The sequence below is a fragment of the Sciurus carolinensis genome, chromosome 11, assembly GCF_902686445.1.
Source record: "Sciurus carolinensis chromosome 11, mSciCar1.2, whole genome shotgun sequence".
Classification (NCBI taxonomy): Eukaryota; Metazoa; Chordata; class Mammalia; order Rodentia; family Sciuridae; genus Sciurus; species Sciurus carolinensis.
Window position 1 is genome coordinate 107628771 of NC_062223.1, and position 68474 is coordinate 107697244.

Genomic DNA, 68474 nt, shown 5'->3' on the forward strand with positions numbered 1-68474 from the left:
ACATGATTACTTCGATAGATGCAGAAAAAGCATTTGATAAAATACAGCACCCCTTCATGCTCAAAACACTAGAAAAAATTGGGGTAGTGGGAACATTCCTTAACATTGTAAAGGCCATCTACGCTAAGCCCATGGCTAATATCATTCTAAATGGTGAAAAACTAAAAGCCTTCCCTCTAAAAACTGGAACAAGGCAGGGATGCCCTCTTTCACCATTTGTATTCAATATCATCCTTGAAACTCTAGCCAGAGCAATTAGACAGACCAAAGAAATTAAAGGGATACGAATAGGAAAAGAAGAACTCAAACTATCCCTATTTGCTGATGATATGATTGTATACTTAGAGGAACCAGGAAATTCTACCAGAAAACTTTTAGATCTCATAAGTGAATTCAGTAAAGTAGCGGGATATAAGATCAATGCACATAAATCTAAGGCATTTTTATACATAAGCGATGAATCTTCAGAAAGAGAAATTAGGAAAGCTACCCCATTCACAATAGCTTAAAAAAAATATATACTTGGGAATCAATCTCACAAAAGAGGTGAAAGACCTCTACAATGAGAACTACAGAACACTAAAGAAAGAAATTAAAGAAAACCTTAGAAGATGGAAAGATCTCCCATGTTCCTGGATAGGAAGAATTAATATTGTCAAAATGGCCATACTACCAAAAGTGCTATACAGATTCAATGCAATTCCAATTAAAATCCCAATGATGTACCTTACAGAAATAGAGCAAGCAATTATGAAATTCATCTGGAAGAATAAAAAACCCAGAATAGCTAAAGCAATCCTTGGTAGAAAGAGTGAAGCAGGGGGTATCGCAATACCAGATCTTCAACTCTACTACAAAGCAATAGTAACAAAAACAGCATGGTATTGGTACCAAAATAGAAAGGTGGATCAATGGTACAGAATAGAGGACACGGGCACAAACCAAACAAATACAATTTTCTCATACTAGACAAAGGGGCCAAAAATATGCAATGGAGAAAAGATAGCCTCTTCAAGAAATGGTGCTGGGAGAATTGGAAATCCATATGCAACAGAATGAAACTAAACCCATATCTCTCACCATGCACGAAACTAAACTCAAAATGGATTAGGGACCTTGGAATCAGACCAGAGACCTTGCATCTTATAGAAGAAAAAGTAGGTCCATTCAACATGTCGGTTTAGGACCAGACTTCCTCAACAGGACTCCCATAGCACAAGAAATAAAAGCAAGAATTAATAACTGGGATAGATTCAAACTAAAAAGTTTTCTCTCAGCAAAGGAAACTATCAGCAATGCGAAGAAAGAGCCTACAGAGTGGGAGAAAATCTTTGCCAATCATACTTCAGATAGAGCACTAATCTCCAGAATCTATAAAGAACTCAAAAAACTCTACACCAAGAATGCAAATAATCCAATCGACAAATGGGCTAAGGAAATGAATAGACACTTCACAGAAGAAGATCTACAAGCAATCAACAAACATATGGAAAAATGTTCAACATCTCTAGTAATAAGAGAAATGCAAATCAAAACCACCCTAAGATTCCATCTCACCCCAATTAGAATGGCGAGTATCAAGAATACAAGCAACAACAGGTGTTGGCGAGGATGTGGGGAGAAAGGTACACTCATACATTGCTGGTGGGGCTGCAAATTAGTGCAGCCACTCTGGAAAGCAGTGTGGAGACTCCTTAGAAAACTTGGAATGGAACCACCATTTGACCCAGCTCTCCCACTCCTTGGCCTATACCCAAAGGACTTAAAATCAGCATATTACAGAGATACAGCCACATCAATGTTCATAGCTGCTCAGTTCACAATAGCCAGATTGTGGAACCAACCTAGATGTCCTTCAATTGATGAATGGATAAAGAAACTGTGGTATATATACATAAAATGGAATATTACTCAGCCATAAAGAATGATAAAATTATGGCATTTGCAGGCAAATGGATGAAACTGGAGAATATCATGCTAAGTGAGATAAGCCAATCTCAAAAAACCAAAGCACGAATGATCTCGCTGATAAGTGGATGATGACACATAATGGGGGGTGGGATGGGTTAGTGTTAGGGTTAGAGTTAGGGTTAGGGAGGGGGGCAAGAATGGAGGAAGGAAGGACTGTATAGAGGGAAAAGTGGGGTGGGAGGGGTGGGGGGGAAGGGAAAAAATAACAAAATGAATCAAACAACATTACCCTATGTAAATTTATGATTACACAAATGGTATGCCTTTGCACCATGTACAAACAGAGAAACGACATGTATCCCATTTGTTTACAATAAAAAAAGTATACCTCATAAAACATTATATAAAAACATATAAAATATTGATCTTTTATTTTAGAACTTCATGTTCTAAACTGCTATAAAATTTGAAACTTACAATATATACACAAAACAATATACAAATTGAAAGTGTACACTTCAGTGAATTATGAAGAAACAAACACTCATATAAATATAAATAACTCCCAGGGAAAGAAAGAGAACACTGGGATCACCAAAAAAGTCCACTCATTTTCTCCAAGTAGAAATTTACAATTAACTTAGCCTTATAAGAATATAGTTTCATGTCTATTTTTGATCTTTTACTTAAAGGAAATTAAGAATTAGCCTTATCCAAAAACAGGGTTGGTCTTTGCTCTAGGTTCTTGGGAGGTGATCTCTACTCATGCAAAGTCCTACCTGATAAACATGTGTGCTTATCTGGAGATCTTAGGACCTTAGGCCAAGCAGTATCAGCTCAACCTTCAGAGAGATTGAAGAATAAATGTTAGCCACATGCATGGTCAACTATGTCTACATGACTGAGTCTCAATAAAAAATCTGAACACCAAGGCTCAAGTGAGCTTTCCTGGTGGCAACACTTCATGTATATTATCATAAAGCCGCCAGAAGTCTGTTTTGTCCCTAACTCTACTGAGAGTGAACAACTGAAAACTCCATGTTCAGAATTGTCTTAAACCCTGGTCCAGTGCACATCTCCTGATTTTAACTTGTATCCTTCTGCTGTAATAAATCATAACTATAAAGGTTTTAGTGAGTTCTGTGAGCTCTTCTTGCAAATCATGAAACCAGAGGATGGCCTTATGAATTTATAGCTGGCATCAGAAGTGTGGATGTTTTGTGAAATGCCTGAACTTTGTAGTGGATGTCAGCAGGGATGGTGGTCTTGGGGATTCCTGAGCTCTGCAGAAATCACGTGGCATTATCATATATATGACTTCTTTTACTTAGTATTAGTTTCTGGGTTCATTCATATTATAGTTTGCAACTACAGTTTTTTCGTGTAGTAACACATTATATGAACTATAATTCTCACTCTACTGCTAAAGGTAACAGATTTTTTTTTGAGATTCACACTATTTACAGATCTACAAGAAAAGAATAGAGAAATTCATAAGCATAGCAGGAGATTTTAACACATCTGTCTCAAATGACAATAACAGGAAGACAAAAAATTAGGAAAAAATGTATTTATTATACAATTAAAAAAATCACACTTGCCGGTGTGGTGGCACACGCCTATAATCCCAGTGGTTCAGAGGGAGGCTAAGGAAGGAGGATCGCATGTTCAAAGCCAGCCTCAGCAAAAGCGAGGCACTAAGCAACTAAGTGAGACTATGTCTCTAAAACACAAAACAGAGCTAGGGATGTGGCTCAGTGGTTGAATGCCCCTGACTTCAATTTTCAGTACCAAAAAAAAAATTAGACTTACATTACTCAATACCTAAAACTCCTCTGGGTCTACTTTGGGAATAATAATAAGAAACAATGCCCAGATGAATACTATGTTCTTAGGTTAATCTGAGATCTATACAATTATTATTCAGTGAATTTTCATAAAACTCTTCCAATTTTATAAGTAGGAAAATTGAAGCATAGAAAAATTAAGTAATTCAAAGTCACAGCTAATAAATGACAGATCTAGATTCCAACTTTTAGGAAATCTAATTCTAGAGCCAACTTCTGAATTCCTATGCTATTTTTCAACATGTTTCATTTTTCTTCCTTCTTGCATCTTTCTAGAAAATCATCTATTTTATCTAAATTTAAAAATTCATTATCAAGACTCAAACTTCAAATTTTGATGTGATGCCCTAGAATAAATTACAGTCAGGATTAGTAACTATTCCTGTCATACAAAAATAATAGAAATAAAGTATATTTAGCCATATATCTTTCTTCCCTTATCATGAACCTCATAAATTTATGGATGAAACAGTATATCTTGATCTTATAGTGAAATTTCATGACAAAAAAAAAAGTCTCAACTGAGACCAATTTTCAGTCACTATAGATTTCAGAAAGTTCAATGCTTGGAAATTAAACATCGCTGACATTAATAATAAGATATATAATAGCCTAGCACCCATAATTCACATAAAGTAATTTTTCTTTAAAACAGTCTTAAGCCTGGTTAATACAAAAGCAATACCTACTGGAGTAAAGTGTTTAAATTTTTGTTTCTAAGCATTTATCTTCTGCGTGATAATTCAACCAATAGTAAACTTCCTAACTTTGTTCCTCCTGGAACCATGACATAAGCAGTTAGTAAACTGAGTTACTATACAACATTATATAGATAAGCAAATAACTCCTGATTGTTCCTAGACTGAGACAAATTATGAATAAACTAGAAATACCCACACCATAGCTTTGACTATAAAGGGCATAGTTAGATCTGACTGGCAGCATTCTAACTTAAATATTAAATATGTTTGAGTTGGCTTTAGCACCTAGATCAACAAATTACTAATACCACCTAACTCTTGGTAATAAATTACAGTTAGGATTAATAGCTATTTCTGCCACTTAAAAAGTAATCCTTTGCTCCTAGATAAATGTCCCCTTGACTTGTTTTATTTTTTCATGATCTTTATCACTATGTGGCATGTAATATTTATTTATTATTTATTTGTTTATTGTCTTTCTCCCCTTTAGCAGGTAAGCTCCATAAAGGCAAAGGCTTTGTTCTTTCTTATTTGTTTGTTATGGTGCTGGGAACTGATCCCAGGGCCTCAGAAGTACTAAGTACATGCTTCAACACTGAGTTATATTCCCAGCCTCTGTTCTTTCTTGTTCTCTGCTCCATTCCCAGTGCTTAAAACAATAACTGGCACATGGTAGTGGTTTAGTAGGTATTTTTTTGAATGAAACTTCTAGTAATTTACAGGCATTATCTGATTAAAATTTTACTGAGCACCCGCTATGGTTAAGTCCTATGCTAATAAGGTCTGATGCTAAAATGGTTATGATTTTATAGAGTTCAGAACTGTAGATAAAACTTCAGATAATTTTCTATTGACCAGGAATATTTTCCTTATTAAAATATTATATAATTACTTCAATAAGATTCTACAAAATTCAGGTCCTTTAATAACATTTATAACAAAATATCATCTTCAAAATGCTGCATTCTTACATGAGAATCTCAAATACTTCATGGATTACTTCAGTCACTTTTAAACACCATCTTGAGTGGGAATATAGAAAGAGCCTACATCTATGAAGTCAATCAAAGTAGTGGATCAAATATTTCCTAAGCAATCTCTGCTTCCAATTTTCTCTCAGGATTTCTCCTTTGGTACTTCACCACAATTTCTCTCTTTAATTAAAAGGACAATTAATTTAGTTTCTCTTTTTTTTTTTTTTAAACTTGAGAATTGCTTCTCTACTAAGATATGTTCATATAAATATTCAGATCTTTTGAAGAATCACACACCAATTTCCCTGATCATAGTAGCTTTGAAGAATGCTGACATTACTCAAAGTCTGGCAGGCAGCTTCCAATTCTCCAGCACAGAACACATGGTAGTAACGATGAAACACAGAACCTGGGTCATGAGATCCTACTGGACCAAATGGCTCAACAGATTTGTCTTTACCAGGGTTTCCTTTAAGGTGCCAGGGAACCAGCACATCTTGAGAATGAAAAGTAGTCCTGTTAGTATGAATAGGCAGCTCAGAATTAGTAACTTTCCTTGAATTACATTCTTCCTCCTGAAAGACATTAATGGAGGGCATAGAAAATGCTAAATCTTGATTGTTCACATCAGGCATTTGCTCCACAAGCTGCCCTCGAGTAGACGTATCACTGATCTCCTTCTTTCCTTGGTTAATTCTGTTTTCTTTAAGATACTTGGACTTCTGATTATTATATTCTTGTTCCATTGCCCAGACATAAATGAGTGCCTTTCCTCCGGGTCTCAAGAGCCGAACAAGTTCTTGGAGAGCTGCTACTCTACGCTCCTAAAAAAAACAAACAACAAACAAACAAAACATTGCCATTTAAGAAACTGGAGGACACAGAGAGGAAATGTAAAAATAAAACTAACTGTAGGCCTGTATGCAACTACAATGAACAGAAAAAAAATCTAACAAAATGTTTTATATAAACACAAAAAGAAAAAAAGGAAGGAGCATTTTGTTCTGTGATGTCTATTAATTTTCCCTGTGACTTTCCTTAATTGACTGACAGGGACACATGACACCATTGGTATGTCATTCATTATAGGGCTACAAGTGGTAATATGAGGCACTTTTAGGTGAATCATTACATTCATACAATGCTATTTACAAAAATATCACCTAAGATAGATTATGGAGACTTCCACCTACAGACTTGATGAAGTAGTTTGTATTATTCTTAATGAAGTGTCTTGGGGATGGAATCCAAGCCTAAACATGAAATTCATTAAGGTTTCACATTGTCCTTATACACAAAGCTTGAAGGTAATTTTATATGATACTTTTAATGTGCCTGCATCATGACAGCAATCCATCATGTAAAGTTAGGTGTGGAGTGGCATCACGTTGGTGCCAAAAGTTTCAAGTTTTGGAGCATTTTTGATTTTTAGATTAGGGATGCTCAATCTGCACATGAACAGCTACTTAAAGACACTAAAGATCAACTCTGGCGGATGGACCTGAAGGGCTATAATTCCTGGGAGAATCTGACAATTCGAAGTGTGGGAGAATAAAATATATGCAGAAAACAGAAGTCTCACTCATCTAAAGATGTAACGCTTGGAATACAGGGAAGTGAAAGCAGTTGAGAATTGGGAGACAGAAATATAGGTAAAGGAGGAACTGCTAGGAAGTGATTCCAAAAACCTATATGTAAACTTCTCTAGAAGAACTTGCCAGTTCCTATGTTGCATGAGCACAAGGTGAAGTTTCAAGAATTTGGCAGCAAAGCAGGTAGGAAATTAAAAAACTAAACAGAAATTTAAGTAGCCAAACAATGCTAGAGAGAAAGACAATGAAATTCACAGTCCACCAAGGGATAATGACCTTGGGATATAACCTAGGCTTTCACTTGAGACCAAGAAGGGCCATATTCTGGAAAGGGAAAGGAAAAAAAAAAAAAGAAAAAGATATAAATCAGCCCCAATGAAGCGTGAAACCAACCCTTTACAGAATTAAAGTGATCTGCTTATACTTATCTGCTTGTTCTAATTTAATCCTTTTTGGAGGAAGATAAAAATATCCAAATCTTGAAATACAAAATGTGCAGCATCCAATAAAGAATTATGAGGTATGTTAAAATCAATCATGATCAAATGACTGAAAATCAGAGCAAAAAAATACCACAGAAGTAAACCCCCAAAGACTTCAAAATGACTGTGATTAATATGTTCATGAAAATAGAAAAAAGGAATTTCAGTAAAGACATAAAATATATTAAAATATATTAAGAAGTCAGGCAAAAATTCTGTAACAGAAAAAAGCAATAGATTAACAGCAAATGAGACACATCTCAACAAAGAATTGTTGAACTAGAATTCAGCCTAGAACAAATTTTCCAGATTGAAATACAGGGATGGAAAGTATAGAAAATAATGTCATATGTTAAAACAGAAGAAAGCATCTTTAGCATGAGTAATTTATAGAATTAATAGAAGAAAACTTGGTGAGGATTTTTCCAGGTTGGGTCCAGGAGCTGGGAAATAATGTGAAATCAACCTAAAAATCTAAGGTGAGATCATTTTATTGTATATAATATAAAACAATAATATTTACTGAGCTCTTACTACATACAAGACACCAAGATAGGAATTTATGTATTGTTTCATTTATTCTGACAACAACCCTATGAGCTAGGCTATTGTCTTATTTTATAGATGAACAACCTAAGTATTAAGAGACCTAACTATTCAGAAGGTAAAAAGAATACAAAACGGTAGAAGTAGTTATGGTAGAGAAGATAATACTGATGTCACAATGTAAAGTGGATTAAAAATGAGATATCCTGGGATCAGGCAGGTTGGAAAATAAACTAAAGTGGTGAAGGAATGAAGTACAGGGGAATAGAATTCATCCACCAAGACTTCGATTCCCTTACCTCATTGTCTCCAGATACTTGGACTATTAAAACAGCCTTTCCATATTCAGTCTTGCCTCCTATCATAAACCATCTTCCACAGTGCCCTAATAACAATCTCTATATGGCATATATTTGATCAAGGCACTCACAATATGTAAACTCTTTCAATGTCTCTCAAAAATCAAAATCACCACTATGGCACTCAATCAACATCATATAATTCCAAACCAACCAACTCGTTAATCAGTGTTGCCTTCTCCATTTGACTATGAGCTGTATGAATGCACAGACTTGGACTTCTCCATTTGTATTCCCAGCAGCTTGCTTAATACCAGCATAAAACTGATTTTCAACAAATTAGTTTTTATTGTGGTAAAATACACATGATGTAAAACCTGCCATTTTAATCATTTTAAGTATATACAAATGAGTAATGTTAATTACACTCGTACAACAGTATAAGTGATGGCATCACTGTACATCACCACAACTTTTCATCAAACTGAAACTCTACCAGTTAAAAAATAACTCTCCAATCTAACTTCCCCAGCCTCTGAGAATCACTGTAGTACTCTCTCTCTCTATGAATTTAACTTACCTTATGTAAGTACTTCAAAACATTTGTCCATTTCTGTCTGGCTTATTTCACTTAGCATAATGTCTTCAAGGTTCAGCTACATTGTAGCATGTATCAGAATTTCCTTCCCTCTTCAATTTGAATAATAGTCAATATTCCACTATACGTATATAGACCACATTTTGTTCACCCATTCATCATCCATCAATGGACATCTGTTTCCACATTTTGGATATTGTGAATAATGGCTCTATGAACATGGGTATACAAATATCACAAGCCTATAGTTTCAGTTTTTTTGGGGGGGGTTATATATCTAGAAGTATTATTGCTGGATTATATGATAATTCTGTGTTTAATTTTCTGAGGAACTGCCATGCAGTTTTCCCCAGTGGCTATACTACTGTATTTCTACCAGCGATGCAGAAGGGTTCTAATTTCTGCACATCCTTGCTAACACTACTTTCTATATTTCTAGTAACAGCTATCCTAATGTGTGTGAGCTGCAACTTCACTACAGTTTTGATCTGCATTTTCCTGATGATTAGTGAGTTGAGCACTTTTCCATGTGCTTATTGGCCATTTGTATATCTTACTTTTAAAATATCTATTTAAGTCCTTCATCTTCTTTTGATTGGGTTGTTTGTTGCTTTGTTGTCACATTTTAGTAGTTCTGCATATATTTTAGATATTAATTCCTATCAGACACAATTTGCAAATATCATTTCCTGTTCCATGGGATGCATCTTCACTGTGTTGATAAGTGTTGTTTGATGCACAAAAGTTTTAATTTTGACAAAGTCCAACTTCTCTATTTTTTTCACTTGTTGCCCAGGCTCTTAGAATCATAATCAAGAAATCATTGCCAAATCCAGGTCACAAAGCTTTTCTCCTATATTTTGTTCTTAGAGTCTTATAGTTTTGGCTCTTATAGGTCTTTGATTCAACTTGATTCTTTTGTATGTGGTCAATGAATTTTAAATAAATGACAAGAGATATGGAGAGAAAGGTGGATATGACAAATCTTGAAGAAGATAAGGGGGGAAATCTAACACATACTTGTAATTGCAAAAAATTGGATACAGATATATCTGTATTTTACTTTCTTTCATACTTTGAAGATAGTCCTCTGTCACGGAGTAAGCTGTGGCTGAAGGAAACAAAGTGTGCCAAACATTTCTTCCAAATGAAGGGAATTTTTAAATTTACAGGCATATCTGTGCTCACAAGCCTTCCTTTGTTGCAGTAATTCTTCTAAGTGTACTGCAGACTTTTACAATAGTCCCTTTACCCTGTTTGCTGCAGCCCAGCAGAATCTCCCAGTTACCATTAAAAAATAAAGAGCTAGTGATTGAAGAGACAAATATCATAGAGGGTTTTCTGACTTATTTTGAACTCAGGTAAGGGGATAAGGTCTACTGAGTCTGCCAAAGACCCACAAAGTAAGCTATATTGTTCTTGTTTAGATCAGGGGAGAAACCACTGACACTCAGGAAAAATACGCTTTTTTTTCCCCCTGTAAGTAAAATATAAAATATTAACATTTAAAAATTAAGAATATTTTACATTTAAAAATATCTTTACTTTTTAAATTTTTATCCATTATTTTTATTGGTGCACTATAGTCATATAAAATGGTGGGGTTCATTTTACATATTTGTACATGTACACAATAGATTTTGGCTAATATAAGTTCTCAGGATTTCCCCTTTCTCACTCGTCCTCCCTCCTCCTGATCACTTTCCTTTATGCTTTTATCTCCCTTTGCTTTTCATGATATCTCCCTCCACAACTTCTTTTTCCTTTTTCCTCTCTAGCTTCCACATATATGAGAAAACATATGACCCTTGACTTTCTGAGCTTAGCTTATTTCACTTATATAGTGTTCTCAAGTTCTATCCATTTTCCTGCAAATGACATAGTTTCACTCTTCTTTATGGAGGAATAAAACTCCACTGTGTACGTATACCACATTTTCTTTGTCTATTCATCCATTGATGGACACCTGGGCTGGTTACATAGTATGGTTATTGTGAACTGTGCTGCTATAAACACAGGCATACATATATCACTATAGTATTATGACCTTAATTCTCTAAGATAAATACCAAGGAGTAGTATAGCTAGGTCATATGGTGGTTCCATTCCTACTCTTTTGAGGAACCTCCATACTGATTTCCACAAAGGTTGTATTAATTTACAATCCTACCTATAGGGTAAAAGTGAAAAATTAAAAACATTTTAAGAGTTAACATACTACTATCGGAGTTTTAAAGAACAAATAGGACAAGAGTAAAAACAGAATAGGAAGGAAATAAGAATCACATGTTAATGACAGGAGTGTGGGTTGAGAAAGAAATGTGGGAAAGAGCGAAGAGACTCATAATCTAACGAGTGAATATAAACTCATGAAGGCTAGAATTAATGGCCTCAAAGTCTCTTCCAACTAACATTCTGGGACTCTGTGGATCTGAAGGAAGGCATTTAGAAATGAATGAAAGCTGAGATAGAAAACAGCTAAAATATACAGCAATATTAGCACCGAGTCTCATCAGGCCTCTGTTTAAGTAACCAGAACTCCCATGTAACCTATCTTTGTTACACATACTCTCTTAAAAGAAGATGGATTATGTAACAAGAAATGGAAAAAGATGAAAAGCTAAAACAGGATCTAACATCAGTAAAACTCAATGAGTTTTTGCTGTCACTTACCAAAGAAATCTTGGAGAAAGAAAAACAATACTTACTGCTGTTGCAAAATGGTGAATAACAGCAATGGAGATGCAGGCATCACAAGACCCAGTGCGAAATGGAATAGCCAATGCATCACAGACAAAGGCCTGAAGCTGCCTCTCTCTACAGATGTCCACAAGGTTTGGGCTACGATCACAACCGATCTATGAGAGAGAAAAAAATTTCATAATGTTTTGTTTGAATGTCATAAGAAATTAAGAGCTGTTGGTTTATTCCATATCTTAAAGCCATTAAATAGATTTCATATTTATTATCAAATGGTCTCAGACCACAATATTTCCAGTTCTTATAGTCAGCACAAAGTCAGAATATATATAATTGCTCATGATAACATTTATTACCTTAACAAATATCAGACAACTCAAATTAATGAATAGAAACAAAATGACTTAAAAAAAATGACAGTGGTGGAAATGGGAGGTTCAAATTTGCACCTAATTGATCACCATTCAGAATGTACATCTTTCTGTAATATTACATATAAAAATCAAAATTGTCCCCTAAACAGACATTTTAGTTTTTAGGGGAGCTACAAAGAACATGATCTTTGGTTACTATACGTACTATATGGGAATAGCAGGAAGATGGGTGATTTCTTTTTCTCTGTTTATTTATACTTTTCCACATGTATTACTTTTACAAGAAAATAAAGTCCAAAAAATCCATAAAGGTAAAATTGTTTATTTAAAAATTTATTTAGTTCATTTTTCATTTTTTCTGTTAAACATTTAACCTTATCAAGAATAAAGTGCTGAATTCAAAACTTATAAAATAATACTTAGTTAAATCTTTAAGCATAACCAAGCCTCGTATCAAAATAATTCCTGAGGAGTTAAACCACATGCTGATCATATTTAATGAATTTGCTAAATTTCTAATAGGTATTAAACAGCTTTTAAATTCTATCTCAGAGCCGTTTTAATTTATGAAGTGGAATAAAAGACACCAAGCTAGAGGTAAAGTACAGCAATTTTCTGTGATATACTCTAGGATGGAAAAGTACTGAGGGGCTATTAATAACAGTGGCACAATTCCCAATTGTTTCCTTTATCTGTTTAAGATCCATGCCTGGGGGCTGGGGTTGTGGTTCAGTGGTAGAGCACTTGCCTGGCATGTGTGAGGCCCTGGATTTGGTCCTCAGTACCACAAATTAGTAAAAGAAAATTCCACTGGCAACTAAAAAAAAAATTTTTTTAATCCATGCCTGACTTACTGCTTTTATTTATTTTCACCCATATTCTATGTCACTCACCCAACAGTTACAATATCAATGTGTGCACTTGTTATACACACACATTATATTTTTATGCTTGCTATCTTTTGTTACATTTAAATTCAGTTCACAGAATCAGAAGTTTCAATTATGCCCAATTCTGACAGCTAAACCTTACTAAGAGCCATCAGGAAGAAATTCAGCCTACCTATAAAACAAGTCCTCAGACATAGGGCTCAACAATCTCTCAGAAGAGAAGTATTATCTGGGAACACAGATAAAAACAGAACAAGAACAGCAGCCACACAAAACAACAGGAAATTTCTCTTTCTTGTCAGGTTCTTATGTCTGTTTGCTCATAGCACTCCTTTTAACCAAGAAGAAACAGTGCAGCAAATTTTAGTAATAAAGCACCAGGTCTATTACAGATTCTCCATTGACATGGATGGAACTGACTCATGTCAAGCTCACTACTTTCATCTTTCAATTATTTTCCTAGGTATCCCATATATTCCAGTCAAAATATCACAATTGTTTTACTTCTCTATTTCTAAATTCCTTTAAGTTTTTATACCAAGAATAAGGCCAAGTATTTGAAATTCTCCCTAATAATGTTGCCTCATGACAACAAGCTTATTTTGCAAACACCCAATATATATTCAAAGTCTCTAATAAAGCCACATATTTCTATAGGTTAGATGGAGATCATGACAAAAAGCATGTATTAGAATTATAAGTGTATTATTTTACCCTTCTATATATTTAGTCTTCAACAAAACATTAAGGATGCAACTCTGGAAGTCTAGGTAAACATGAAAAAAATTCACCCTACTATTCAAAGGTGCAAATTAAAATAAAATTCTATTTTTCTTCTATTAAACTATCTATTTTAGTGAGCTTTTTCACTGCTGTGATTAAATGACCCGACCAGCACAACTGTAGAGAAGGAAGTTTATTTGGGGGCTCATGGTTTCAGAGGTCTTAGTGCATAGAAGGCCGGCTCCATTCCTCAGGGCTTGAGGTGAAACTGAACATCATGGTGGAAGAGTGTGGAGGAGGGAAGAGGCTCACATGTTGATCAGGAAGTAGAGAGTGTCCACTCTCCAGATACAAAATATATACCCCAGAGCCACACCCCAATTCTCACCTCCTCCAGCCACACATTACCACTTCAGTTACCACTCAGTTAATCCTTATCAGGGGATTTCACTGATTGGGTTAAGACTCTTACAACCCAATCATTTCTCCTCTGAACATTCTTGCACTGTCTCCTACATGAGCTTTTGGGGACACCTCACATCGAAGCCATAACACTAGCAAAAATATTTAAAATATACCACAGTGATAGCAATGTGATAAAATATTGGTGACAATATGAATTGGCTTAACCATTTAAAAAGTCATTAGTTTGTGTTAGTCAGCTTTTCATTGCTGTGACCAAATACCTGACAAGAACAACTTATTCAAGTAGGAAGTTTTATTTTGGCTTACAGTTTCAGAGGTTCCGTCCATGGTTGGTGGGCCCAAGGTGAGGCAGAACATCATGGCAGAAATGTATGGCAGAGGAGTGCTACTCTGCTCATGGCAGCCAAGAAGCAGAGAGAATACTCAGAAGAAGGTTCTCAGGGAGGATTTAGCCTTTCAGAGTACCTCCTCTGACCATGCCCCACCTGCCCACAGTTACCACCCAGTTAGTCCATTCAAACTTGGATGGACCAATTAGGTTACAGCTTTCATAATCTAATCATCTCACCTCTGACTATTCTTGCATTAACACAGGAGTTCTGTGGGTATACCTTATAGCCAAACCATAACATAATCAAACTAATTTTTAATTAAGATAAAAATATTTACAACTTTTGGCCCAATAAATAGTCTTCTAAAATTTATTAAAGAAATAATCCAAAATAAGAAAGCTGCTAACCAGGCTAATAGCAACTGCCTTTTTCTGAATTTCCTCAATGTATTAAAGCATATTTTTTGTATTAATGCACTTAATTCTCATAGCACATTTTGGGTTAGGTAATAGCATCACCATGCATAGATGAGGAAAGTTCATCTCAAATAAAATTTTTAAAAAGGTAAAAAAAAAAAAAAAAAAAGTAAAAAAAATAAAAATAAAAATAAAAAAGATAATAAGTAATTTTCTCAAAGTTGAATAATACTTATGTGGTAGGTAAAGCAAAGATTTAGAATTCTGGTTTTCTAGGAATGAAGCCACCACATGACCCAGCTATTGCAATCCTCAGTATATATCAAAGAGATCTAAATCAGCAAACTATAGGGATATAGTAACATCAACGTTTATAGCAGTAAAATCCATAATAGTCATGCTATTATGGAGTCAACCTAGGTGCCCTTTTACAGAAAAAAAAGATAAAGAAAATGTGATATATGTGTGTATACACACACACACACACACACACACACAATAGAGTTTTTTTTTTCTGACTTATTTCACTTACTTTTATTTATTTATTTTTATTTATTTATTTTTTTTATTTTTTTACGTTTACATAGGGTAATGATGTTTATTTTATTTTTCCCCTCCCCCCCACCCCTCCCACCCCTCCCACCCCTCTTTTCCCTCTACACAGTCCTTCTTTCCTTCATTCTTACCGCTCTCCTTAGCCTAACTCTAAACCTAACCCTAAACCTAATGCTAGCCCGTCCCACCCCCCATTATATGTCCTCATCCACTTATCAGCGAGATCATTCGTCCTTTAGTTTTTTGAGATTGGCTTATCTCACTTAGCATGATATTCTCCAATTTCGACCATTTGCCTACAAATGCCATAATTTTATCATTCTTCATTGCGGAGTAATATTCCATTGTATAAATATGCCACAGTTTCTTTATACATTCATCAACTGAAGGGCATCTAGGTTGGTTCCACAATCTGGCTATGGTGAATTGAGCAGCAATGAACATTGATGTGGCTGTATCTCTGTAGTATGCTGATTTTAAGTCCTTTGGGTATAGGCCAAGGAGTGGGATAGCTGGGTCAAATGGTGTTTCCATTCCAAGCTTTCTGAGGAATCTCCACACTGCTTTCCAGAGTGGCTGCACTAATTTGCAACCCCACCAGCAATGTATGAGTGTTCCTTTTTCACCACATCCTCGCCAACACCTATTGTTGCTTGTATTCTTGATAATCACCATTCTAATTGGGGTGAGATGAAATCTTAGGGTAGTTTTGATTTGCATTTCCCTTATTACTAGGGATGTTGAACATTTTTTCATATATCTGGTGATTACTTGTACATCTTCTTCTGTGAAGTGTCTGTTCATTTCCTTAGCCCATTTGTTGATTGGATTATTTGTATTCTTCGTGTAGAGTTTTTTGAGTTCTTTATAGATTCTGGAAATTAGCGCTCTATCTGAGGTATGGTTGGCAAAGATATTCTCCCACTCTGTAGGCTCTCTCTTCACATTTCTGATAGTTTCCTTTGCTGAGAGAAAGCTTTTTAGTTTGAATCTATCCCAGTTGTTGATTCTTGCTTTTATTTCTTGTGCTATGGGAGTCCTGTTAAGGAAATCTGATCCTAAGCCAACAAGTTGAAGATTTGGACCTACTTTTTCTTCTATAAGATGCAGGGTCTCTGGTCTGATTCCGAGGTCCTTGATCCATTTTGAGTTGAGTTTTGTGTAGGGTGAGAGATAGGGGTTTAATTTCATTCTATTGCATATAGTTTTCCAGTTTTCCCAGCACCATTTGTTGAAGAGGCTATCTTTTCTCCATTGCATATTGTTGGAACCTTTGTCTAGTATGAGAAAATTGTATTTATTTGGGTTTGTGTCCATGTCCTCTATTCTGTACCATTGATCTACCTGTCTATTTTGGTACCAATACCATGCCGTTTTTGTTACTATTGCTTTGTAGTAGAGTTGAAGATCTGGTATTGCAATACCCCCTGCTTCGCTCTTGCTACTGAGGATTGCTTTAGCTATTCTAGGTTTTTTATTCTTCCAGATGAATTTCATAATTGCTTGCTCTATTTCTGCAAGGTACATCATTGGGATTTTAATTGGAATTGCATTGAATCTGTATAGCACTTTAGGTAGTATAGCCATTTTGACGATATTAATTCTGCCTATCCAGGAACATGGGAGATCTTTCCATCTTCTAAGGTTTTCTTGAATTTCTTTCTTTAGTGTTCTGTAGTTCTCATTGTAGAGGTCTTTCACCTCTTTTGTGAGATTGATTCCCAAGTATTTTATTTTTTTCGATGCTATTGTGAATGGGGTAGTTTTCCTAATTTCTCTTTCTGAAGATTCATCACTTATGTATAAAAATGCATTGGATTTATGAGCATTGATCTTGTAAGCTGCTACTTTACTGAATTCACTTATGAGTTCTAAAAGTTTTCTGGTGGAATTTCCAGGTTCCTCTAAATATATAATCATGTCATCAGCGAACAGGGATAGTTTGAGTTCTTCTTTTCCTATTCGTATCCCTTTAATTTCTTTGGTTTGTCTGATTGCTCTGGCTAGAGTCTCAAGGACGATGTTGAATAGAAGCGGTGAAAGAGGGCATCCCTGCCTTGTTCCAGTTTTTAGGGGGAATGCTTTCAGTTTTTCACCATTTAGAATGATATTAGCCATGGGCTTAGCGTAGATGGCCTTTATAATGTTTAGGAATGTTCCCACTACCCCAATTTTTTCTAGTGTTTTGAGCATGAAGGGATGTTGTATTTTATCAAATGCTTTTTCTGCATCTATTGAAATAATCATGTGATTCTTAACTTTAAGTCTGTTGATATGGTGAATGACATTTATTGATTTCCGAATGTTGAACCAACCTTGCATCCCTGGGATAAAACCCACTTGATCGTGGTGCACTATCTTTTTAATACATATTTGTATGCGATTTGCTAAAATTTTGTTGAGAATTTTTGCGTCGATGTTCATTAAGGATATTGGTCTGAAATTTTCTTTCCTCGATGTGTCTCTGTCTGGTTTAGGTATCAGGGTGATATTGGCTTCATAGAACGAGTTTGGTAGGGTTCCCTCCTCTTCTATTTCATGGAATAGTTTGAGGAGTATTGGAATGAGCTCTTCTTTAAAGGTTTTGTAGAACTCGGCTGAGAACCCATCTGGTCCTGGACTTTTCTTTGTTGGTAGGCTTTTGATGACCTCTTCTATTTCATTGCTTGAAATTGGTTTATTTAAGTTGTGTATGTCCTCCTCGTTCAGTTTAGGTAGTTCATATGTCTCTAGAAATTTGTTGATGTCTTCAAGGTTTTCTGTTTTGTTGGAGTATAGATTTTCGAAATAGCTTCTAATTATGTTTTGTATTTCACTCGTGTCTGTTGTGATGTTTCCTTGTTCATTCCGAATTTTAGTAATTTGAGTTTTCTCCCTCTTTCTCTTTGTTAGTGTGGCTAAGGGTTTATCAATTTTATTTATTTTTTCAAAGAACCAACTATTTATTTTGTTAATTTTTCCGATTGTTTCTTTTGTTTCGATTTCGTTGATTTCGGCTCTGATTTTAACTATTTCCTGTCTTCTACTACTTTTGGTATTGGTCTGCTCTTCTTTTTCTAGTGCTTTGAGCTGTAGTGTTAAGTCGTTTATTTGTTGATTTCTACTTCTTTTTTTGAATGCACCCCATGAAATAAATCTTCCTCTAAGTACTGCTTTCATAGTGTCCCAGAGATTTTGATATGATGTGTCTTTGTTCTCGTTTACTTCTAAGAATTTTTTTATTTCCCTCCTGATGTCTTCTGTTATCCATTCATCATATAATAGTGTATTATTTAGTCTCCAGGTATTGGAGAAGTTTCTGTTTTTTATTCTGTCATTTATTTCTAATTTCAATCCATTATGATCTGATAGAGTACAAGGTAGTATCTCTATCTTCTTGTATTTACTAACAGTAGCTTTGTGGCATAAAATATGGTCTATTTTAGAGAAGGATCCATGTGCTGCTGAGAAGAAAGTGTATTCATTCTTTGTTGGATGGTATATTCTATATATGTCCGTTAAGTCTAAATTGCTGATTGTGTTGTTGAGATCTATAGTTTCTTTATTCAATTTTTGTTTGGACGATCTATCCAGTGGTGAGAGAGGTGTGTTAAAATCGCCTAGTATTATTGTGTTGTGGTCTATTTGATTTCTGGAATTGAGAAGGATTTGTTTGACGTACGTGGATGAGCCAATGTTCGGGGCATAGATATTTATGATTGTTATGTCTTGCTGATTTATGCTTCCCTTAAGCAGCATGTAATGTCCTTCTTTATCCCTTCTGACTAGTTTTGGTTTGAAGTCCACATTATCTGAGATGAGGATGGATACTCCAGCTTTTTTGCTGTGTCCGTGTGCATGGTATGTTTTTCCCCATCCTTTCACCTTTAGTCTATGGGTGTCTCTTTCTATGAGATGAGTCTCTTGCAGGCAGCATATTGTTGGATTTTTCTTTTTAATCCAATCTGCCAGTCTGTGTCTTTTGATTGATGAATTCAGGCCATTAACATTCAGGGTTATTATTGTGATATGATTTGTATTCCCAGTCAATTGACTCATATTTGTTTTTGACATGATTTGGTTTCTCCTTTATTTGGCTATTCCTTTAGGCTAGCGCCTCCTGTTGCTGATTTGCATCGTTGTTTTTCATCTCTTCCTCATGGAATATTTTGCTGAGAATGTTCTGTAATGCTGGCTTTCTTTTTGTAAATTCCTTTAGCTTTTGTTTATCATGGAAGGATCTTATTTCATCGTCAAATTTGAAGGTAAGTTTTGCTGGGTATAAGATTCTTGGTTGGCATCCGTTTTCTTTCAGGGCTTGGTATATGTTGTTCCAGGCCCTTCTAGCTTTTAGGGTCTGGATTGAAAAATCTGCTGATATTCTTATTGGTTTCCCTCTGAATGTAATTTGATTCTTTTCTCTCGCGGCCTTTAAAATTCTGTCTTTATTTTGTATGTTAGGTATTTTCATAATAATGTGCCTTGGTGTGGGTCTGTTGTAATTTTGTATGTTTGGAGTTCTATAAGCCTCTTGTACTTGGTTTTCCATTTCATTCTTCAGATTTGGAAAATTTTCTGTTATTATTTCATTGAATAGATTGTTCATTCCTTTGGTTTGTTTCTCTAAGCCTTCCTCAATCCCAATAATTCTCAAATTTGGCCTTTTCATGATATCCCATAGTTCTTGGAGATTCTGTTCATGATTTCTTACCATCTTCTCTGTTTGTTCAACTTTGTTTTCAAGGTTAAATATTTTGTCTTCAATGTCTGAGGTTCTGTCTTCCAGGTGTTCTATCCTATTGGTTATGCTTTCTATGGAGTTTTTAACTTGGTTTATTGTTTCCTTCATTTCAAGGATTTCAGTTTGGTTTTTTTTTCAGTATCTCTAACTCTTTATTGAAATGATCTCTTGCTTCCCGTATTTGGTCTTTTAACTGTTGATTGGTGCGATCATTTAATGCCTGCATTTGCTCTTTCATCTCCTCCTTCAATGCCTGCATTTGCTCTTTCATCTCCTCATTAGCTTCCCTGATCGTTTTAATTACGTACATTCTGAACTCCCTTTCTGACATTTCTTCTGCTGTGCTGTCATTGGGTTTTATTGATGTAGTATCTAGGTTTGTTTGGGACATTTTCTTCCCTTGTTTTCTCATAATGGTCAGTTGTCAGTGGGACCCTGAGATATTGCAGTTTTCCACTATTGGCTTATAGTGTCCCAGTAGATTTCCAGTGTATCACCTCCCAGCCTTCAGTAGCCTGATGTCTTGGAGGAATCTGATAAAGCAGCTCATTCGAAGAATACTGCCCCTAGCCCCCTACTGGTTCCACGTTTTGGAACTGGCTCTGTGCGGAAATGCTCTCACTGTGGGCCTGCACCGTGCAGCTGGCCGTGTGGGAGGAGCCCACTGCCGGAGTGTGGAAGACTACCTTGGGAAGACTCTAGCTGCCCTGCCCGGCTCCAATAAGCCACTTCTATCTGGGCCTGCCACCCGGGCTGAGCTTTACCCAGTGGGCAGACTCACCCGTGGCTCCACTTCAGTCCGAGTCTCTCAATGCCTCCCCTTCTTAACTCCTGGGTTCTGGAGCGAATGGGGATGCAGTCTCCCTCTAGGCCGCCATCTTGGATCGCCCCGTGAAGAGAGCCCGCAGCCGGAGTGGGCAGAGCCGCCTGAAGAGGTCTCCGGCTGCCCTGCCCTTATCCCTGAGGCTGCTTGCAGATCGAGGCTCTCCGCTGGTTCTTTGCAGGAGTACACTGCGCTGCAGCGGCTCCGGGACTCGGAGCCTGCTCTGTTCAGAAAGGCTCTCACTAGCGGGCCAGTTCCGTTCCAAGAACCTGGAGAAGCTGGCTGTGTGGGCGGGGCCCACCGCCGGAGTGCGCAGGGCTGCCTGTGGATGACTCTAGCTGCCCTGCCCGGCTCCGATAAGCCACCTCTATCTGGGCCTGCCACCCGGGCCGAGCTTTACCCAGTGGGCAGACTCACCCGTGGCTCCACTTCAGTCCGAGTCTCTCAATGCCTCCCCTTCTTAACTCCTGGGTTCTGGAGCGAATGGGGGTGTAGTCTCCCTCTAGGCCGCCATCTTGGATCGCCCCGTGAAGAGAGTCCGCAGCCGGAGTGGGCAGAGCCGCCTGAAGAGGTCTCCGGCTGCCCTGCCCTGATCCCTGAGGCTGCTTGCAGATCGAGGCTCTCCGCTGGTTCTTTGCAGGAGTACACTGCGCTGCGGCAGCTCCGGGACTCGGAGCCTGCTCTGTTCAGAAAGGCTCTCACTAGCCCACAATAGAGTTTTAGTCAGTCATAAAGAAGAATGAAACTAACATTTGCTAGTAATTAGATGAAACTGGAGACTATCAAGCTAAGTGAAATAAGCCAGACCCAAAAGGTCAAAGGTCAAATGTTTTCTCTGATATGTGGAAGCTAGTCCAAAATAAGGGGGGAAAAAAGAAAGTGAGAAAAGAAAGGGATTCCATCAAAATAGATGAAAAAGCAGCGGAGTACAGAAAGAGTACTGAAGGGAAGGGAGGAGGGTTAGGACACGGGAAAAATAGTGAAATGAATCTGATCTAACTTTCCTATGTAGGCGTATAAATAAACAATAGTTAATCTCACCATTATGTATATCCACAAGATACTAATTTTTAAAAATTATAAATAAATAGCAGAAGTATCAGTAGTAGAGGGAAGGGTACAGGGGAAGGCAGGAGGGAAGACATATGGAAAGTAATGGGGACTAAATTAGAGCAAATTGTATTCCATGCTTTTATATTACATCGAAGTGAATCCTAATGTTATGTATAACTAAAAAGAACCAATTAAAAAAACTGGTTGTTCTCACTCCAAAAATACATATTCTTCTTTCTTGTCACATTGTCAATATATACATTCATAATAGTGTTATTTATGGTAGCTCGACAATGAACACAACCAAATGTACAGTAACATAGAATATCATATAGAATATTATAAAGACCAGAAACTTTGTGAAACAACATATCAAAATGAAAATATTAAGTGATATAAATGAATAATCAAATTGCATACATCCTCATTACTATGTTAAGACATTTACAGGAAAAACACTGAAAAGATATCCATAATAATAAACTGATTTATTAGGGTATTAAGATTACAGGTAAAAATATTTCATCTATATTTCTTAAAAATATACAACAGTTTTAAAACTATTAATAAAACAGAGAAATAGGCAAACAGCAAAGTACAGAGAGAAAGAAATACTAAACTCCAGATCCATATTCTGATTTCAGCAATAACTACTTGAACAACTAAGAAAACTACTTGATATCTCAGTGCTTCTGTTTCCTTATTCTAAAATAAAAGACTAAAAATACCCAATTCTCAGGGTTCATATGAGAATCAAATTGGGCCGGGTGTAGTGGCGCTTGCCTGTAATCCCAGTGGCTTGGGAAGCTGAGGCAGGAGGATCATGAGTTCGAAGCCAGCCTCAGCAACTTAGCAAGGCCCTCAGCAACTCAGTGAGACCCTGTCTCAAAAAAAAATAAATAAATAAATAAAAAACCCAAAAAAAAAAAAAAACACAAAAAAGGGCTGGGGATATGGCTCAATGGTTAATGCCCCTGAGTTCAATTCCAAATACCAGAAAAAAAAAAAAAAGGATCAAATGAAATGATATGAACCAAATATTTCATTAACCATAAAAGTACTGTGCAAAAAAATGTTATTATTACATATTGGGACAAAAATCATTGTCCTGTGAAGAAAATCTATGTCCTAAATGTATCCTACCCTGAGTTAAGGTCTACCCATTTTGAGGTTGTCACTTACTGAAGGTTGTAGAACACAGCATTGTATATACTCTGGTTTCATGTAAGAAATTAAAGGTATACTCACAGGTTTGCTCCTCACCATTTATAAGCTTCTACTACTATGTGCTTACAACTGAAGAACAAAACAGACACGATTCCTGCCATCTCAGCTTTAACATAGTTTTCTGTCACTGCAGCTAAACTTTAAAGTCTCTTTTAGCAGATTGCCACAGAGTATGTACATGTATAAATACACAATAGTGAATCTCACCACTATGTATTTCTACAAGATACTAATGCCACAGAGTATGGAATCTGGAGTCAGAAATGAGATTCTAAAACTTGACTCTTAGCATGTCATAACCTACTGAGCTTCAATTTTCCCACTGGTAAAATGGGAGACAGTAATGCCAATCTCATAGATTAGATATGTGAGAAAACATAGCACAGCACTTGGCACACAGCTGGAACTTGACATTGTTAGTTTCCATTCTCCTTTCCTTTTCTGGGATAGTCAAACAAAATAAAAACAGATATATAGAATAAGTCTATATAAATATATCTTTAATTCTTATTAACTCTTGACATCATTGAATGTTATGTTTGCAATCTCAATGATGTTTAGCAACTAAGAAAGTGAATATCATAAAGTAAGTATTTATCTAGGAAATAAATCTGAACCAAATATATTGAGATCAATGCACACAATCATCATATAGTGAATGTACCAAATCAGTGTCAGGTGTGTACATCTAACCTATTTTTGGTATTGTTGCATAGGCAATAATTTTCATGAAGGTATAAAATCTTTACTTAATAAAATTTAATTCTCAGATCAGCTTGGGCAACATAAAATTAATTCTCAAACTAAAGTCAGTCAATAGTGTTGATGACAGAAAAGAAGAGTAACCTAAGAATCCTGAAAAAGAAATGGTGCTCATCACAAAATGGAAATTTTTAAAGAACAGAAGAGCAAGAGAAGGTGTGGTTAAGTTCTGTGACAAGAACAAATTCACCACATACACTTATGAAAAGCAGTTCATAAAATTATTGTGATGAAAGACCAAGGTAGCAACACACTGATCATCCCTAACCCGAAATTCAAAATCTAAAATGCTCCAGTATCTGAAACATTTTAAAAATATTTTGTTTCAGTTGCAGGTAGACACAATACCTTTATTTTACTTTTATGCGGTGCTGAGGATCAAACCCAGGGTCTCATGCTTGCTAGGCGAGTGCTCTACCATTGAGCCACAACCCCAGCCCCTATGTGAAACTTTATGAGTGCCAACATGAGGTTTATAAGTTTGGGGTTTTGGAGCATTTCAGATTTCATACTTTCAAATTAGGGGTATTCAAAATGAAAAGTTTATTAAAATATCCCAAAATCTAGAAAAATTCAATATCTGAAACATTTTTGTCCCAAGGACTTTCACTAAGTAATACTCAACCTTTATTTTAAAAAATGTCTTCTGTTAAGAAAATTATATATAATAGTGATTTTTTTTTTTTAAATTTCTAACCTATTCTAATTTGAATACCTAAAATGAATGTCTCAGGTCACATTTCCCCATTTCGTAAATGTCAAAAATGAACACGTTTCATGCTCAAAAATGGCTGCTCAAACACTCAACTATCATTGCCTCAGCAGTTTAAAAAAGGCAGACTTCCCTTTTAACATACACAATTCCATTTCAAGTAAATTAAATCCTGAACTCCAACCGGACAAAAAGTTTTCATTCATTCATTGAACCAAAACTTCATGAGCCTGCTCTGGAAGTCAAAGAAATGAAGTAAGCACTGGGAAAGGGAAGACAGAATGGAATATGTGCAGTCTGCTGCTAATAAAATGAATGTGGATAAAGGGGATCGCGGTGGAGGGCAACTATACTTCTGATTTTCCAAATATATTCCTTCTCGAATCAGATTCAGATTTTGATTCAGTTTCCAGTTTATAAAATCATTCTCAACTGTAACAGAACAATTCTATCATTACAACTAAGTCAATATGGTGACTGCAACTGAGTTTCAGTATCACAAATAGTGACAGATAGTGAAGGCCATATAGCCCATCTCGTAGAGTGCCTGCCTCTCATGCTGGAGACCCGGGTTCGAGTCCCCAGCACTCTGGGATTGTGGAAATAACAAAGAAACCAAACAAATAGTGACAGATAAAACTGATTAGATAAAACCTTAGATTATCAACAAGAAAGTACAAAAGCAGAACTTTCTAAGATATGTTTTTAGATAGTACCTTAAAATCAAAACACCAAAAACAATATCATGTTTATTTTGTTTTGAATTGTGGCTAAAATTGTAATTTTTAACTGACACATCAAAAACCTACTTTCTCTTCAACATGAGCAAACTTACTAGACATTATTCTTTATATACTAGGATGGGGTAAAAGTAAAAGGTTCTAAGCAGTTTGACACACTCCAATAACCCAGAGATGTAGACTGCCCTTGTTCTGCTTACCTACTTCCTTCTAGTCCTTCCTCCCCTAATCTTGAGAAAGGGAAACTCCAGGCCTCATAGAGCAGGTTAATATAGTATTTACAACAATGTGCTTCAGCAAGGAAAACTTCCTACTCTGAGGCACAGCACAGGGAAAAAAAAAAAGTAGTCCATAGAAAAAAGGAATGACAGCATCTAAAAACACTATGGAGTCGGATAGAAATAGTTTCAAATCCTGAGTTTAGCACTGTAAACTTCATCAAGTTTTTAATGTATTTGAGCCTTAGCTTATTCAACAATGAGACATTAATAAATAGTACACCTATTTTTTTTTCCTACTATGAGTAAAAGAACACTGGATTTGGAGTCAGAAGGTACATGTTCAAGTTTCAGTTATATCCCCATATTATGACAAAAGGGAAGTAGTAAGTAAAGTTCTGAAGTCTCAGTTTCCTCATTTATAAAAAATGATTAAAGTGTCTGCTTTATCTTGCTCATACTTAGGAGAATTCAAGCAAAGAAAATTGTTTCAATAAAAATAAAACCTGCGGAGTTTAACAAGTGTATAACAGTTTACTGTTAAGATAATTTTACTATAAAGCAAAATCTAAAGAGAAAAAAAAAAAAAAAAACCTACACCAATGACATGCCCATAAATTTCTAGGGGAATTAAAAATGAAGGCAATAATTAATTTTCATTCTGTTCATTATCGCTTTTTTGCAATGGCCTAAAAACAATGTATATTATGAGAAAGAAAGATAATGATAACCACGGCAAATACAGCAAAAAGAAAGTAAGAAGCAACATTACTTACCATGTACAACTCCTTATTGATGCCAAGATACTTCCCATTTCCACACCCAATATCAGCCACTATTGAACCATTTGGCAAAGACTTCAAAAACTCCACAATCCGTGGCCAAGGAGTGTGTCTGGTGCTGCTGAAGTGCCCAGCGATCTCTTCATAAACTCGATGTACATACTCTTGCTCCAGCTGTGTGGCTTCTTTCTCACTCTTTGGAAATGAGGGAGGAGTCTCTTTCCTCTGACTGTCACAGACAGAAGAGTAACCTAAAAAAAAATAAGGCAATACACACCTTTCATTTTTACCCAAATGACTCAAGGTTATAAAGTTTTCTTAAAAGAAAATCCACATAAATCTCACAACTAGGGATAGATGACTCTGATTTACCCGTTTAAAAAAGATAAGTTCTTCCCTACAAGTCTAATTATATGTGTGAGGAGTTTAATATAGAAAGGAGGGGGGAGTCTAATTACAATAAAACATACATACAATTTTGCATCTGCCTTAAATGCAAAAGTCTATTTGATCTTGGGATTAAGAATCTTATTCAAGAAAGCAACTTGACAGGCCTAACCTAACTAGGGAAAATTTAGCTAAATTAACAGGATTAAGGATTTTTCCCTTGGTAGGTAATCCAGGGTATCCCAGGACTCAGAAGAAGAACAAAATCTGGAAGCAGTGATGATCTGGTAATAATCACAAGTATTTACTGAACACTATTTGAAGTAGTTTATACATATTGTCTCAATTCTCACAGAGATATTATGACATAAGTACTAATATATCATTTACAGATGAGGAAAATGAAATACAAGGAAATAAATAACATTTCTAAAGTGACAAAGATAGTGAATCATATAGGTAAGAGTTGCATCTAGGAAGCCGACTCTAGAGCCGACATTCTCAATAGTCAGCTATTGAGAATGTTGCCTCTTTCCAACAGAATGAATGATCAGACTCCAAGGAGAACATCACTGAGTAATGAAATGACACAGGAAATTGAAAATACAATGTCTCAAATTAATTTTGAAAATGTTCCCTCTTCTCTGTAATGTCTAATACTAATTATAAATCTTTGCCTACTGTCTACTTTGTTATAATTTCCCTTTGTCTTCTACCAAAGTCTACCACACATATATTTTTATGGGTAGGGTTCTATGGAATGAAGAAAGAGTAGTAGAGGAGACTAAAACAAATAATTAGAAATCACATGACAACAAAGAGTTTGGCTGCAGTGTTGATGGCCTCAGAAATGGACATAAAATAAATGTATTTTCCCTAAGTATAACTTAGGCCAAAACTTGAGAAATCCTAAAATGGGATGGGAATATCTAGCCCCTAATAATGAATGAAGGAAATTATAAACAATTTAAATGAAGATTTAAGAAAAGTTAGCCCCAAAAGCTTGAGGGCTCTAAAACACACATGAGGAAACAGATGGGTAATATTACATTGGTTAAATAAGAATTACAATTATACCATGATATATATTACAATTACCCTAAACTGGTCTTAGTAAAATGTTGTTCTCTTAGGAATTATGAACATCTAAGTCATCTAAAGAGAGTAGAAACTGTTGTCACTTAAAAATCCACAAATTTTGGCCAAAAATATATAAATGATAACCTTAAGGGAAAAAAAGCAGACTAATCATTAAGGAAATGAAAATTAAAACCACAAGCTACCACCTTATACCTAGTAGAATAACTAGCATCAAAAGAAAGAGTTGGCAAGGATGTAGAGAAAAGCGAACCCTTGAATCATGTGGGTGAGAATGTAAATTAAGACAGTTATTGCATGATCCATCAATCTCATTAATGGGCATATATTCAAAGGAAATGAAATAAGTATATTGAAGAGATATCTGCACTACCCTGCTCATGGCAGTACTATTTATAATAGTGAATATATAAACCAGCTTAAGTGTTCATCAATGAATTAATGGATAGAAAAAATGTGGTACAATAGAATGCACTTATTACTCTGTAATAAAGGGAAGGAAATATCATTTGCAACAACATGGATGAACTTGGAGGACATTATGTTAATTGAAACAAGTCAGGTACAGAAAGACAAAAAAAAATGCATGATCTCACTTATGTACAGAATATTTAAAAAACAAAAAAACTAAACTCAGAAGCAGAGGCTAGAATGGTAGTTACTAGGGACCTGGGGATAAGGGTGGAAGGGTGTTGAGGAAATGTTTTTCAGTTACATAGGAGGAATAAGTCAAAGAAATCTATTTTACAATGTGGTGACTATATTTAATAACAATGTGCTATATTCTTAAAAATTGCTTAAAGATTAGATTTTAAGTGCTCTCATCACGAAATAATTGTGTGTGATACAATACATATGCTAATTAGCCCAATTTAGCAATTCCACAATGTATACATTCCAAAACATTGTGTGGTACCCAATACATAGAATTTTTGTTAAAGTAAACTTGTAAACTGATCACCCAGTTAAAGCTTCTTAGCACTTACATTTGCATAAGAAAACTAGCATCTCTCCAACTAGACTATACCTGAGAACAGGAGCCATGTTTTTATTTTTCTATTTTGTATAATAAATACTTTAAATTAAAATATACACTGTAAGGCCCTTAGGACACTTTTAGTAAAATAGGCAAAAAAAAAATTTTTTTTAAAGCTTAACTACCATCAGGATTTATTAAACACAGAAGACTTCAAGGTTTCTGATAGGCTAAAGTCTTGCAGACATAATGAGGAGTTTTAAATCAAAATGTTTAAGATTATAACTAAATCCAAAAGCTATTGGTAGATACTACCCATTATTGAAACCTCCAGGGATATAAAAAGGATTCTATTACTGTCATTAAAAATTCTTACTTATAAAATGAAAGAATTTTCTGTTAACTAAGTCCAAGAAAGCATGATGTTCTGAAGTAGACAATTCAAAATAGTATTCTCAAGGGCTGGGGACATAGCTCAGTTGGTAGAGAGCATGCCTTGCATGCATGACACCCTGGCTTCAATCCCCAGTACCACAATAACAAAACAAAAGCAAAAACCAAAAAAAAAAAAAAAAAAAGAAAAGCAAAATAGTATTCTCTTAACAAGTTTTTACGTAGTTCCTTTTAGTCCCTTCTAGGTTTCCAAACAGAATAAACCAATGCTTATTTCCTATAGTAACCTACGACAGAGCAATTTGTCATCTGTAGCTTCCCTGTTGGGTTAATAAAAAATAATTCAGACACCTGACAAGCCATTTTCAACAAAAACCTATTTTTGTACAAGTGATATTTTATTGTCCTATAATTCTAACACTCTTAACTGTTACTTCAATAAATAAAGTATTTCTTGACACCCACTCTGCTCAAAAAACTAAGTATGGGGGAAATAAAGATCATAAGATGCAGCTCCTGCCTTCAAAGAACATAAACTCTAACGGAGGTGGTACAGGAAAGTATTTTGAAAATAAATACAAGGCAGAATATAGAAAATGCCATTAGAGAAGCTAAGGAAAAGCTCTCTGAAGTACTAAGGGGAACCTTAAAGGTTTTCATACTAGATTTACTCCATTTTATAGTAGAAATAAAATTATATACTTACTACAGTTACAAGGTGTGTGCCTCACTTTCCTAAACGTAAATGATGTTCGTATTCCCCTTTTGCTTAAAGTCAAGTCTCCAATATCACTGGTGATAATTCCACTTTTGTAATGCTCAGATGCTTGAATAGTATCAAATTTTCTGGGTGTGATTCTAAAAACAATAGGTAAAATAATTTTCTCAGTATTGCAATAATAAAAAACACTTTGGGTCTTTTAAAACTATTAAGGGAACAGAGCAAATCTAGAAGAATTTATTACAAATATCTATTAGATTCCCAGAATTGTTAGACACTGAGAAAAGTAAAGAAACAACTATTTAAGGAAGTTATCTTCAGGATAATAATACTGGAAGAATGTACAACTAACAGATTATCCCAGGGAAAAATAAAAAAACAAATATTCAACTAATAACAATATTTTAAAAAAAACAGATTGGCGATTCAGGAATGTAGCTCAGTGATCAAGTGCAGGCCTAGCATGCACTGGGTTCAATCCTCAGTATCTCTCTCCTTCTCTTTTCTCTCTCTCTGTCTTTCACACACATAAATACACACATACAAAAGCAGATGAGCCAAAAGGAAACAAACAGATGGTCAATTTAAATCTAATTTCAGTAATTATATTAAATGTAAAATGACTAAAAACTCCAGTTAAAGAACAAGATTACTGACTTGGACTTAAAAAATTAAATCCAACTAAATGGTGATTATAAAAACACCTTAAATATAAGCATAGAGACCGATAGAAAACAAAAAATACATATACAATATATAAAAATGAATATTTTGCCTATACCAAAAAAAAACAAAAGAAAAGCAATTTAGCTATACTAATCAGACAAAGCAGATTTTAAAGCAATATTACTGAAGATAAAAGGGGCATTTCATAATAACTGTCAATTCAACACAAAAATATTAAAATCTATATTTTTATAACAATCTCAAAACATGAAGCAAAAGTTTTAAAAAATTAACAGGAGAAATAAACATGATTGTATTGGAGTTTTTGATACATTCTTCTCAGAAACTGAAATCTAGTTTAGAGACAGATTTAAACATCAGGAAACAATAGATAATAGAACAAAACATGAATGATTGACTCTTAAATTGCATAATATAAATACAATAAGTAAAATGAAAATTGAAAAATAAAAAGAGAGAGGTACAACTTATTACAGACTATAAGAATGTTTAAAGAGGATCCTTGGAGTAAGGTCACATTTTTGAATGGGAAAAAGGGATCAATGAGTAGGAAATAAAACTCTTTAAAGCTCACTTATAGTGAAATGCACAGATAAATGTACTGTTGAATGGGCTTTGATAAATGCATATGTCATGACAAATGTAACTAATACGTAATCAAGTATATTCCCATCACTCAAGGAAATTCCCTTTTGTTCCCTTCCCCCACCTTTAAGCAATCACTGTTCTGATTTCTATCAATAGGTTTACCTGTTCTTGAATTTCATAAACAGTTAGCATATGTTCATTTAACATAATAATTTTGAGATTCATCCATGTTATGATGTGTATCGGTACTTTTTTACCTTGTTATTGCTGAGCAATATTCTACTATATGAACATAACACTATTTATTCAAAATCTCCTGTTATACATTTTGGTGTTCCCGGTTTGGGATCTTTAAAAATAAAGCTTTTATAAATATTTGTATCCACATCATTTTTAGGTATATATTTTCATTATTCTTAGCTAAATACCTAGGAATGAAATTGGTAGGTCACAGGGTAAGAAATTGCCAATTTTCCTAGGTAATCGTAAAATTATACACTCCAATGAGCAACAAATGCTTTATAGTTGCTTGACATTCTCACCAATACTTGATATTGTCTGAGTTTTCAATTTGAGTCATTTTATTGAATGGCAAGTGGTATGAAATTGTTTTAATTTGCATTTTTCTGATGATTAATGATGTATATTATTTCATGTGCTCATTAGCTACTCACAGATCATTTTTCCTGTGAAGGATCTGTTTAAGTCTTTTTCCCAATTTTGTGTGTGTGTGTGTGAGTGTGTACAGCAGATATTTTTTCCCCATGTGTGGCTGCCTTTACATTTTCTTAATAATAACTTTTGATGAGCAGAAGTTTTCAATTTTGATGAGGCTCAATTTATTATTTTTTATCATGGTGTTCTGAAATATTTCTTAAAAGGAAAAAAGAATTGACTATTCCAAGGTTGCAAAAATATTCTCTCATGTTGTCTTCTAGACATTTTATATTTTTTACTTTCACATTAAAATAGATGATCTACCTCAAATTAGTTTTTATGACTGGCATGAAATAGATTAAGGTTCATTTTATTTCCAATGGATACACAGTACCTATCTAGCAAATAATTACAAAAAAGAGAGATTAGTGAAATGGAAGCCTCAGACAGACCCCAATACAATAATTACAATAATACTGGGTGATTTCAACACACCTCTCACCAATAGATAAATCATCCACACATAAACCCAGTAAAGACTCTATGGACCTTAAAAATATTACAAATCAAATATAAGTCAAACGGACTTAACAGACATCTATAGACTATTCATCCAACAACAGCTGAATATACTTTCTCAGTGGCTCATGGAACCTTCTCCAAAAAGACCATATTTTAGGCCACAAAGCAACTTTCAGAAAACACACACAAAAAAATGATATAATTCCTTACGTCTTATCATATCATAATGGAATGAAATTAAAAATCAACACAACAAAATCCTACAGAAACTATAAAAACATATGGAGATGAAACAATACACTTTTGAATGATGAATGGGTAGTAGAAGAAATCAGGGGAGAAATTTAAAAATTCTTAGACTTAAATGAGAACAGTGATACAACATATCAGAACCTCGGGGGTATGTGAAGGTATGTTTTTTAATTAATTTATTTATTTTTAACTTTTAAAGTAAAATTTAGAATCCAGAGTGTATAGTAACAAAGTCACAGGTCTGCATGGGTTAACAAAAAAATCAAAGGATAGCCTTAAATCTCTTACACATTTAGCAAACAGTGTTAATCATCAGAAACTGATTTAGTCAAAGCAAACAGATATAAGACAGGTCTTCAAATGACAGTGTGGCCCTTCTATGTCAGATACAATGTATAAAAGAGGGTACTTATTGGTTGTCTTGCCAGTAAACTTACATAAACTTTCATTTTATAAAATTTTACATAACACTTAGGCTTTGACAGTTCTTGGATGCACACATATACCTAGTCACATATATTTTGGGTGTCAACAATATTGTTATAACCTAAATAACAGTTGTTTGCTTAACCAGTTACAAAGTAATCATTTAAGGCTTTAAAACAGGTACAAATTCTAATTCCTTTAAGACTTGGTTTCCCCAAGTAATAAAACCTAACAAATACAAGAAAATTATCAATAGATAAGAGCAGATCAATTTATCAGACTCTGTTTCATATCAGGACATTAAAGTTCAAGTAACTAACTCACTGCTAATTATAGCCAATTTAATCACAAACACAAACTTTTTGAGATTTACGTTCCACAAACCTTCTGTGACTTACTTAGACGTTCACAAATTTACAACCTTAGTTTTGTCCTCTTTCATCTTGGACTTTAGCCCAAGAATATTATTTTACCAGATAAAATACTTTCTCATCAAGAAACATTTACCTTCTAATTTTCCATCCTAAAATATTTCCATACCTATAACTTTCTTTTATCTTTTTTAGTTTCAGACCCTTTCTTTATTTTATTTTTTTTAGTTTGAATATCATATATATTTTCACATATATATATTCCTATATATGTTTATATACATTCCCTATGTTTATATACATTCATACATATATGAATATACCCTAATGGTAACCAAATTCCTGCTCATGCATTTTTATATATATTCAGTTACATAATCATAAACTGTAAGTAAAATAAATTATAAACACTACGAAGGTAATTCTAAGAGGAAAGTTCATAGCTGTGAATGCCTACATAAGAAAATCAGAAGGATCCCAAATAAATAACCTAATGATGTATCTCAAGACCCTTCAAAAAGAACAAACCGGTTCTAAAACCAATAGAAAGAAGGAAATGATTAGATTAGAGCTGAATTCAATAAAATTGAAAATTTTAAAAAAACAAAGAATCAATGAAAAAAGAGCTGGCTCTGTGAAAAGATAAACAAGGTTGATAAGCCCTTAGCCAAACTAACCAAAAGAAAAAGGATCCAAATTAATAAAAATTAGAGATGAAAAAGGAGAAATCACCACAGACATCACAGAAATCCAACAGATCATTAGGGACTATTTTGAGAACTTATACTCCAATAAATTGGAAAAACTATAAGAAATGAATACATTTCTAGAAAATATGATTAACCGAAATATGATCAAGAGGACATAGAAAACATAACTTGCAATGAGAAGCAATAATAAAAAAAACCTTCCAACAAAGAAAAGACCAGGACCAGATGGATTTTCAGATGAATTTTACGAGACCTTGAAAAAAGAGTTAAAGCCAATATAACTCAAATTATTCCATAAAACAGAAAGGGATGGAACACTTTCAAATTCATTCTATAAAGCCAGAATCACACTCATATCAAAACCAGATAAGGACACATCAAGGAAAGAAAACTACAGACCAATATCCCTGATGAACTTAGATGCAAAAATGCTTAGCAAAATATTATCAAATCAAGTTCAACAACCTGTTAAAAAGATTGTACATCATGACCAAGTTGGTTTTATTCCAGTGATGCAAGGATGGCTTAATATATGCAAATCAATAAATGTAATTCATCCCATAAATAGAATTAAGGACAAAAATCACTTGTTCTTCTCAATAGATGCAAAGAAGGCCTTCAACAAAATTCAGCACCCATTTGTGATAAAAACACTGAAGAAACAAGGGATATGATGCCTCAACATCATAAAGGGTTTCTATGAAAACTCCAAAGTCAACCTCATAGTAAAAGGCGACTGAAAACTGAAAGCATTTCCCTTTAAAATCTGGAATAAGACAAGAATGTCCACTCTCACCACTCCTAGTTAAATAGTGCTAGAAATTCTAGCCAGAGCAATTGGGTAAGAGAAGAAAATAAAAGGGATAAAAATAGGAAAGGAAGAAGTCAAATTATCAGTTTGCAAATGTTATGATCCTATACTTAGATGATCAAAAAAACTGTACCAAAAGACAGCAATAGCTAATAAATTTGGCAAAGTAGGAGGTTATAAACTCACCACACAAAAATCAATAGCTTTACCACAAGAATGGTAACCTAATTAGAATAAGTTATACTCCACGTATGTATGTCAAAATATACTCTATTGTTATGTAAAAAGAATAAATAAAAAATACCTGAAAAAAATCCATAGCTTTCCTATATACCAACAATGAATGTGCTGAGAAAGAAATCAGGAAAACAATTCCGTTCACAATAGCCTCAAAATAAATCAATAAATAAAATACTTAGGAATAAATCGAACCACGGAGGTGAAAGATCTCTACAATGAAAACTATAGTACACTGTCAAAAGAAATTGAAGAAGACATTGGGAGATGGAAAGATCTCCCATGTCCATGAGTAGGCAGAATTAATATTGTTAAAATGACCATACTACCAAAATCATTATGTAGATTCGATATGGCTCCCATTAAAAGACAAATGACATTCTTCACAGAACTAGGAAAAACTGTCCTAAAATAATTTGGAAGAATAAAAAACCCAGAATAACCAAAGCAACTCTAAGCCATAAAAGCAATGCTGGAGGCATCACAATACCTGACTTCAAAGTATACTACAGAGCTATAGTAACAAAAACAGCATGGTACTGGCATAAAAACAAGACACACAGAACAATGGTACAAATAGAAGAGAGATAAACCCACACATCTACAATCATCTGATCCTTGACAAAGGTGACAAAAACATACAGTAGAGAAAAGACAGCTTTTTAAGCAAATGCTGCCAGAAAAACTAGTTATATATAAATAGAAAAATGAAATTAGACCTTTATCTCTCACTCTGCACAAAAATCAACTCAAAATGGTTCAAAGACCTAGAAATTGGGCCAGAAACTATGCAACTCCTAGAAGAAAATGTAGGGCTAACATATAGGCACAGGCAACAACTTTCTCAATAGGACCCCTAAAAATCAGGAAGTAATGCCAGGAGTTAATGGGATGACATCAAATTAAAATGCTGCACAGCAAAGGAAACAATTAGGAATGTGAAGAAAGAATCTACAGAATACGAGAAAATTTTTGCTAGCTACTCTTCTGACAGAGGATTAATATCTAGAATATATAAAGAAGCCAAATTCAGAAGGTCAAAGGTTGTAAGTTTTCTCTTATATGTGACAGCTAGAAAGGAAAAGAGAAAGATGTGTGTGTGTGTGGTGGGGTGTCCCATGAAAATCAAAGAGAGATCAGTAAAGGAAAGGGACCAAGGGAGTGAGAGGGGGAAGTGCTAGGAAGTGATATTGGCCAAATTAAATTGTTATACTGTGTGCATGTACAAATATGTAATAACCAAATCCCATCATTATGTACAACCACAATGCACCAAAAAAAGTAGAAAAATTTAAAAATATATGTCAGGAGGGGGAGGGAGTGAAAGAAGAAGTACTGGGGACTGAAATGGAGATGATTAAATTCCATGCATGTCAAAATGAACCCCACTATAATACACTAATAAAAACATCTTTAAAAAAAGAAAAGAAAAAAATAATAAATAAAAGCACTGTGCTAAAGGCAGGTTTTAAGAAGTAAAAGCAAGCAATCATTGCCTAAATATATGTCACTCTAATAGCTGAAAATATTAAAACTATGAGGTTGAACAAAGTCAGAATATTTTAGAAGATGAGTATCTTGAAATTCTTTATTAACAAACTAATTTCTCTCTTGGGGACTAAAAAGTTCTCTATTATAGCACTTTTTAGTCAATTACTGAAGGCTTAATAGCTTTTAACTGCTTTTGATACCAATCTCAGATTTTTAGAGACAGGTAACCCCCATGTTAAAATAATGATTTCTTTAAACATCGCTAAAAATCTCTATCTCCCTGTGCACTCAAATTATAATCTAAGGGGAAAATATTCAATAAAAAGATAAAAGCATTTTTATAGATTTAAATAATAATTCAATATAATAGAAGAGACATTCCAAGGAAGTAGGAAACAATACAATCTTCAGGAGGTAATTATTTCAAGCTAAAATAGGAAAAGCTTTATAAATTAAAAAGGAAGCAAAAATTGAGTGCAAACAGAGTAAATGGAAAGGAAAATGAAACACACTGTACTGAAGGTCAACAGAGTAAGGTGAAGGCACAGCATAAGTTCAGAGGAAGGGAACAAACTAGAATTGTGATTTATAGCACAGATTCTAAAGCCAAATTGGCTGCTGATCTTGGCTGTGTCACTTATTGGCTTTGTGACTGTACAAGTTATTTAACTTCTTTATGCTCCAATTTCCTTTAAAAACAGAGACAAAACTATGCAACAACTTCCCACAATGATTGTGAAAATTAAATGAGTGTAATAGATGTAAAGCTTTTGGAACAATAACTGATATAAAGAAAACATTCCAAAAATAATTTAAATAAACTTTTTTTTTCTTCCTGTACTAGGGATTAAGCCCAGAGTCTTATATATGCTAGACAAGCACTCTTCCACTGAGCTAAAATCCAAGCACTCCAAAATAATTTAAGAGTTCAGATAATATCATGAATCAATGCCTCCCAAGGACAGCCATGTAACATAAATAAATGAAGCAGGTAGATTTATTTAGAAATACCTGGTCTGCTGTTAAACATATAGGAATAATTTTCATTTTAATAAAGCACAATATTCTCTTCCATTTTCTGGGAATACATATTCTTATTCAGTCTAGTTTTCCATTTCCTACTTTTAAAACAGACATGCACTCAAGAAATATTTAATTTTTATTTAATTCTATTATAACATAAAAATAATATTACAAGCACAGTGGTTAAACAACAACTGTTACTCAGTTTTTGATTGGGAAGTAACAGAAAAGGGCAGAACTGTAGAAAACTGGAGAAGTAGCCCCCCCACCTAAAATATGACATTGATATTCAGTCTTGATTACTGCTATCAAGCAATACTGTGGCCCAGTTTTGATAGAGTTTTTCAGTTTTCAGGAGAAGCCCAAAACTCAGATTTTATATGAAAGCTTATAGTTTTTAAACATAGGTAATTAGAACAAACTGTCACCATGTGGACCACCACTGTAACAGTCAAACAGAACATATCAGACTGCTAAATTTACCCATGTGCTGCCAGTTTGCCACCTTTGATTTAGGACATATAAATTAGTAAATTTGAGTTTGAGCAAATTGAAATTACATTAAGGTATTTGAAATTAAAATTACAGGGCATCATTAACCTTTTCAAATCTATGACCCTCCACAGTGCTTTCTAGTACTTTTTTATTCCAGCATAGAAATCAAAAGTTTTTATCAAGGCTTATTTCCTGTGTTTATATACTTTTTAAATATATTAAATATGCTTTTTCAAACTATCCTCCTTTTCACCAAAGATTCTGATAAATATCTAAATAGCTGGTATATTTTGTTTCCTCTCTTTTTTCTCTTTTGATCTCTATGCCTCCTTCCTTCTCCCATTTCTCTTTCACTCTCTTCGGAACACACACGTGACACAAAATCACATAGTTACTTTACAGTCAATGGGTCAGTGACAGTCTTCAAAAATAATGCTGGGCATGGAGGCACACAACTGTAATCCCAGAAATTTGGGAGGCTGAGGCAGGAGGATCACCAAGTTAGAGGTCAGCCTCAGCAACTTAGCAAGGCCCTAAGCAACTTAGTGAGACTTGCCTCAAAATAAAAAATAAAAAGGGCTGGGAATGATAGCAGTAATCAAGACTGAATATCAATGTTATATTTTAGGTGGGAGGCTACTTCTCCAGTTTTCTACAGTTCTGCCCTTTTCTGCTACTTCCCAATCAAAAACCAAGTAACAGTTGTTGTTTAACACTGTGCTTGTAATATTATTTTTATGTTATAATAGAATTAAATAAAAATTAAATATTTCTTGAGTGCATGTTTGTTTTAAGATCAACGGTAAAGTACTCCTGAGTTCAATCCCCAGTACTACTACTACTACTACTAATAATAATAATAATAATAAGTCTTAGGGATTTCCCCTAAAAATATTATAAAGGTTTTTGATTCTACAGCCAGGATTAAAAATTATTACTTATAATCCAACCTTACAGAAATGACTATTAACATTTGATGGCATGATATGCTTTCAACAACAGGATAAGTGTGATCAAAATGATGTTTTAGAAGAATCTGTATCATTACCAAAACAAAATATTTTTATAATATATGGACAGTAATTTATTTTGCATTTTTTATAATACCATTACTCTTAAGCTTAAACATTAGTGATAGCAAAAATGCTTGAAACCAAAAAAGAAATGTCATTACTCTCAAAATTCCAAGAGTACCTGAAATCAATAGATTAGATCACCATTTTCATTTATTTTAAGTGCAAACATTTTAATAGGGAAAAAAATCAAATAAACTTAAGTACCAGTGCACAAAATCAGGTCATCTTTTTTATGGCTCACATTTATGACAGGTTACAAATTTATTTACATGTTCATTTCCATGAATTTTTATAAAAATGTGTCAGCTAAAATCTTGAAGCAGAACAAAATAAGTTCAGAACTCAGCAATACTTTAAGTGACAATATACATAAATTGTAGCAGTGCTCTCTTCTCAAAAGGGTAAAAATGCATTCCTACCAAAAGCACATAACCAATTTCTTTAAATTCGGATTAAATGAAACTCAAAGAGCATTCTACAACACAATCGACCTGTTCAAAAGAACCAACATCATGAAGGACAAAGAAAAGTTGAGGAAGTGTTTCAAAGTAAAGACTAAATGGAACTGGCAAATAAATGTGATGTAGGATCATGAACTGAATCCCAGATTGAGAGAAAGATTAATATAAAGTACTTTATCTTACAACAAGCAAAACCTGAATATGGATATAATAAGTATTTTATCAATATTGGATTTTCTGAATTTGAGGGATTAGCAAACTCATTCCATAAAGGGCCAGATAATAAATATTTCAGACATTAAAAGACCACATACAGTTTCTGTTGAATATTTCCAACTGTTTTTCACTTTACAACCCTTTGAAAATATAAAATTCATTCTTAGCTCAATGCTGTACAGAAACAGAATTAGGTGTGGCCCATAAGCCACAGTTGGCCAGCCCCTGATATAAACACTGTCCTTGTTCTTAAGAAATACATAATGAAGCCTGTAAAGGTAAAGAGTCATGATATAACTTTCAAATTATTCAGCAAAAATAATAATCATAACATGTGAGAAAGAAATAAAAAGATGTGGCAGAATATTCACTACTGATAAATCTATGTAAAAAGTGAAGGGAGTTCACTTTACTATGCTTCCAAATTTGAATTTTTTCCCCAAATAAAAAGATTTGAAATTGTTCAAAATAACATCATAAATGTTAAAAATCACAAGTAAAAGATTAAAATTCTAAGTATAGAAAGAAAGGCCATAGATGCCCATAGGTCCCTAGCAGAACCCAGAATCCAGTGGCTCAGACAGAGAAGAATGAGAAATCTTACAAAGCAAAAGACATCCTGACATCAACATCATTTCAATGCATACCCATGGGTCCAAAGGTATCTAGATTCTCCTGTCATCACTAGCAAACTCCGACAAGGCAACATAACTTGCACTGTGACACCATCTGGATGCTTAAAATCCATAACAACCTTGAAGCAAAACAAAAACATAAAGGTCAATACAAATTTCATGCACTCCAAGGATAAGGATGATTCTGGTTTATTTCTAGGCTAACATATTAAAAAATATATGCTTATAGAAAAGCATAGCACAGTGGTTCTCAAACTTTCATGTACATTAGAGTCAACTGAATGAAGAAAAAACCAAAATTCATCCATAGAAATTCAGAGTCGACCTTGTCTAGAGTAAGGTTCAGGAATCTACGTTTCTAACCATCACCCCAGGAAATTATGAAGCAGGTGATCTGAGGATTCTACCATAGAAAACCTAAGAAAATGGTTAAACACAAGGACTTTGGAGCTGAAATACTCATATTCTGGCTCTTCCATTTACTAGTCACATGAATCAGGACAAGCCATTTAACCTCTCTGTGCCCTGGTTTTCTCAGCACTTACAGGATTGCTACATGACCACATACATAACAGACATAAATCACAGTGCCTGACACATAGTAAATACACAAAATGTAGCTGTTATTTTTATTATCTGTGGAATGTTAATAATTAATAATGCAAGGAGAAGTAACTATTAGATACAGATTCTAATGTAATCCGATTTGCACCTTGAAAGTCATGCAACATACTGGAATTAGATGCTGATTAATAAGAGATCACTAGAGAAAGCAGGAAAATGTTCAGCCACTCTTCCTAAATTATACTCAAATATTGTTCAGAATAGCAACGTGTGAAGATACTACACCCAATAAAATATTTTTTTGTCCTAGAAGCCATTGAACACAAAAGACTTTGGCTAAAGATAGCAGCAGCTGACAAACGTGAATTTAAAAGGCATGCCACAAGGGCTGAAAAATGTTTTAACTGAACAAACCATTTGAAAAATAAATATGACAACAAAGTATTAAGTGGGATGAAGAGATACCTTTCTTAAAGGTAAACTCAGTACAGTACCTGGCACGAAGTTAGAATTCAAAAAATGTTATTAATGTTATTATTAATAATAATATTGGATCAAACTACATAACCCACAAGATAATTCTCTGTAAACTATAAGGAATTATACAGACCTAAGCTGAGTTTTTTCCCCATTCTTACCTATTCTTTCAATCTAATTATGAAAAGTAAAGTAAGGTGATACACTTTAATTTTCCAACAGTTATCTGTTCCAAATGTCTACATATAATTTCATCTAGTCATACTCTAAAAGTAGAGTCATACTCTACTTCATAAACACTACAGATTAATTCTGAAGTTTTTAGGGATGACATGTACTAACACCTGCAACTTTCCTGAAATGTGTAAAGGAGTAATGAAGTGACGGACATAGAGATAAAACAAATGTATTAAAATGACAGTCATAGAATTTAGGTAGTGGGTATATACATATTTACTCTATAATATTTCAACTTTTCCATATGTAAATTTTCATAATAAATTACTGAAAGAGAAAAAAAAAACCCACTGACTGTGGCCCCGTTTCAACCAAAACATATGAAATCAATTTTCTGAATAGAAGCTAAGGTTCACAAAAAGGAAAGAAAAATCATCATGTTTATTATTTTATTAGAAACAATCATCTGTAGCTTAAATGAAATCCCACATTGTGATAGAAAAATATTCTAGAAGATGAGACTCCAATTCATTCATCAAACAAATATTTACTAACCCATTATGTTCCTTTATCCTATATATAGGACACCTATAGAATTCTATAAGATACCTATAAAATTGCTCAATTTAAGCCCCAAACAGAAGGCTCTAACAGTTTTATGAACCCAGGGTTAGGGAAGAGATGAGGGAGAAGGACTATGAGTTGAAAAGTCATGAGTGTGAAGACACAGTGAGGAAAAGTGTCTTCTAGGTTTCCCACTCATCCCCTGACAAGAAGGCTTTGGCAGAGGTGCAGAAAGAGGACCAAAGTCCTCAGATAAAGTGCCTGGGCTAGGAATGCAAATAGGCATAAGAGCATGACCAGCCAGGGGAGCCTGATTCCCTCATTACAAGTCCTCTTAGAAACTAATGCACTGAATAACATTCCCCTGCAACTGTTGAATCATTCTGCCATGTGACAGCTTAGCTACACAGGAGCCCTTTCCAATTACTACTTTTCATTTAACCTATCTTCTGAGATGGCAGTCAATACAGATAAGTCCTCAGAAACTTGTGGGCATGACTGAGGACAATATTCAGTTCAAACAAACAAACAAATATCTTAGACATTCTGATCTTTTATAACTTTACACATCCAAAATGCAACAGAATGAACATTCCAGATACAGTTAGCACTCTATCACCCACGAAAAAATGAGATTAATTACAGAAAAGTACATAAAAGAAACAGATCTCCACATTAGCTAAACAGGAAAATGAAGGACATATAGCTACGGGGAATACTTCTGAAAAGAAGATAAACTTAATCCTTAATGGTTAGAAATAGATTGAGATCATTAACCTACTGAGAGAAACACTGAAGAATATGTGGAAAAGTGACAATATGATGTGAAGAATGGTATGTGACTCATAGAGAATGATAAAAGCCAAGAGGTCAGAAGTTACTTCATTTAACTTCTTCATTTAGAGAAGATATTTCATAAATTGAAGTTCACCATTTCCCACAAACTACCAATTATAAACCTTCTAGATTGTGCTAATATCTTAATTTGACCAAAATGAAATAATAGCAGATGAGATTCCACATACTGTGTCTGGGTAAGTGGGAAAGAAAGGAAGAAAAAGAGGCAGACTCAAAATTGCAAAGATATAAGATTAGAACTATATATATATAAAAGTAACTATATAAAAATCATCAGAACTACAAAATACAGCTATGCCAAAAATATATTTATGTATTTTCCCTGGACTTATGAATATAGATTCCCACCATTTTGAGAGACAATTTGTCCATATAGGGAATCAGAGGAATTGAGAGTATTTATAATAAAATAAATATAGTTTTATCTCTTTCGAAAAAAATGAAAATATACTGCTATGCTGAAGAAGAGTTGGAAGATAAGTTTGCTGGTATGTCATATTTTTCCATGACAAAGCAAAACATAGTAATTTTGCCTTAGAGACCATTGAAGACCAATGGCAGATTTTAGTGGCCTTTAAAATTTTTACCTATGCCACATAACCTGCTCCTTTAAGACAAGTTAAAATCAAGACCTGCAATAAACTTGTTTCTCTTTTCTGGTTATTACTGGCAAAGTATGTTTTAAAAAATAATAATTATTATTATTTTTCTTTTATTTCCTTTTTTTTTTTTGGTACCATGGATTGAATTTAGGGGCCCCAACCACTGAGCCACATTCCCAGCTCTATTTTGTATTTTTATTTAGAGACAGGATCTCACTGAGTTGCTTAGTGCCTTGCCATTGCTGAGGCTGGCTTTGAACTTGAGATCCACCTGCCTCAGCCTCCTGAACCACTGGGATTACTTAGGCTTGTGCCTCTGTGCCTGGCTTAAAAATAAATAAATATATATATTTTTAAACAACACACATTGGATACTTGAATCCATTGGGCTAAATTGAAAGTTGGAATCCCAAAAATACCAAGTCTAGTGAAACTAAAAGGAAAAGAGAAAAATGTCACCAATGCACCCTGAAATCATTATATAGGACCTCCCATTTGAAAATGACAAAAAGAAAAAACAAACTTTGCTTCCATGTCCTTTAGACAGCATCAATTTCTAAAAGATATAGGCCTCTCTATTCTGGTCATGAGAATGGAAAAAATCACACACATTTGAACATGAAAATGAGATGGTGCCCTACGGTATGGGAGAACGAACCTTTAAATAGCATGTGCAATACCAGTGCAATCCAAAGGCACTTAATTCTCATTGCTACTAAGAGAGAATATGAGGGGAAGAACTTCATTTGATGCTTATGGTGCAAAAACTTTCTTAGTTGACCAGGCACTACACATGCATTTCGGATACATAACTAGGAACATGCCTGCAATGTGCATATGTGAAACAAGCAAAATTGTTTCAGACAAAATTTTTAAAACACTACATTGTAGCACAAGTCAGCAAAGTCTACCTCTCAAACACAACTCTGCCTTCTGAAACTAGGTCTCAGTTGCAGATTGAATAGATTGTAACATATTCTTTTCAGCCCCTAATTACAGATGATTTTGAACTTTTCTGTCCAGCTAAGCTCAAGTGTAATATAAAATAAAAAGAGAAGGCATCTTTTAGCTCAACAGTCTAAATGCAATCTCCAAATGGTACAATGGAGAGCAAAATGCCCACTGCATAATGGAAAAACTAACCTGAAAAATAAAAAATGCTCAAGGAGATTCTTTAGATACCATTGCCTATTAAATATTATAAATGCTTGGTTGAAATGCCTAAAAGATAATATGCTCATGCTTATGTGTTTACACTGAGACAAGTTCTCATTAATCACACAGTGGCTTTAATTGTTTATGGAAACTATGAACCAGCATCCAAAAAAGGGGTCTCAAAAATGTCAGTCATAAACCACTTTATATATTAGGCTACAGAAGTAATGAGACATTTTAGTTTAAAAAATAAATTTTTAAAACTTTATCACTATTTACCTGTTAGATTCTATCTAGTCTATTATATTGAAGAAGGATTTTTGAATTAATTAATCATAAATAATCTATTAAAAAAAAAAAAAAACAGTGGTGTTTCTTCTGGACAGGAAGCTTCCTAAATTCCACTTGTATATTTTGCAGACCTTCCTTTGGCAAAACAAATCAACAGATTCATATATACATATAACCAAAACAAAACAAAACAAAACAAGACATCTAGAGTAACAAAGTACAACAGTCAAGGGTATATCAGTTCCTGAGGCCCTGAACTGTTCTCTAAGGAAAAGGTCACTTATAGCATCTACCACAGTCCCAAGCATAAACCAGGTGGTTGCTGCCAATGATGATCATGGCAATAGCAGCATTGTTGGTGATAGGTAACTGCTATTATTCATACTAAAATTGTTGGTAATAGTAACTGCTATTATTCATACTAAAAGCTTACCAACCCCTGTGACAATTAAAATGCAAGTATTGTATGCCAATTTCAATATAAGACAGAAAACACAAAAAAGAAGTTATCTCTCTTTAGGCAATTATAAGTTATTAACACAAGAGATGAACTAGAACCCAAAGAATTTTTACTCAATTTCCTATTAAGAAGATCATACTGGACTTAATAGCTATTTACTGAAAGCCTAATCCTAGAGAGAAAATGGACAATATAGTGAAAGATGCAGCCTGTATTCAATAGATGGGATCTTCACTACCCATGTACAGGATTATTCCAACCCACTGAGTTCCAAAAGTCCAAATAAGAAATACTCACTGATGAACCAACCAACTTCTTATAAAATTAATAATGGCCCAAACCACTATTCAACACCAGCTGCTATTTCTGCCCACTGCTATAACCCCTTCGGTCAGCCTTTCGATGAATGTTAATGTTACAAATATGAGCCAGTGCAATGCAAATATGAACAATTTGGAATCACAATTCTTGCAAAAGATAGAAAACTTTCCGGGGTTTTGTTGTGTGTGGAAGAAAACTATAAATATAGAACACCAGCCTTCATCCCAGACATTCTTAATCAGAGAATCATTTAAATCACATGAAAAGTCTAAGATCTGAAAATCTGACAAAGCCAGGACTTTTACAATGAAAATAACACATCAATGATGGACAAAGCTTTTAAATGAAATGTGAATATCAGAGGTTTAATAAAAACTCTTGGAAAAATTGATAATGATTTCGATAATTTTTTTGGAAAAAAGGGCTTTCTTTATAATTAAGCTGTAAATGCCAAATAAAGAAATTTTCCATCAAGTTATCATATTTTATCAGAAAAGAATACCAAAATAATGCTCATGTGACTTATTCTTTGTTCGAAAAAAGACTGTATAGTTGTAACATAGTCTAAATATTGTTAAATTTTTAAAAATGTTTTGAAACTGCCTTCATAATTCTGTTTCATTTTTACAGATAAGTCTTAGTCAAAATTTTCTTTCTTATTTTCAATAAAAGTTTGGTCCTTTTTTTAAATAGATGCACATTAAATGATCACTTTCATCTTTGATTAACCCAGTCTATGGCACTTGTTCTAAAGACTAACTGCCCAACAACAATATTAGTTCACAAGCAGGTTTATGGCAAATGCATTTCTCAAACTATCTGGTCAATGAAGTCAGGCTGTAATTTACAGCAGGACAAACCTACTAGTGAAGGAGTACTTAAATGTAAAAGTCTAAGTGACTTCACAGGGTGCATATAATTCTTATAATAATTCCTTTGTTGGATATTTCCTCAAGCTAGTTCTTAGGTAGCTTATTATTTGATTATTTGAGATGGAAAGAACCTACTTGGTTCCTTGGAGAAATCACTGAGCTAAGCCAACAAATTTAAACTTTTGGAACTTAACTTTCCGCAAAACATCTTGTTATATGAGATATTAACTTGCAATTGTTGTATAATCAACAACAACAAAAAAGTATTCTTTTTTTTCTGTTACTTGCAGCTAAAGCATCCTCATAATATATATATATATATATATATATATATATATATATAAAATGAAGCATATGTACAAATACTTGTAATACTTTTGGAGGTACAAAAGCCTTAAGGAAAATCACAACTTTGCTGCAGAGGCAAAACAAATATATTTGAAAAAATAAAGACTACTTTGACTCTCTATAAAATGTACACAACTTTAGAGGTATTATAAGAATTTCAGTAGTCATAAAAACAAGGCATTTGAGTATGATTGATATTAAAGTTAAGAATACTTCCTGGGAATATCTTCTGTTGGAGCATTTAATAATAAAGAGAGATCCTTGTGGGGCAGAGTTGTGCTCACCTATAATCCAATCCCAGTGACTTGGGAGGCTGAGGCAGGAGAATCGTAAATTCAAGGGCAGCCTCAGTAGCTTAGTAAGACCCTGTCTCAAAACAAAAAAATTAAAAGGGCTGGGGATATAGCTCAGCGGTTCAATCCCCAGTACCACAGAGGTGGAAAAATTAAAGAAAGATTTTAGAAATTTCCTGAAAAAGGGAAGAAAATAAATGGTTAAATATAAACTAAAAAACATTAACTGGAGGGTAAACAATAAACAAAACAGAATTTTAAAAAATTTATAAAAAGGCCAAAACAATGATGCAACTAACAAAATGGTTATAATGAAATAGAAACTGGTATAGGTACTATCATAAATTTCTTAAAACAACTAAGGATGTCAAGGATGACAAAAATAAATAAATAGAGACAAAGGTGTGGTACCCAGATGTGTGTGTCTGGAAAAGGAGCTAGGGAAGAATTCAAGTAATTACAAAGCATCAAAAAACAACAACAACAACAACAAAGCAGAATAGCACAGGACACCAGAGTGAGAAAATGAAAAAAGAAAAGATGACAGACATCTTTTTTCTAGTGACCACTTGAAATTCTACTTCTGGGTCATGGGAACATAATCTTCCCCCTTGTTCCAGAAGTGAAGGTTTCAAGTCAAGAAGGCTAGAGGATGCATACCTTAACAACCCTTTTCATGTACGGATTGCTCTGAGTTTGAAAAACATCTGGACATACATTAATTTATTTTATTCCTATCATAATCCTTCAACCACAAAAGAAATGTTATGAATCCCATTTTATAGATAAAACAAGTTCAAATTTAGGACCCAGTTTATCTTTTCATGATAAACTGAAATGTTTAGTAAACATTTTTTTCCTCAAAAATCACAAACATTTACTTATCCTCAAAAGCTCTTTTAGAAGAAAATATAATAATCCTATCATGACTTGATATATGTACAATTTCCAACTACTACAAAGATGGCTTTAACAAAAATTCCATTATTCCTGTTGATGGCTGAAAATCATAGGCCTCTAGAGACATCAAATGAAAATAAAAATTGTGGCAGAGTTTTAGCTCAACTAAACAGTAAGATTTCCCTTCTTTATAACTTTTAATTAAAAACTGCTTAATGGGGAATTTCCCTAGAGGTGAAAAGCAGGAAGCAGCTCCTAGCTTTTCTCCACCCCTTCACTTACAACTCCCCAGGAAATAAGTAACCTCGTGGCTGACCTGTTAGTCTGCAGCCAGACTCAACTGGCTCAGTCCTTTCCTCTCTTCTTTTTCAGAACCAGTTGGTTTGTAGGATATAACACATGCTCTTTGATGTTCCTATTATAGGTGTAGCCTCTGCTTCTATGCAAGAGGTAGGTGCCACTGACAAGGTCAGTATGTTTCTCTAATTCAGAGATGAAGTATTAAAAGTTCATTTGGTCATAAATCTACAGTTATGTTCTATTATCAGTTTTCTTAGTAGTAAAATTAATGTTCTAATCTCCATTCATCTTTGGCTTTATTTATCAACTGATTATATAGTTGGGGAGAAAAAACAAAGACTTATATCAGTCCCCTAAAGCTACAAGCAAGAATAAGAGGCAAAAATAAAATAAATCACATAGAGAAGACCTCTTTCTTTTTTTCCCCATCTTTATTATTTTTGCAAGTCTATATTAAGAATCCATATAGGTACTTGATAAGATGGTTCTGTCCTATCAAACAAACAGCCCTAATTCTTTATTCACAGTATCAGCATGATCACAGGAACTCAGCAAAGGTTGAGAAGTGAAAGCACTGAAGACCTAGTGATGGGCACTAAAATATGGTTAAAAGAAAAAAATACAAAAACTAAAACAAAAATTCAACCAGGTACAAGATCAGATTTTAACGCAATGTTTAGTTAAGTCAGATGCTCCATATTACTCTAGATTTAAAATTCTAACTTTTTCTACCTAAAATTTTATCTGCAATTGCATATATCATTTTAAGTCATGGTTTGGGTATCTTCTTTAGCAGTTCAAGCAAAGTACAGCTAAAGAAATAATCAGTGAATACATATAAGCCTCTTATTCATCTGGAAGAGTGTGAATAAGACCCTCTTACTGCTCAGAGTTCTGGAAGGGAATGAATCCGGTAACATATGAAAAATTTTTTATCAAAATTCCAGACACATACATTTTAGGCATTTTTTCCAAGACCTGCAGCTACTATATTTTGCCACAAGATGGCAATGCTACATCAGTATGTCCAAAGTTAGCCAACCTACACCACAGGAAATCTGGATTTCATTTAACTGCTAAAGTGAAATACGTAAAATATTAAATTACAGGTGTTTTCTTGGCATTTTATAAGAAGGGTAAAACTTTGGCTATCTGAAGGGAGAGAATATGCTAATTTCATATTCTCTAAGATTTTAACTTACTTTTGTGCAGTACCAGGGATTGAATCCACAGACACTCTACCATGGAGCCACATCTCTGATTCTTTTTTTTTTATTTTGAGACAGGATCTCACTAAGTTGCCAAGTCTGGTGTCAAATTTGCAATCCTCCTACCTCAGCTTCCCAAGTCAATGGGATTACAGGTGAGCACCACTGCACCCAGCTCTATGAGAAAAAAAGTGCTAATGATGCCTTACTTTTCATTTTAAAATCTTAGTTCATTTTAATTAAGAATGTGAACAATCTTATAAAAAAAGACATCATTCCAAAGTAAGACATGATGAAAGCTAATAAAAATATTCCAACATTTACCTCTGACCCCAAACTGAGAGAAATGATCTCATCCTCAAAAGCAGAATGTGTGTCAATATGAGCAGGAATTCCTGAGATATAAAACAAGATAACATGTCATTTCATTTTTCCTCATAGGAGATTTAAGATGATTCTAAATGTAGCCTCATGCAATTATGGTGAAAACATTGTCTGGTTATCAAAAAGGTACTATAATGTTAGTTAAAGGGAAACAAGGTAAATTTAAATTTATCAAATCCCAGCCCAAGAGGAAGATGTGAATGATAAATGAGTCACTTTTTCCCTTGAATACGGAATTCCCATGTACTTGGAGAACAAATGCAATAGCCATGTGTGAAGACTAAGCATATCTAATAATTAAGATAAGGCTTCCTCTACTGATCTATCAATCTGTTAACTGAACACCTCTTAGTAAAGAAACTAAGAGGATGGTGAGGGGATATAAAACAAGTAAGACATGGTCCCTGTCCTCAAGAAGTTTACAAACCAGTGGAAAGACAGATGGGTTAATAAGCAATTAAAATATATCAACCACTGCCATTTATAAAATCCTTGAAATTATTTGATAAAGATGCTGCTAACAAAGGCAAGAAATCTACGACCTAAAGATTTTCCATTAACATGTAATCCTAGAATTGTCTTCCATACTGTCAAATAGAGAAAGAGGCATTCAACCAATTAACCTTCTTCCCTTCTCTAAATTATTCAGTTCTTTCATTATAGGAGACTCCTGTTCTTCAAGCAGTCACCTCCCTCTCTAAATAAAATGTTGAGAGGAACAAAACAAAAAAAATCACAAATATCAATTTATATCTGTCTTTTTAGTTTTTAACTAATGTTCCTCAAGGGGTTGAAGTGTAGATTTGCAAGGAATTAAGATCAACATAGATATTGAATAGAAGCAAAGTTAAGAGTTAAGTTTGAGCTAACTATCAAATACCTTTGATCTTAAAAAGTTATATAACTGTCTTAATTCTGAAATATATGACTAGAATTTTAAAAGAAGAAATACTTACCATGCCCAGGTTCATACTGATTTATGGTCAACTGATCAGGTTTATATTTAATGTAACCTTTCTTCAACCATTTCTCCAAAATGCTATCACAAATGTCAGGAAGACCTGAAATCAGCAACCATAAAGGCAAAACATATTAAAATAATATTTTGCATGTTTTATCCAAGAATAAAGAAGTCACTCTGAAAGAAATCACATATATTTAATGTAGCAGTCATAATATAATGAGCCTATAAGCAAAACAAAAAAAAACCTTTGTAAGAATCTTTTAAAATTATGTCATTGATTCTGTCAAATAAAAGTCCAAAAGAATAATTTACTAACAGCAATTTGGGTATTTTGTAAAATATTAATAAAATAATAAAACAATATGTGTTGATTATTCCTTATCCAAAATGCTTGGTTCTAGAAATTTTCCAGATTTTAGAATTTTTTCAGATTCTGGAATATTTACATATAATATATAATAGATATTTTGGAAGTGAACCTAAGCTTAAACAAAATTCACTCGTTTCAAATATATCTTATTTACATAGTCTAAAGGTAATTTCATATAATATTTTTAGTGTGCCTTCATTTTGAATGATCTGACACATGAATTCATAAGGGTAATGTGTGTGGCATCATGTCAGCATTCAAAATTTTTCAGATTTTTGGAGCATTTTGGATTTTCTAATTAGGGTTGATCAACCTGTATGTTATATATCAGAAAGTAAGCTGGTCACTTTCTCTTTTTTTTGTTATTTTAATATATAATATTTATTTTATTATTTTTATTGTCTTTATAATACCACAGTTTTCAAAGTGGAAACTTTCATAGGAGTCATAAATGTTATTTCACAATGAATGAAAAGTCTTAAATTATACCAAGGACATAAAAACATAAATTCAACAACCCATATTTAAAAAACTGGTAAGGAATATGAGAAGAAATTCATAAAAAAAAAAGAAAGACATATGCCTAACTTCATTACTAATCAGGAAATTAAAAATTTAACGGTTTACAACATCACATTTAGGAAAGTATGGTGGGAAAATGATGCACACTTGGAGAGAATATGTCGGCACAGCTGTTTTGAGGAACAATTTGTATCTACTAACAATGTCAAATGAGCATAACATTTGACCCAATAATTCCATTTCTTGGTAGTTTCTCTTGACAAAACATTTACATTGTACATAAGGAAGGATGGACAGAGATATTCACTGCAGCACTATTTATAAATGCTAAAAACTAGAAATAACCTAAATGTTTATCAATAGGAAACTAATTGAATGAGCTATTATGGACTTTTCAGTAAAACAAAAAACTATATAAGATATTCAAGATACATCATGAAGGAAAAAGAACAAGTTGGAGGGATACATGTAATATAAGAATATACAATGTCTACTATACAATGTAATACTATAAATATTAAAAACACATATTTTAATAGGTATATATTTGGATATAGACTCATCTTTTAAAGCATTAGAAGAATATATGCTAAACTGGTAATATCAAATACTTCTTAAAAGGAAGAAGTATGGGGAAAGGAGTTTTAGCTTCATCTATATGTTTGAATTTTAATTACAACAAAATATTACCATTGTGTCCATTACAAATATACCACAATGAACCCTGCCTATATACATAATTATAATACACTAATTAAAATAATATAATAATAATAATAATAGAAGAGAAATCAGTAGAGTAGAGCAAGTGGATGGGGGAGGGAGAAGGGAAGGGAATAGGAAAGTTCTGGGGAACAAGATTGATCTAATTGTTATGTACACATATGAATATAGCATAATGAACTCCACTATTATGTATAATTATAATGTACCAATAAAAAATACAGTAAAAAACTAAAACAATCAAAAGCCATTTATCTAATTAAGAGGCTTTAACCAATATCTCAAAAGTTTACCTGCAAATGACAAATGAAACATACACTGTCAACTATAACAAACTTCAAATATTCAAATCTTTTTTTCTAAACTCATATTTATTATTAATAATTACTTACCCCCTGGTAATGGCTTATCTTTATCTACATTGTTGTTCTCATAGTGGAATTCATAACCAAAATGCTTTACTCTTCTGCGTTTTAAGGATTTCTGAACTGTGTGAAGAGAAGAAAGAAACTATTTGGGAGAAAAAAAAATACAATCCTTTATATACTTTGGTCAACATTATGAGTATGGATTTGTTTAGAATGATAACTTCCACTGACTGCTAAATTACTGTCTTTGATAACATCAACCATTCTGTTCATATCTGCTGTTCTTTCAAGTCTTAGAACTGTAACAAACATATAAAGAGTTTCACCTAATCACTGTGAAAGAGATAAACATGAGCACTGCCACTCACAAGACAGCTAATGATCTGGAAAGTCAGAGTAACTCTAATTTGCAAATAACTCCAGGAGGCTCTGGCTGTTACAGTGGTTTGGTACTGCAGGGCTGAGATTCCTCAGAGGAACTCTGCCTTAGGGTAGAGAGGAGCAAATAAGATGATACACGTGAAAAGGTTTAAAATGTTAGCTGTACAAATGTTAACTAATAAATATTCATCAGTTTGGAGTTTAAAACTGATTGCTATTAATGTTCCTAAGAATTATTGGTATGACTTGCCTAACATTGAATACAGGCTACTTTCAATGAACTTTAGGAATTAAAGTTTTAATAAACCAAAGCAGCGAGAAAAGAGCAGTAACAGAACATTTTATAGAACTTTTAAACATGATATTTGGAAAGTTTTACTTACAATTTTGATCATCTGCATCTTCTGACCAAATAACACTTTCCAAAAGCATTTTCTCATCCTCAGAAGAAATAATTTCTTCTACTACCATGAGGCCTGGAGGTAAATGTTGAAGCCCCATCTCCTTCCATTGTGCTGGGGCAAATCAAATTAACATAGTCAGATATAAAACAAAGTTTCTATATACAAACAATTCTATCCAATAGTCATTTATCATCTCAGAAAACTCCCAATTCTCATTTTTATAAATAAGAATGCTAAAAGGTACACAACAGACTGAAATTACAAAAACAAGAACCAAGATCAAAATCATGGCATATTTTATTCATCTAATTCCCTTCAGCAAATAGAACAGCACTTAGTATACTGCTTGATCATAATTCATTCTTTAACCATCACTAAAAGACAAGGTTTCTCACAATATTAACAGTATGTAACTCTACAAGGTCAAGATTATCTCTAAATATTAAGAATTTTGTTGCCCATTTTTGCTCTTCAGTCTCTTAATACTAGCTGTGGTCAAATAATAGAAAAATGTAAACTATCGTGGAGCTTTCTAAAGAAGTTTAAAAAATCGCTTATAAAGAATTATTTAATACATATTAAAATAAATTTAAGTTCCTATGTCCTTTAAAGTTTTTGATAGTTATAGAACGAAAGCTAAAGAATTTTCTACCAAATTAAAGGAATACCATATTAACATCTACTGTTAGGGATCCAATTGTTCATGTTGCAGAGACGATTTCTAAAGTTTTTCAGCCAGGCAAATCCATCTTAGAATTATTTAATAAAAAGGTCACAAAAATAAATATCTATTAGATTCTATTAATAGCACTTTAGAAGTATAAATAGCAAATAACTTGATAAATATAGACCAAGTGCCTACTATGTGCCAGATATTATATTATTTATTCACATTTTATAAGAAAAGTTTTGGTAAGAATTCCTTAAGGACAGATAATTTTTAGTACAAATAAGTCATATTTAGTTTCCTAAATTTTTTAAAAAGAATTAAAAGTATCTCTTGTATTCTGTTGTGAGACAATCATTTTGCAAAATGTAAAAAAATTTAAAATTAAACTCATATTTGTTCTTCAGTAGCTATTTGGTAGCAGATATAAAACAAGTTTCAACATGCACCTAGTTATGTTTGTGACTAAGGAAATTGAAATATTATATATTAAATATAATTTTAAATTTTATTTTGTGCATTGAAAATGGAAAATAAATGTATTTGGTTCACAAAAAAAAAAAAAAAAAAACAAGTTTCAAAACATTTGTAGCCAGGTTAGGATCATGAGTTCAAAGCCAGCCTTAGCAACTTAGTGAGGCCCTAAGCAACTTAGCAAGACCCTGTCTTTAAATAAAATACAAAAAAGGGCTGGGGATATGGCTCAGTGGTTAAGCACCCTTGAGTTCAATCCCTGGGTACAAAAAAAAAAAAAGTAACATAGTTCTATTTTCAGTTAAAATGATTTCCAAGGTTATAAATGTGATTGCCACAGCCTTAGAAGTACACCATGGATATAATGCTAATAAAAGATTTCATATAAAAAATACTCCCAAGCTCACCTTATACAATTCCTTTTTGAATGTTGCACATACTGAATGGGGTAAGGCAGAGGGGGCGATCTAAGGACAGTACTTTCTGATTACTAGTTACTCTTTCACCATTCAGTTTTCACAAACTGATCAGAAACATAAAGTACAAGAATAATCTGGTTTTTAAAATCTGTGAAGCCTAAGTCAGATTTAAAATTAAACACAGGGATGCTGACAAGTATAATATCTAAATATATCTTTAAAAAAAGTCTTCAAAAGTTTTCCTTTAAGTCTCATTTTACAAAAACATAAATTTGATCATATTTCACCCAATTACCTACCCCTAGGATATCAAAACAGCTCTTTTATTGCTAAATAAATAACAAATGAATATAAAATTAGAATCTGAATTAAAGTTCATCTTAATACATCTCATTTCCATGGGTAGAGGTGAAAAGGTACAAGAATATAAAGTTATTACTTAAATTATTCAGTTCCTCTATTGTACTATCCAGCAACTATTGTATGGACAACACAGAAATGAAGGTAATCACCATCACAGAAAGTCCACTGAATAAAAGCATTATAAAGCTTTGGGGATTTCTGGTGGTTCCTCTATAAAGACGAAGATTGACACATAATTACTTGGATCACAGTTGATTCTTAAGTGATTAATTCAAAGCTGGATAGACACTGTGAAATAAACTGATCTGAATCCTCAATATTAAACTCTGAAAATAACAATTAGGTAGCCAAGTTCCAAATTAAGTAACAGGCACAATAAATTTATTGTTTGCTGGCTGTGGTGGCATTCACCTGTAATCCCAGCTACTTGGGAGGTTGAGGCAGAAGGATTGCAAGTTCCAGGTCAGCTTGGGTGACTTAATAAGACTATGTCTCAAAATAAAACAAAAAGGGCTGGGGATATAGATCAAGGGTAGAGTGCTTGGCTAGCACTTGCTAGGCCTTGGATTCATTACCCAGTACTACAATGAACAAATGAATGAATGAATTAGTTAATTATTGGTTGGTGAGACATCCTGAATGTCAGATTATGTATTATTCATCACTGTACCTTTAACTACTAGCCCCAAGTCTGGCAAAAATAGGTGCTTAAAGAATATGTGATAGCTGGGTGAGGTGGCGACCTGTAATCCCAGCAGCTCAGGAGGTTCAGGCAGGAGGATCTCAAGTTCAAAGCCAGCCTCAGAAAAAGTAAGGGATAAGTAATTCAGTGAAACCCTGTCTCTAAATAAAATACAAAATAGGGCTGTGGATGTGCCCCTGAGTTCAATCTGCAGTACCAAAAAAAAAAAAAAAAAAAAAAAAAAAAAGAATATGTGATAGAGGGCTGCTTTACCAATGTCCTTTTGTTTCACAGTAATTGAACCCCCATCCAACTTATGCCTCTGAAAAGAAAACTCACAAAAGCAAGAACCATTATTTAAAAAATAACTACATGATAGTACCTTTTTCCACAAAATTCAAGTACAGAATAATCTTTTGTCCTAAATCATCCACTATTTCTTTTCCATTGAGGGTAACATAGGCTTTTCTGGATTCTTCTGTAGTTGTGTATCTTACAAATGAGTAGGGCTTGTTAGGTGGCATTAAGAGAGCTTCCACAACTCCACATTTCTCTAAAACTGGAAGCAGTTGCTCCCTACTCACACTATTTCCCAAACCACCATTGGCAACAACCAGGTTCTTAAAAAAAAAAAAAAAAGAAAAAAAGAAAGAAACATGAGCAATTGATATCAACCTGTTTTTTTTTTAAATAAAGCTACTATAAAATAATATTTTGACAAAGATGTAATTTAAAAGGTTTTTTGTGGTGATTAATTTGTTAATTTCATTCAAAGTATGTAAACCAATTTTCTAAATATGTGAAGAATAAAAAGTATTCCTATGTTGTAAATAACAATTATTTTTAAATATTCTATTTCAGTAGAATATTCATTTCTTAATAATTATAAATGCAAATTTAAAAATAACTTTTTATTCTCCAAAAATATAAATCCAGCATAATGAAAGGGAAGAAAAAACAAAGAATGGAAAGAAACAAGCAGCTATATGATACTTGCTTTATGCCAGAGAATGAATGGTCTATTCTTTTAACTACCTAATACTGATTAACATAATCTTTACAAGAAGTACATTTATTTGAGTAATTGCCTTTTAGAGGAAGAAACTGAAGATCAGAACAATTAGGTTAAAGTGGTAACTCGGTGAACTAGTTTCAAACCTATTTCTATTAGTTTTCCAGATCCATACTTTTAATACAACCATTATAGAATGATTATTAAAAACTAAAATTAAAGGTATTAGCTCAAAGAAAAATTAATTATAGGTTCTATTGACCATAAAATTTGAACATTTCCCTAAGAAATTAATTCAGTCTAAATAATTTAGTCAACTTTCAGTTAAAAATGTTTCCTCTGTAAGTTTTATGCTTACTTCTTGTCATCTGTAGTCCTATACTAAGCTTTATTCAAGAGGCTTTGGACACTAGCTAAGTGTCCTTTAATGTGGTTTAATTCTGACACTGTCAGATCCCACAGGTTGAGAGTTCAGTCCCACAAGACTACCCCCAAGTTCAGGTGTCACAGCAAGGAGTAGGTTATCACCTACATTTTTGACAGAATGGTTATAAATCAGAGTTCTCAGGACTCACTCCTTAGGTTCAATTAATTTACTATAGAGAAGCCCCCAGAGCTCAGGCAAACACTCTACTTACACTCACCCACTTACTATAAAGATTACTACAAAGCGTAGAGATGAACAGACAGATGGAAAAGATACAGTAAGGTTGTAGAAAGGGAAAAGAGCATCCATGCCCTCTCTGCTACACCACACTCCAGGAACCTCTACATGTTCTATGATCCAGAAATTCCTCTGAACTCTGTCCTTTTGGGGTTTTTATGGAAGCTTTATTACATAGGCATGACCGATGATACCATTGGCCCTTGGTGATCAACTGAAGCTCTCCTCCCAGGAGAATCATTAATATTTAACTCCAAGTATGAACCTTTTAACTGCTAAATTCAAATGGCTCTCACTAGACTGCTTATTCCTAAGCCATAATGCAACCCAGAAGATGGCACAATTAAGCATGAGGGAAGAGCACTGATCTGACAGTTAAGACCCCTAAGTTTCAATCCCAGCTCCACCTCAATGTATGTCTTTGGCCCTCAGTTAAATGATATCTAAGCTTCCCCCTCACTCTTATTCTATTACTTCATGAACCAAAAAGAATACCTAAGATTTTCTTATATTCATGTCAATAAATAATATCACATACATATTATTCTCTTTAGAATCTAACAATCCAATGGAGTAAAAGGTATGCAATACTATGTCCTGCTTATAACAAAGAAAGTCAAAGTCAAAGGCACTGTTCATGTCTACATAAATGGAGAAATGAAGAGTTAAACTGAGTCCTTCTAACTCATAGTCCAAGAAACATCACAGTCCCTCATATGTATCATCTTCTTTAATTACTGCCAGCAGATAATGAAAAGGTTTTGTAAATAAGGCCCAGTAAATGAAAAAAGTTTTATAGTATATTATCAAAATACTGTATAACACAGGTGAGGTTGGGAACAGAAGAAGGATTATATTAGGATATAGAAGATCTGGCTTACTAGATCAACTATTTACTAGTTTATATCAATGGACAAATCATAATCTCTCAAAACTTTAGTTTTCTCAGCTATTTCATAAGGAATTTTAGGGAATGAAATATAATATAACATGTTTGTTTATCAACTGGAAAGACCTGTGCATTTTTATTAATATAAACACACAACTTCCTCTAGTTCAAAGAATACAATCAATAAACCTTCAAACTATAGGTTAGGCTTTTGCCCAAAATATAAAGTCAGGTTCTAATATTTAATGTGGAGATAACACATGATTGAACAGTTACAGCCTTGAGCAATTAACAAATATAAATAAAACACATTTACATATCAATACATGTACATTCAAATAATATTTTAGATCACCTGAGTGGCATAGGATACGGCCTCAATGCCTTCATGTCTCAGCAAAGTATGCCTAGCTTTCATCTGCTTCCTTAAGAATTTCTTCTCAGTTTTACTGAGTTTGAAATTACTTTGATGATTAGTGTCCATAGCAACACTACAAAAAAAAAAAAAAGTAAACAATGTCAACCTTAAGAGCCCCCTAAAGGAACAATTATAATAATGTTATTCATGTTCTATAATCTATAAAAATGTTTATGTGATAGTTTTTTAAAAATTCTTTATTTACCTTTCACCAACCCAAAGAAATGAGAACAAAGAGACATTGGAAATAAAGGAATACCTAAGAAGGTAGCAAAGTAGGAATAGGAACATCTAATAATATTTCTGAGGATTCTAAGAAATGTTCCAATGCTTTAGTCCACTAAGCACACAGTTCTACCCATAGGTGATGAATGCCATTACCATAAAATACTATATAACACTACCATAGATAAATTTCACTATCATAATGTAAGACAGAGAGGAGGAAGAGGAGGAGAGTAGTAGAGGAAGGAACAGTGCAAAAAATCCATAGAAGAACATATAATATGATTCTACTCATAATATTATAAGTTCAAAATCCAAAAGCAAGTCATTATTATTTAGAAATATACATATGATAAAGCTCAAAGAAAAGCAATAAAATAATAAACATGAAATTCAGGAGGGAGGTTATTTCTGTGAGGAGGGGAAAGAAAGTTGATGAGAGTGTCACATGGAAGTATCAAAGGTATTTCCTAAGCCAGACAACAGGTACAGGTTATTTTTTTTTAAACTGTACATCTTAAATATTTTATAACTATAATTTTTAAATAACAGAAATAAGAACCCCATAAAACTGTTTTCACTTTGTTGAAATATGTCAATCATCAAATATATCAATATAGGTGTTTGTTTTGTTGTTTTAAAAATTACATCTTATATATTTTACAGCTATAATTTTTAAATAACAGAAATGAGAACCCCAGCTGGGCACAGTGGTGCACACCTGTAATCCCAGCAGCTCAGGAGGCTGAGGCAGGAGGATAGAGTTCAAAGCCAGCCTCAGCAATGACAAGGTGCTAAGCAACTCAGTGAGACCTTTTCTCTAAATAAAAAAATACAAAATAGGTTTGGGGATGTGGCTCAGTGCCCCTGAGTTCAATCCCCGGTAATCCACTCCCCCCAAAAATAAATAAGAACCCCATAAAACTGTTTTTACTTTGTTGAAATATGTCAATCATCAAATATGTCAATCATCAAATTTTGGAGTTACCAAGTATTGGCATTAGACCTACCATTTTGCTGCCGCCATTATTCCCATCCCCCCACCCCCGCCCCCAACATACACACCATTTTACAACCCAGACCCAGACCCCGTCAGTCTGGGAACATCATCGGCAGCCATTGGTCCAATCATTAACCCAGGAACTTCCTCATTAGCAATTGGTCTGATGGTTAGTCCTGAAATTCCACTACTTAAGAGAAGCTCCCCTGCCATTTTCTTTCTCTCTCTCCCAGTCCTGAGAGCAGACACTCTGGTTATCTGCCTAATAAAATCTCTTGTGTGAGCTCCCGCGTTTGGAGTGGTTTTCTGGGTGCATTCATTAAGGCCACAACTCAGATGGAGCACTCCAGAGTGCTTGCTCCCTGGATTCAAGGGTCTGAGCTGCCTTGGGACCCAAACTGAGCCATATTTTTCTTACACCAAGCACTCCCAAAGAGGATTTTATAATCATTCCAAATCAGCACCCTACACCAATCTTTATCACAGTTGCCAATTTTATTTTGATCACAGAATTTAACACAATTTGATTTACCTGTTAGCCTAACACCCCCATTGTGATATAAACCCCAAGAGAATGGGAATACCAACATACAGTAGGTGCCCAGTAAATATTTGTTGAAGGAATAAATGTTAAATGTGTGAATATACATATCTCTATTATGGTCTCACCCTGCAGCATATAATTATAATACATAGCATGTGCTTTCAAAAAGTTTACAAGTTAGGCAAGACAAACACTAAACAATGAAAGCATATGACACATCTTTATAACTAAGTACTAATGGTACAGTGATTAAGTATGATATGAATTAGATACCAAAAGCAAAACATCAATGGTAACTGCAAAAGTTGGGAAAACTTCAAACCAGAAGGGGTTTCATCCTCAGTACTAAAGGTTACGAACATTCTAAAGTCATATGAAAAAGAAGATATTTAGTGAGGTAGTAATAAACAGAAGCTAAAACAGAAAAGGGTATGTCTGGCAAATACAGTGTAATGTAGGCAATGTTTTTTAAGCAGAGATAGTTTGCTGATCCTCTAGTTCCACTCTGCACCCTTCAAAATTTAGGGGGATAAGTAAAATTCTATTTCAAATGGCTCATTAACAGTTAAAACTCTCATTACTAGTCTATAAGTATAGAAGAAAAAATGCCAAGTCCATTGAAATATCAGCGGTCCAGCTTCCTAGTACACAGGACACGTGCAATAGGAGGGAAGGCCAGTAAGGCAGGCTGGTTAGACAGCATAGTAGGGAGATGAGAGATAAAAAGATTGTAATAATCCAGCTTGGCAAGTAGAAATGCTGGCCTGGTACAGAAAGAAACAGGACACAGGAAAGAGGAAGGGTGAAAATTTTTTCAGGTAGAATCAGTATACCTTGATTGTTACTCAGATGTGAGGAAGAAAGGAATCAAAGATCACATACTAATAGGCTAAAGACTAAAATGATTGAGAGACTAGTGATGTCATTTCAAAACTACGAAGTCAAGAGGAAGGTTGGGAAGGGCCACTTGGGGAGGAACATAATGAGTCAGATTTAGGATGTGATATGTTTAAGGTATTGGTGAGAAAGACAGTTTCAATGTCTGCCTAGCAGGTGACAATATTAAGTAGCTCCTAAGAAGATTAAGGGTAGACAACTTGGGGAGTAATCATTAGAGAGGAAGGGAATATCTAATTGGATATCTCTAACTTGCACGAATTATTTTTAATAATATCTGTCCTCTCCCACTAGACTGTAAGTTCCTTGAGGAATTAAGTTACATTTTCCCTAGTTGTTACCCCAGAGTTTTCTCTGGTGCAGTGTTTAGGAGTCCAAATTTCAGGTCAATTCTCAGCTCCACCACATACTAGCTGCATGATCCTGACTGAGTTAGTTACATATATCTGTACTTCAGTTTCTGTAAATATGGATAAGGATAATAATAGTGCCTCTCACACCTTTTTTAGGATGATTAAATTTATTTGTTATTATATTATTGTTAATTTTCTGAAGAGCCAGAACAGAATGGTTTAATAAAACACAGACGAGTTGAGAGCCTTCAAAAGACTGTTTTATAGTCATTCCATTCTAAGTTCTCTGTCTTTGTAACAGCAACTTTGGTGTATGTCAAGAAAAATAAAGAATGAGTATACTACAATTTTTTTTTTCTTAATGTTTCACATGGGCTAAGAATGTAAAGTGGAAGAAATGAAAAAGAAAAGATGCTGAATACATCTTTTTAAGTCTGCCACGAAGAGTCCAGCACCAGCAGATGGAGCCTCCTACCACATTTTGGTTATCCTCTTTCTTTTCTCCCTCCCTCAGTCATGCTATATTTTTGTATGTAAAGAAAGATAAATCCAGATAGCTTTTGAAGCTGGGTCCCTGCTCCTATTCTTGTGGCATAGCAATGCAATGGCCCAGGAGGAGGTCTGTCAGTTCAACAAAGTAGGATGCCAGCTGTTGAAGCATAGAGGTAACTTCCCTAGCCTGGGAGTTTCCACTATTGCACAGATTCTTCGATGCTCCTTGCCATATTATGGAAGTAAAGTCACTATTTACTAGGATACTAGCTATGCTGGGCCCAGTTGAGCCTCCCCCAGCCTGAGCATATTCTCAGTAGGATAAAAGAGTCTGGAGAATATGCATGCTTTGCAACTTGATTCCTAGCTAGTTTAACCCTCAGTCTAACCTACTGGATAATGCCCTAAGTGGCAATTGTAGCATCTATGTCCATGCCCTTCTTGAACAATAGAGTTTATTATGAACAAAGTAGTAGGCAAACAAATGTTCCTGTGCTTGTGTGTAAATTATCCTGCATTAATAACAAGGAGTGGAAAGAACTTAAATTCCTATAAAATGAGGTCTGATTTTAAAGGATAATACAGGTATACAGAGTATACATATAAATTTGTAGAACACACAAGAAATTGGTGATATGCGTTGCCTCCAGGAAGGAATAATGGGAAGATGAATACAGGAATGAGAATTTTCCTTTCATGACTTGAATTTAGTGGCTATTCAAATTATATTACCTACTTGAAAAGAAAATAAAGATTTTAAACAACCAGGAAAAATTCATCCTATCACTTATTATATCATCACTTTTTAACTTTTTGAATACTCAAAAGTACCCTTAGAAGTACTCAAGTACTTTCTAAATATTAGTTTATTCATTAATGTGTTTATTCTTTCTCCTACAACTTAATGGAATGTCCACTCTGAGAGGCAGGGATTTGGTCTGTTATTATTCATCACGTAGCACTCATCACCTAAACAAGATCTAATACCCAGCAGCCACTCATTAAACTTTTTTTTAAATAAAACTAAATAGAAATTACCATCTTAGTTCCTAAACCTCTCCTTCCCCAGAATTCTGATTTTGGTGGCCTTCAACGTTTTCATTAGCATAGTGTGTACCTCTATCTCTGGAGTCCTCACATTGTATTGTAATTACCTGTTCGTGTGTTGGGCTCTCAGAAGGTTATCATTTACTTAAGGGAACAGACTGGAGTGCCTGGTATGCGTCTGGCAATAAATGTTCAATGAAATCGATCAAAACCACAGGGTGACACCACCACACTCAAGGGGCACAGGAGTTGCTAAATAAGAGTACAGGAAGACAGTTGAGTGGGGAATGAGGACACCAAAGGTCTCTGCTTCACTGGGTTGACACTGGTCAGAAAAGTCCCAGAAGCGCATACTAACATGCCCTCGGTGACAATTTCCTGTCATCGACCCCAAAGACAGACTGACACAGGCACCACGTAGGCAATCGTACCAAACACAAACACGTACACCTTAAACATTAACTGAATCACCCAAGGCACACAAACACTACTGCCCACAGACTACACGGGAGCGCCGCCTAGATCATCCCGCTTTTGAGCTTTCGGCGCCAGGTCAGCGAGCTGACGGAATGAAAAAGTCCAACAAGAGGAAGTGGGGACGTGTAGCCCTTCCAGCCCGCCAGCAAGAGGTGCCACACACCTCCGCCTCTGCTCAGGCCAGGTTCTCGCCACTCTGTCGCTGGCTCCCTCGCCAGCCTTTCCACCCAGCCCCAGAGAGCCGTGACAGGCCTTCGCACACCACCGTACCTGGGCGCGGCCATGTTGAAGACGACGGCACTACATTTCCCATGAGCCAGTGGGGCGACGAGCGCCGCTCCCACAACCCCTTTCGCCCCCAAAGTCCCAGATTGACCCTTTCTCCGCCAAAAGTCTTTGTTTGCAAGCCGCTGTAACAGTGGTGGTCCGTTTGTCTTTGCCGGTTGAATACTAGTGGTTGGGCATGCAGATCATTTTTATCAGTCCCTTCTCGGATGGACAAGGTCACACAGGTCGTGTCCTTCGACTCCATCAATAACAGTCTCCCTCAGTTTGGGCTCTTTGTGTATCTTTAGTCCTGAATCTTATTAGAGGTGCGAGAGGATCTTGGGGTCTGAAAGACGGCATCATATGGGCGGGAGGGAAAGAGGTGACATTGCATGTACGCCCCAGGGGAATGGTGAGTACTGCGGAGTAATTGAAAGATGTGTTAAAGCAGTATAGATAGGAGAGGTGGGGTGTCACTAAATTACTAGGAAACTTAACGCTATTATATCTTGTATGTCTAAGGGGAGAAGATTAGAGAAGTGGAATGGTATGACGAGAGCTTCTTGTGGAGAGGGAAGAAGAGACTAGAAGTAAGACAGTTGTTGCAGTGGTAAACAGGAAAGTACCGGAATATTAACTGGGACACAACAGCGGCAGAGGGAAGAAAAAAAGATTTGAGCCAGCGCAAGGCCCACGCCTGTAATACCAGCGGCTGGGGAGACTGAGGCAGGATGGCGAATTTAAAGCCGTCCTAGGCAATTTAGCAAGGCCCTGTATCAAAATAAGATATAAAAGGGCTGGGGATGTAGGTCAATGGCTAAGCACCCCTGGGTTCAATCCCTGGTACTAAAAAAAAAAAAGAAAGAAAGAAAAGCTTGGCAATAGATCAGAAATAAAAGACAAGAAAGGGCGACGATCAGCAATTGTTCCTATTATAATGTTATATGTGATGCATTGCACTATAATCCTTCTCCCTGCATCGTATTATGAGCTGTGAGTTTGGGAGAAGTTTGGGATACTTGGCAGCACTCCACTACAGCAGACTATCAGTAAAGTTAAGGCTAGCTAGGGAAAATGGCACTGAAAAGAAAGTATTCTTGAGTGGAGGAATATTTATTTTGAGAAAAAGAGGTTAGAGGGAGAAAAGAACAGAGATTGGGAGGCAGATAGGCAGCCATTGCAATAGTCCAGGAAAGAAAAAGTGAAACCAGAACAGAAGAGCAAAAGGCAAGAGGCAAGTGCAAGCTAAGAGAGGTCAAATCAAGTTTTAGTATGAGGGCAAACATGTTCAAGCTCCCCCATTTCAATCTTGCTTCTGATGTTTTCACAAACATACCAATCAAAATATCTACAATGATGGAAATTTTTTATAACCTGAATTGTCCAATATGGCAGACACTAGCCACAACTGTTTTTCGAGCATTTCAAATTGTGGCCAGTACAGGTAAGATACTGAATTTTGAATCTCTAAATTTTTACTTAACTTCAATTAATTTACATTTGGTTGCCTCATGTGATGTGTTGCTACCAAATTGAAGAGCACTGTAAAATATCCTCTTATCTCCTATTGGCCAAATTAAATGACTTCACCTCAGTGTGTGTCGTTTTTTAAGGTACTGAGCTTTGAAAATTTTTGAATTTCCAAGTCTCCATGAAACTACTCTCTTTTAGTTCTCTAATTTTTTTTTCCAGAGATTTCTACTACCTTTCCTCCTTCTGTCCGTAATTAAACACAGGCAGTCCCTCAGGTTATGTGTTTGACTTTTATCTCTTATTCCATAGTCTCTCTCTGTCAGGCCTCCCCAGCCTTTTAAAGAGGTTTGTGAATCATTCCCTTTTTCCTTCAACCCTGACTTTCCTTTAAGAAGCAGTTTGATTTAATGAAAAAAAATATAGGCATTGAAGTATGACCTGGAGTAGAAACTGCAAAACATTTTAATGTTGAGAATTGATGTGCTAAATAAAATGCAATATATAGAGTAGCTGTTGGGTGTCTGTTCATTTCTCCTCTTCCGCACCAGAGGTTTAGGCCCACATTTCTAACTACTGTCCATTCCTGCCTCAAGATCCCTAGAAAAAGGTGAATACATACAAAATTTTAAGGACTGGGGAGGTAGTTCTGTGGCAGAGTGCTTGCTTAGCAGTTGCAAGACACTGAGACTGATCCCCGGTACTGAAAAAAATATTGTATGCGATCCTTTGTAGGCATACCCTTATCTTTTCTTGGAGTATTGCACAGACCATTTCTCCCTAAGAGATTTGCAACTACTTGAGACCCTGTTTTATTCACTTACATAACCCCAGTGTCTTTCACAATCTTGTAATAATAGGAATTTAATAAATTGAAAAAGAATTGAATTTAAAGATAGAATTCATTTTTGCCTGTACCAAAAATTTACATGATGATTTATAATAATTTTCAAAGGTATTAAATGCTGACCTAGTGACTTTTTCCTTAGTAAAATTCTTATCTCAACTTCATGAGATAGGTCCTTTGTGTGATTGCAGGGGTTGGCAAGATTTTTCTATAAAGGACAAGATAATAAATATTTTCAGCTTTCTGGCCACATACTCCTTTTTTTAAACAAACCTTTAAAAAAAAAAAAGTAAAAATTTTCTTAGCTCCCATACTATGCCACAGCATTTGGCCAGTGGGCCATAGTTTGCCAGCCCCTGGACCCTCTTCCTAAAGTCTGTGAGAGCACAGCTTCAAAGTAAAGTGGTGACTGAACCCACCACTGGGGACATTTACTATGCATGATAACATACTATAAATGAATTTAATCAAATTAGCCTACACTATATATTAAAGCAGTAAAAAGTAGAGTTTCAGAAATTAAGGGGAGGAACAACATATCATTTAGAATTGCTTTTAGTTGCCAGTAACAGAACACTGGTCTTATTAAACAGTTTTTTTTCCCCAAATGAGAAGCTACCCAGAGGCAATCACTGTCTTTGGTTCTACAGCTCAACAATGCCATAAAGAACCCAAGAACTTTTTAATCTCCTGCTTTGCCACCCTTGGTGTTTTGACGTTTTATCCTCAATCTTAACATCTCCCAGTATACTAGCATCTGTGACTGAAAAAAAGTTGCACTCTCCATCTTTTTTTCATCTGGGAAATGAAGCTTCCAGTGACCTTACCCTTGTTGTTGTTTTGTTTGTTTGTTTTTTAACTGTGCACAGGTTGTATACTATGGAAAGCAGAATTATGGGCCCCATCAGCATCTATACTCCAATTTCTGCAACCTGTGAATATGCAGATATAATTAAATTTGCAGACTTTATTAGAGTATCCTACATTATCCAGAGGTGCAATATAACCACACAGTTTCTTAAACAGAATGATTCCAAGTGTGAAGACTTCCATACTGTTGCTGAGGTACAAGGGTCCTTATTCAAGGACTGAAGAGAGGATTTTGATGAGCTAGGCGCTATACCC

At 34.4% G+C, this 68474-nt stretch overlaps 1 protein-coding gene across 1 annotated transcript; it reads right to left on the minus strand.

Annotated features, from left to right (window-relative positions):
* Window positions 1–5581: 5581 nt before the first annotated feature.
* Window positions 5582–59799, minus strand: Alkbh8 (alkB homolog 8, tRNA methyltransferase). Its single transcript, XM_047517133.1, has 11 exons — window positions 59668–59799; window positions 57130–57367; window positions 54122–54253; window positions 53382–53477; window positions 51367–51471; window positions 50351–50421; window positions 40649–40755; window positions 29964–30115; window positions 26398–26654; window positions 11659–11808; window positions 5582–6257 (listed from the first exon to the last, which is right to left on the minus strand). Exons 1-11 carry the CDS (start codon window positions 59794–59796, stop codon window positions 5706–5708), a joined length of 1989 nt encoding a protein of 662 aa, XP_047373089.1. The 5' UTR covers window positions 59797–59799; the 3' UTR covers window positions 5582–5705.
* Window positions 59800–68474: the final 8675 nt, after the last annotated feature.

Bases quoted from the DNA above. Each gene is read 5' to 3' on its own strand.
- Alkbh8 (XM_047517133.1), bottom strand. From the start codon at position 59,796: ATGGACACTAATCATCAAAGTAATTTCAAACTCAGTAAAACTGAGAAG. The intron at 53,478-54,121 runs GTAAGTAAAACT...CTCTTCACACAG, and splicing joins AGATGCAGATGATCAAAATT to TTCAGAAATCCTTAAAACGC. The intron at 40,756-50,350 runs GTAAATGTTGGA...TTTTGCTTCAAG, and splicing joins CTCTCAGTTTGGGGTCAGAG to GTTGTTATGGATTTTAAGCA.